This window comes from Lucilia sericata, unplaced genomic scaffold (genome assembly GCF_015586225.1).
Source record: "Lucilia sericata isolate MDLA Ls3-8-SP2 unplaced genomic scaffold, ASM1558622v1 Contig001118F_arrow, whole genome shotgun sequence".
NCBI lineage: Eukaryota > Metazoa > Arthropoda > Insecta > Diptera > Calliphoridae > Lucilia > Lucilia sericata.
Window position 1 is genome coordinate 22,598 of NW_023995090.1, and position 72,089 is coordinate 94,686.

At 31.3% G+C, this 72,089-nt stretch overlaps 1 protein-coding gene across 1 annotated transcript; it reads left to right on the top strand.

Annotated features, from left to right (window-relative positions):
* The first annotated feature begins 17,681 nt into the window (after positions 1 to 17,681).
* LOC119610102 (protein scabrous) lies at positions 17,682 to 56,371 on the top strand. Its single transcript, XM_037965201.1, has 4 exons — positions 17,682 to 18,538; positions 30,260 to 30,734; positions 52,179 to 52,751; positions 54,559 to 56,371. Exons 1-4 carry the CDS (start codon positions 17,790 to 17,792, stop codon positions 55,498 to 55,500), a joined length of 2,739 nt encoding a protein of 912 aa, XP_037821129.1. The 5' UTR covers positions 17,682 to 17,789; the 3' UTR covers positions 55,501 to 56,371.
* The last annotated feature ends 15,718 nt before the right edge of the window (positions 56,372 to 72,089 follow it).

Genomic DNA, 72,089 nt, shown 5'->3' on the forward strand with positions numbered 1-72,089 from the left:
ATATGATCCGGCACGTCCGATGATTGTGTATAACCTTCCAATGTGTCCAGTATACATTGATGACATGTCTTATAACCGCTATTGGCCAGTTCACCTAATGTAAAGAGCCGTTCGGCTGTAAGCGCCGCCTCATATCTTAAATATGTTTTAATCATCAAAATCGGTTTTGATGGCGATGTAAAAGTTTTCAAATTTTAGGTATCTAGAACTTTGGAAAATGTTACCTTAAATAAGTACAATATGATAAACACACTGGCAGCATCTACTCCAGGCAATATTTTCAGAGTGGTTTCATAAGTTGAATTGTTGCTTTTTACGACAAGAAAAGTCAGGGTGCTTTCTTGACAAACATTGACAAACATTTCAGCTTTAGAAATGCTTCTGTCAATGTTGCCCTCGGTAGATGCTGCTTTTGTATTGCTATAATTTCAGTCAATCCGTAATTATCCCACCAGTTTTTGTAGCAATATTTTTGCATGAATATTTAATACAATAGCAATTTGGCCTTGTTTGTTTTTGGGTTTTTTCTTCTTTTCTTCACTTAAAATAATGAAACCTAATGATGGCAATTTGTTTTGTTTTTACTACTTCGTTTAAATAAAGTAACTGAAAATTATGCCGGTTAATGTTATCATATATCACCAATTTATGTACGATGAGTGTCTAGGAAGTATGAAAAAGAAGTTGCATATGTTTCTTTCATGCTTACAATAACAATAGTTATCACTTAACTTAAACGCCTGAATTCAAGAAATCGATACTATAAATTTATTTATAGTTAATATTCCTACAAAAATTTAACTTTTTACGATTTGAGTGTTTTTTGCAATTAAAATTTTGTTATGGAATTTGCAAAGACAATTTCAATAGTCATCATGTTGGTACTTAATATTTGAAAATAAAAATTTTATTTCCTTGCAATTGGTTTGTGCCTTCAATTAGATTGTCATAAAGACGGCGAATGCATAATTTTGAATTTATAAATGTACATGTTGATTGTTTAATAACCAGACCACTCTTAATTATACACACTGACATTGAGAACATTGAAATGAAAATAATCATCGTAAAGTAGTAATTATTAAAAAAATCCTGTTTTTAATCTAATTATGTATATTGCAGGTGCTTGAATAAAATCAATCGGCCACATTTTATTACTTTTAGCACGGGTTTCTTTAAATTATCCATATCCAGGATACATCTGGCTTATATTAAGTGGCAACCTGTTCTTAGTCTTACGTCAGAGGACTGGCATTGTCATTGCTTCTTATCTAAAGCAGATTAAACACATGGAAACCCCGGAGTTGGTAGTTGTTAAACTGTCTAGAAAAAAACTATTCACACTCGGACGTTGACTCCGATTATCTTACAGTACGAAAGAATTAAACTTTTGCGAGAAGAATCTTCCTACCATAAGGTATCACCATCAGTGGTGATAGAGGGTATATATAAGTTTGTCGTTCCGTGTGTAACCCCAAAAAATACTCATTTAAGACCCAACGAAGTATATTTATTCTGGGTCCTTATGAAATTCTGATTCGATTTAGCTATGTCCGTCTGTCTGTCTGCCTAAAACATGATCACGTTAAAACTAAGCAAGGGAAATCAACCAAATTCATCCCAGATATTTATTATTATCCTAAGCAGTTTGGTATTGAAAATCAGCAAAATCGGTGCACAACGTAAAAAGTTATGACTAAAAATTTCAGACTACCACGAAAAAAATTACTTTTTTTTCATAATTCTTAAGAAGTTTTCTCAGAAACTACCAAAGATATTCAATTATGTTCAAAATCTTTACAATTGATCCAATATTTCCCATAGCCCCTATACAAAGGTATATATTACCGGAAAATAATGTTCAAAATCTTTACAATTGATCCAATATTTCTCATAGCCCCTATACAAAGGTATATATTACCGGAAATTAATTTATCAATAATAACTACCTCAAATATATCGGTATCAACACAAAATTTTGTACATAGAAATATAATGTGATCCAATATTTCCCATAGCCCGTATACAAAGGTATATATTCTCGGAAATTAGTTTATCATTAATAACTATAATATGAACAGAAATCATACTATCAACGTAGATCTCAGTCGGTCCACAATTGGTCATAGCTCCCGTATAAGGTCCACTTTCGAAAATGACCTTAACGCACATATTTCATTGACAAATAAGGCTATTGTGATAAAATTCGAGTTGAATATGTTTCGTGTACATACAAATAATTCTACCAAATTTTTTATGGATCGGTTCATTATTGGTCATAGCTCCCATATAAGGCCCACTTCCGAAAATCACTTAAAGGCACATATTTCATTATCAAATAAAGCTATCTTGATAAAAATCGACACAAACATGTTTTGACTAAAAATGATTCACTCTACGAATTTTTTTTCCGAATAGGCCCATAATTGGTCATAGCTTCCATATAAGGCCCACTTCCGAAAATCTCTTAAACGCACATATTTCATTGTCAAATAAAGTTATCTTGATAAAATTCCACACAAATATGTTTTGTCTTTATATGAACCACTCTATGAAACTTTTTCCGGATAGGTCTACTTACGAAGATCACTTAAATCATCTTTGGATAATAAAGCTATCGGGATAAATTACGATTTGAATATGTTTTGTGGGCATATAAATCATTCTACAAAATTTTTCCGGATCGGTCCATATTTGGTAATAGCTCCTATATAAGGTCCACTTCAAAAAATCACTTAAACGCACATATTTCATTATCAAATAAAGATATCTTGATAAAATTTGACACAAATTTGTTTTGTGTACATATGAATCACTCTACGGAATTTTTTCCGGATAGGCCCGTAATTGGCCACAGCTCCTCTATAAAGTCCACTTCCGAAAATCACCTAAACGCACATTAATTAATAAATATATTGGAGTAAAATTCGACTTGATTGTTTTTTGCATATAAATCATTCAACGAAATTTTTTCCTTATCGGTCCATAATTGGTTACAACCTTGATATAAGGACCATTTCCGATAATTACTTAAATGCACATTGACAGTCAAAGTTATTAAATGATTATATCCGGATAAAATTCAACATTCAAGTATGTTCTGTGTATATATAAATCATTCTATAAAATGTTTTCGAACTGGCCTATTAATATGTATTCATTTTTCTGGGCCTAATCAAAAGTAGTTCGGCATATGTATAAATGTTAGTACCCTCAATACGGAAACAAAAATTTTGGTTAAATGTTTTTTAATAAAAAGTAGCCAGCTAGTGGAGGGTATTTAAGATTCGGCATAGCCGAATATAGCGCTTTAACTTGTTTCCCATACAAACGCAAACTTTGGAGACGATGCATGGGCTCTTGCCCTCAAAATAATTGAACACCTTGAACACTAAGTCTGAGACTTTTAATAATACTCTCATACTCCATAGTTAAAAAAACAAGATCGTTAAGCGAAATACCAAAAATACAACCTCTACTCGATTTTCTATAAATGAGGCAAGGGTCAATAATGGGCCTATATACATAATATACATATTTAAGTATCTTAAAACTATTATCCTGGAAGTCTAGGTGAAATCGTGATCCAATATTGAATCAATATTCAAATTTGTGTAAATTTTCCATAACTATAACATAATGAAGAGATTTATGTCCATCAAACTGCAAAGGTTGTTCATATTAACGGCTTTAGTAACTATGAAACCAATTCAGAGATCGAGGCTGTACTTTTCGGTATAGGTAAAGGTATTTTTAAGTTGTTTACCTTTTTCAACGCTTATATAGTTCTAGTTAAAGGTGGATGATATTAAATATTCTATAGTTAACCATTTTACTCGCTTTCATTTAAATTAAAAAATATCTAACCGCACAATTTCATTTTTTTTTTATAAATAAATGGCAAAAGTAAGTATGCATCAGTAACTGAATATTTAGTCTAGTGTAACGAATACAAATGTACTACTTTAAATAATTAACTATTTACAAAGTCAAAGTTCAAACCATACAGGTGAGAGAAAAGCAATATACAGTTACAAACAAAAGTTTACTTACAGGCAAGGGTACATATTACAAATAAAACCACAAAAGTATGTGGTTCACCTTAACGCAATAACGATTAAGTGCAAAATACTATTATAGTCTTAAATTTTCAAATAATCAAGGGAGTATGAAGACTTTCAAACAATAACTGTATATCGTTGAGATCTTGTGTATGTACATATATAAGTATATATGTATGTGTGTGTTTGTTAACTTATTTGTATGCATGTATAGACATAAACATTTAATGAGAGGTTATTGCCATAAATGTGTACTTTAAGGATATTAATTATTTTAAATAACTCCCCACTGGCATTTCAAATGACCAAATAAAAACAATAATAATAGCAACAACAACAGCAGGAACCACAACAAAAAGGCGATATTGCAAAATAACGCAGACCAGACTATACCATAATTAAAACCATAAAATAAGAAATTATGCATATTAACAGAATATTCTTAACTGTGCACGTGGACCTTTTTAATGAATAATAAAATGTTAAAACGCAAATGTAACGTATTTTTTAAAGCGTTTATTTCTTTCTGCACAGGTTGGCACACTATTATATTTAAGCCATGTTTGTGTTGCATTTAAAACAAGATTGTGTTGATAAAATTAACTTAATTTTCATTTCAGTTGTTACGAGTACTTATGGAAATGTTTTACTGTGTGTTTTTTTTTTTTGTTTTCTATATTTTTGAAGGAAGAAAATGAAAATTAAATTGCAACAACAATAGTCCTGACAACACAACAGTTTTAAAAGTTCTATATTCAGTTAAGGTGAAATGCAAATACCCTTCACTTGCAACTAGAATTATAAAAAACTACTCAGGTCCTAACATTTAAACCTATTGAAACAGACTACTACTGTAATATATGTCGCTCATTTACTACAAGACTGTTATAACAAAAATCGAGTGCTATGTCTTTCGACGCTGTTGCTTTTCGCTAAATGCCGATAGGTGATTTGGCTCTGGGATTAGTGTTTGCGGAATGCACGGAAGCAATGGATATGCCATAGACCTTCCGTATTAAGGCATGTTTCCGCATACACTGTAATCGGCATAGAAAACGAAATTTCATGCAATTGCGACGAAAAAACTTACTTTTTTCGGTACAAATATACGAAATTTCGTATTCGACACCGATTACGGTGTATGCGGAAATGAGCCTTTAGGGGAGTGTCACTTCCAAAATCAGGAAATTGTCAGGTTAAATCTTGGTTAAATTTTGGAAAAAATTTCTTGGTGATGGCCCAGCCAAGGTGTATTCGACTGATTGGGTTACTTCGGAGAAGTCTTCGGTACTAGTACCATCGCAACCTCGTGTAGTCAGGTTTTGCGATCTTAAAAAGATCTGGCTATACATGACATCTTTAAAATTGATGGTCTGCCTTTATATTGATGCAGAAGGATAGTGGAAGATCTCGAAGAATGTGCTTAGTCCAGCGGACATCGCACCGTATTTTCATGCTCAGAACATGCTTGAACATCAAGAGTTTTAGATGTGTTCAAAACAACATTGAGTCTTGCGTTCATTTAACACGACACAGGTTTTTATCAAGTCGTGATTGATAGATTAATTCATATTGCGTTTCATTGCCCCAATCCCTAGAAGCGTTGGCCTATAGTTGAACGAATAAGAATGGTAGATATTGCTGTCGTCGGCAAAAGAGTAGATAGAGAAGATAAGAAATGGGGTAGGGGAAAGAACGGAGCCTTGCGGGACCCGTGAATTTATCTTGAGCTTGTTTGCCGAGATCCTATTTATAACAATTTGTATAGTGCGATCTCTGAGAAAGCTAGAAATACATCGAGAGGTATTATTACCGACACCAAATGCAATTAGTGTTGATACAAGTGCACCATGCCAAACTCTATCAAACGCCTTGAAAATATCTACAACCAAAATAGTTAATGGAATGATAACATTTCTCCAAAAGGTCTCATGTAGAACGATTTCTACGAAAGCCATATTGTAGAAAGTTAACTAAATTTTTGCTCTCTAGGTATTTGACAAGATGGAAGTTAACCATACTAACCATAACTTTGGAAAGTGCATTAGGAATCTTCCAGCATGCATAAAATTTGTCGGTATAGAATGCTGAAAAGATTAGATAACGGCACGTGTTCGAAAAAAATATATTAGCCATAGTTACTGACACCTTTTCAAGCTCGGGCAGTGGTTGATCGCAACTAAAAGTTTAACTTTATCAACCGGGTCGGTGAATGTTTGTCCACCTATTCTTTAGAGTATCCAGGCAAAGAGCATCCGGTCAATGGATTGGATAACAATATCATTTGAACGTTATTGAGAAGACCTTCAATATCAATGAAGACCCTGGAAATTTGGAAATTATCATAAAACAAAGGTTCTGTGTTGATTGGATTCCCCTTAGTTTATTGCGAACGGTTATGGTATATTTTGTGAATACTGGCCCAAGAACTACTATCTCTGAGTTAGCCTTATTAGTATTTGATGCAAAAGATTTACATTTTTCACCTTCAGGTCTAATTTTTAGAAATACTTTTATTTCACTTTGCTGTTGTAGGGTATGAAAAATATAAAAATTTGTAAACCGCAACAGTAACAACATGCAGCAAGCAACTTAATCGCTGACATAGTGTTACACACCATTACCTCCGCAACACAGTGACCATAATACGAATAGGAATAAGTATGAATGTTGGTAGATGTATGTATGTAAATGTGAATGGTGCATCGTTCTGTTTGTTTGTTGCAACTCTTTTACTGGTTTAAAAGTGCCACATGGTGGAAGAATGTATAATAAAAATCAACTGACAGTTATATTCATTCACAAACCCATGCATATGTATGCATGTATGTGTGCGTTTTATTGTCTGTACATTGAACAAAAAAAAGACTTAAAATAAACAGGAATGTAAATTAAAGCTCATACCCAGATATGTATAAAAAGTATAAACATAAAAAGGGATAATGAAAACCACATACATACACATATACAAAGCCAAACACAGCATACATAAATTTATAGAAAAAGGATATGCAACAGAGATATTCATACAACTATGGCATTAGATATAATTACATATATATGTATGTAAGTAAGTCCCCGCAGTTTGTTAGGGGTATTACGAACTAGTTTTTACCAAACATTTAAGTGCTAGAAAGTCAATTGACCCTTCACAGACTATAAGCATACCTCACTTTGTTTACAAGGAGACACCAAAGTTGTCGTTACATTGACACCCCTTAAAACTATTGGGGTCTTTATGAATGTTTTTACTTATTGTACAAAATTTTTTTATGTACTTACTTGCATCATGCGAGGTTTTAGATCTAAACATGGAATTATAATAACATGCAATGTTTTGTAAAACATATTATGTTTGTTTTTTTTTCGTACTCACATTTAAAAAGGATAATGCTAGAGACTATGATAAGGAGTTATGGAACAAAAACTAATTTTATTCTGGTATATACTTATGCTATTTATTCATTTTGAAAATAACTAGGCTTTATGTGATCAACAAACAAAGATGAACTGTTTAGTATTAACAGGTTAGAGTGGTATATTCGGTTATGCCGAATCTTATGTACCTACCATTAAATCGGCAGTAGTATTCAAAGAATTAAGAAAGTATGTATAGTCGATCATGCTATGATACCCTACATTAACATTATCAAGGAGTTTTATAGGACTCCCTCAGAAAATGCAATGATGAAATTTGAGTTGATCAAGTTTTATGGGAATCAATTAACGTGACCTAGGTGTTGATCAGCGGATAAAAAACTGGCCATTAACTCCAATATGGGTATTGGTAAGACAAGGAAAGTTGCGACAAGGGGCACACCACAAGGTGTTGCCATATCTCCACTCCTGTGGAATCTTGGAATAAAATCATTTTCAGACTCACTAGGATGGGCTTCAAAGTAGTCGCATATGCTGACGACGTTGTGCTTCTTATTCAAGGGAAATTTCTTCCCACAATAAGTGAACTCATGGAATCAGCTCTCAGCGTTCTACTATAATGGGCCAAGGAAAACTGGTTCTGGTAGAAAATTCCATAATTCAGACCTCCGCGTTTGAATGGTACCATTCTGAATACCTCAAGCGAAGCCAAATATTTTGGCGTAATTTTAGGTAATACAAGGTACAATCATGTCTTGCAATCACTGGCTGTTTGAGCTCCACCCCTCATGCTAGTCTAGAGACGATGCTAAATATAACTCCCCTTGATACATATATCAAATGCATTTCTTCTAAATCTGCTCTACGACTTAAACAGTCGAACGGACTGAAGCACCACCGCATTGGTCATGGCACCATCCTACAAAAGATAGGCAGGCCAATCATGTGGCAGGAAACGGACTACATACTTTCTACAATGGACTTTAATAGGTCATTCAAGACCAGAATACCGACAAGGGATGATTGGGTCGCGAACACTGTAATAAGCTGATGGCTCAAAGACAGAAAGGGGTACGGGATCGGGAATCTTCTCCGAAAAACTAAATTTTCTATACAACTGCGAGAAGAATCCGGGAACTAAATCTCGAAAATTCGACTTTACATATATACTTGGACAGCCTTGTATCAATCAAGGCTCTTAACTCCAATGTTATTAAGTCAAAATGTCTTCTGAATTGTATTCAATCATTAGCACAACTGACACAACATCACGTTGAGTTGATATGGGTTCCGTTACATGAGGGCATCCGGGAATCCCTAGACTTAACTCTTCCGCAAAAGGATATAGATGAATGGGCTTTGAGTGAGACGGAACTTAGATGGTCTCTTAGTAAGAACTCGATTAGGCTTCTAACTGGTATAATTACTACGTATGGGCTAACCACGTTATAGCTACTGTAGAAGCTGCTTGGACGAAGGAGTGGAATCGGTACAATACCTTTTTATGTGACTGCCCAGCCTTACAAGAGCACAGACTACTCCCTATTGGTAGAGCTCTTTTCCATGATCTGGACTGTCTCAGAGATGCGTCACTAGTAAACATGAACTGTTTTATTAGAAACACCGGCTGGTTTTCACGGAGACCGAACGAACCAAGTAGTCAACGAAATAAGGGAGGGAAATCATATCTCTCAATATTAGGGAATGACAATTCTAAGGGTATCACAATGGGCCACAAGGCCTCCGAGTGAGGTCGCTTACTAGCTAGCCAAGCTAGTAAACTCACCTATGGGAATCAATTTATCAATACCAAAATTGATAATGATCGATCCATATTTGACCATATCTATTTATTTTCATTTATTAATATCAAGAGAAAATAATGAATTTACTGAAGGGGACCTTATGTGTTTCGAATTTTTCGGAGTACGATTTGATTAGAATCCATGTCCAATGGTCTTATACATTTCATGACTAAGATTTTGTGGTTAGGCCCTAATGAATCTCATCAAAAATAAAAATATGCAAAATACGCATAAAATGCCAGTTAAAATGCAAACTTTATATGACAAACAACAAGAAGAAGATGATGATGCAACATGAACTACCAAACAACTAAGGACAAAACGCTGATACTGGTTGCTGCATTAACAGTACAAAGTTCATACAGTGTCATATTATCGTAGTGGCATAAAGCTTTTTTTTTGCAGTATGTGTGTATTCTATGGAAAAGTCCTAGGAGTACATATTCTATCTTTGTGCATGTGGCTCGAAAAACATAATGTACTCGTACAACAAATAATAAATTTTAAAATGTATGCAAATGTCATAAAATAAAACCGACTTAACCAAAAACGTAACACCAAGCAAATAACCGCCCAAAAATGAAGCAAGTTGAGTTATTGAAGTTGCAACTACTATAAATACACATACATACATATACATATTTACATAGTACATGCTGTTGCTTTTAGTTGCTGGTGGTGATGATGTTGTTGCACTACTGCACTTTGATACTTAATTGTAGAGTTGTAATATAACGTTGACTATGGTAACCCAAACAATTTACAACGGTAGACATACATACATAGGAATTTTACTTTAAAATTTTACTTGCATTTGTGCATAAATATACATACGTATGTATGTATGTATGTAAGTATAAGCTGTGTGTATTTAGGTAGTTCTACCATAATGTCAGTTACTCTATGTGGCAGGGCGCGATAAAAAATGCAATTGTTTAAACATTGGATTACAAACATACAAACACACACATGAATGTTTTACACAAAAATAAGATATACAGACATCATACATTTCCCATGTGCAACAAAGTGAGTGTATTATGCAGAAAAAAAAACAAACAAACAAGAAAAATAGTTAAAATAAGAAGTTTACATTATATATAGAACATAAAAGAAACATGCATGCAATCTATGCAGTAAGGAGGGCAGTCAGCCAACCATTCTGCAGACAACCAGCCACCATTCAGACAATTCAGTCACCGAGTAAACGCGGCATATATAAATAAAGAAAGGGTTGCAAATATTCTAATAATGGAACTTTAAGTTTGACAAAAAATAAAAAAGTTTAGAAAATTCTATTTGGTTTATTATAACATGCCGATACCCTATATTATATGTAAAATTTTATAGCAATTTCGTATTTAATTCCGATCAGTGTATCCATACCCATAATGATTTTGTCATTCAGAAATATTGGTCCATAATTAAAATTTAAGGTCTTCATAAATTTTAAAGCTTTGTCCGGCCTGAAAGGAAGTAGTTTTGGAAATGAAAATTTCTACAGATAATAAGTGTTAATTACAAATATTTTGATTAATTGATTGATATCGGTTCAACTGAAGAAATAGCTCATGCAACTATCAATATGAATTGAAGGCGAGAGACCTCTCAAGACGATTTTGTGTTTCCGAAATTCTGTTTGAAGAAGAAGAATGAAATTGATGAATTGAAAGACCCCATCTTGATGTGATTGCAATCCCGTGGAAAAGAGGTGCTACCAATACCTCTAGGCTGCCGGGATTATTAACTGGTAATGATCAAATGTATACTCGGCCTTTGGTTGGAATGATTTCACATGGGGTCGGGCCAGAGAACCACATATTCCCGGTTATTGGAGAAGTCTATAATTTGAAATAATTTCGGTGCTGTTGACCCACAGTGAAGTTACTCTGAGACTAGTTAGTTTATTAGTTATTTTGAAAGGAGGATGTATGTTACATCAAATCCGAAGAAATACACCTAGGCCTCTATCGGGCCTGTTGTGCGCTCTCAACCAGTGTCTCATGTGAGGAACGAACACACCAGACCGGAGGTGGAATACTAACTACTAAGCTACCGAAGGTCACACTCTGCGACTAAGTATTTGAAATGAGTTGGTGTTAAATGTATATGATACAGGATAAATGTCCTCCCCCGCCCGTATAGCTAGAGTGTAGGTGTCGGATGTTGTTTTCTATGGGTGTGTCGAATGAATGGTTGTATGGTGATGAAAAGTATATTATACAAGTAATACCATTGAATTTTCCTTCCTTGTCAAGGTATATTCAGAGGTTACTCTGTTTATACCAGATTTACCACTATGTGTTCTCTGTGAGTAAGAACAAAGCCTCGGCTTATTTGATAAATTGCGGTCTATCAAATACGTCTTTGGGTGCCATCCCATCATCAAGCAACGGGGCAGCAATGATAGGTCTGATAGGTATGGATCCCATATTTCTTTAGTTATAAACAATATTAAATTTGCATAATACCTTGCGCACTATATAGTTCAGGTTATAAAAACCGTGAATATACCAAAAACTATAGGTTTTAAAATTTAAAGCTAAGATATCTAGAAGAAAAAATAAGACATGTTAGATGTTAAGACTTCATTTTAAAGCTAATAGAATGGACTTTCTGATGCTAAACAATAATTTACAAATAAAGTTGTCTTGGCACTGTTATAACGTCTCAAAAGGGGCCATAAATGGCGTTTTCTCAAATTTCAGGACATAATATCTCTAATCCCAGATGTAATGGAGAAAATCTGAGGTCAGACCCGGTTTCAGGGTTTAGACTTTTTCAAAATTTTTCTGTCCTGTGTAATTTACCAAAAATGTCCCATCATGGTGTATTGCAATCCCGGGGTAAAGAAGTGCTACCATTACCTCTAGTCTGCCAGTTCTATAAACTGGTTTTTACAATTCAATGCCTGGCCTCGTCTTTGCATGAATTGAAAAGAAGTCTAACCAGAAAACCACATAATCTGGTACTACGGGTGGCCAGTTGCCCACAGGACTTGTCCTGGCTGGTGAGTTGGTTGAGGTTCCTTCGGGATCCACGTAGTGGCTTTGGTTTAAACCCAAATTCGCGGGATGATACTGTTGCTTTAAGGGCTGATATACCCTATATATAATGCGTTGGTTAAATCTATATTGTACAGGTCTGTGTACAAGGCAGCATATGTTGGATTCCTGAACCCGATCGGTATTTATAACCGATCGTGTAGTAGAGAGCCGGTATATGCTGGGGAATTGTCAGGTTAGCGTTCAGTAGTTGCTATTTCAACAGGATATATTGATTCATGCTACACGACTATTTGTCGCGACTTTGGAAATTCTTACATCCTTTGTTACAGATCGGTTCATGAAGAGGGATCCTGATTTATTATCTTGGGTATTTCGGCCTACCAAATACGTCTTTAGGTGCTGTTGCCAAACCAATAGAAGCCATCTCAGTAGTGTGGTTTGGCGACATATAAGATCCAGGAATGCACTGCGGTGATTCTTTAGATGATGAGAATGTTTGTGGGGACAATGACATTCTCATGACATTAATTGGGTGTTTTCACCTGATGTTGGGTCCGCCCCTTCTATTGACTCTAACCAGTGATTGTCTTCTCCTTGTCGTGGTTAGATTGAGCTTGCTCATGACACCTGTCCTTCCCCAACGGGGCTACTATGGCAAGAGATTAGATAGCTCGAATACTACAGCAAAGTGCGCGTATAATGGACCAGCATCCATACACGTAAATTGCCACCGGCGTGTAAGAAACACAATGGGGCGGTGGTGAGTCATTACATTTTAGCTCACCCAGTGGATGGAAAAGACCACCGTGAAATAGGCACTTCGACATTCATGTACATATGTATGTATGTCAAAACAATTCAGCACAATTCTAATAACCCATCAGTTCGACAAAGAGTCAATACATACGAAAAAGACAGTAATTTCCACTAATAGTTAACCACCTGGATGATCGTAATTCGTATGTTTTGGGTCATTCGTCACGAATGTACCCTTTGTGATCGAGAATGAAGACAGTCGTCACTTTAGTGTCCTCTTTGTAAGCGGGAGCGGAGACAGTCGTCTCTTTACTGTCCTCAAGTAACCTAGAGATTAAAACTTGTTTTTTTTTGTTGTACTTCCGAAAGTAGTTATTTTACCCATCTTTTGGAGAAATGATTGTTACTTTCTACTAATGTGCCACCATCTGGTTGACTCAAATTTATATCTTTCGGGTCAATCGTCACATTATTGTCCCATAGTATTCTAGAGAGTAGACACTTGAAATTTTTAAATTTTAGTTCCATTAATATCTTACCACCTCCAATTCGTATGTTTTTGGTCTTTCGTCACAAATAAACTCTTTGTAAACGAGAATGAAGACAGTCGTCACTTTAGTGTCCCCTTTGTAAGCGAGAGCGGAGGCAATCGTCTCTTGATTGACGATTGACTTCCTCGTAGGACAAGCCCATGTCCTACGGTGGCTAGGGGCCACCACAAGTGGTAGGTTAAGTGGTCAGTTCGGGACTGTCCCGTCGAACTGCTGGGAAATGGTTAAGCTAAATGACGAAAGGATCGATCCATTTACATATACATATGTGTGCACATACATATGTTTAAGTCCGCTTTTCGAAAAAAAATATTGTTTATACATATAGCCGAATACATCACCCATTAAACAAACCTAACAAGTCTATTGTAGCGTACAACATATAAAACCCCTTTGAACTTAACTACAATTTTAAACAATAATTTCTGACTTAATATTTTGTTGTTTTTACTACTTTTTATATTCATTCATTAAAATAACACAGAGAGGGAGGGCAAGGGACCATAAAATGCAATCGACCACATTTAATAATTTAAAATTTATTTTTGCATGTATAAAATACATTTCATGAACTTAATAGAGTAGAGTGTATTCTAGATAAATACACAAAAATGACATAAAAAATGAGTAGTAACTGAATAAAACCAACTACATACAATCTACCTGAATTTACATTAACTTCTACTGCAGTTACATACAAACTGTTAGTAAGAGTACTAAGTAGTATTTTTACTAGACTTCCATTATTGCAGATACATATTTGTGCAAAACTACTCTGCATACTGTGGATGTTTGTTTTGAAAAGTTTTTTGTTGAACATTTTATTTTACGAGTTTTACGACTATGTATCTCGATAATACTCATTACTGAAAATAGCTACACACAAGTACATCAAATGGCAAAATGAAAAGAAAATTTTAAAAAACAAACTACACATAAACCTACAAACTGTTGCGCGGGTGCACTTTAACAAAACAAAAACCCCTGCGAAAAAAAATCAGACACATTTTTATTAATATTATAGAATGAACAAAAAAACAAACAAAATGTGAAAAAACCTGTAACGTCGTACATGCTGCTGCTGGTTTTATAATTCAGAAAAACATCTGTCGTTCTGGGTATTGAAAATAAAAACACAACTCAAAAAGGAGGCAAAAAAACCTAACAAATGGCCATTTGTTTCAAGCCAAAAGAAATGTATTAACGCTCTTAATACAAGTTGAAAGAGAGCTATGTGTTTAATATTTAAGAGAACTTTGATGATTCTCTTTTGTGTGTGTGGTATTTAGCAATATGGTCACCTTAATAGGTATATGTATATAAATAACTTCTTTTGGCATTATTGGTTAGGTTATATGGGAAACTCGCAGTTATGTATGGAATTTTGAGATTTCCAGAGTGATTCATTTGGAACTTTTAACAAATTTGAAATTTCATAATAGACGATTGTACCAAGATATCACAGTTTGAGCTCTTGCAAAGCGAAGGTCAGTGTCTATTTATCTTATTCGTTTAAATAAAGTTACACGGGTAGCCCAAACAATCTAAGTAACATGGGTCCAATCATAAAGTGTCCTGTAAGTATGCACAAGAAACCTTAATGAATTTCTCTCAGGTACCAAGAAAGTCCAAGAGAATGTTCTTTTCGTGAAAGATAGCATTTTGTGGTAATAGTGGACTGCCTGACCTCCGATTTTTCAGTCGCTCATTCGTCGATCGTGTTCGATAACTAAGCCAGTCTGGTAGAAGGGATATGATTTCTACTTCCTTCTACCAGACTAATCATAGGTCGGAATAGATCTTATGACCGTTTTGTTTAAGATTCCAAATGTTTTTATGCAAAAATATTTAGATATCAGATCAGCGACTCACTCAATTAACTCTCAGCATTACATTTACACAATTATTTTGAGCATATCCAGAGAAATCGTACTACATCGATCGATAAAAATAGTAGTAGAATGGGACAAGGACCGGCACTCTAGGTAAGGTTAGGAGATTGTCAATTGCTATTAGCACTAGGTTGGGTCCATATCGTTGATCCCTTTGTAATAGCTATAAAAAAGAAAGTATATTAATACACATCGACAAAATTACTCTGGATTCATATACAAACCGGTTTGTCGTCTCGGATAGATCCGTTAGATCATGCAGGAAATTAACTGCTAGCTTATTTAGTCTATCAGTTAGGACAGGAGACAGACAAAGGAAGTGATTAATACACTCTTCTTCCTCTTCGTCTTGACCACTCCTGTATAAGTCATTGCTGGGAAGGTTCAGTCTTCTAGTATGGAGCCCAAAAGTTCCAGTGACCAGTCTCCCCTACAGTTAAGTTTTGTAGATTCGCTATAGGAAACTGTATTAGGGCTTTTGATCTTCGTGAGTCATACGACGTGAGTCATGATCTTCGACAGTCCAAAGGTAGCCTCATTCGACCATCTGTGTTGCGCAAGCTCGTAGAGTTTATCACAAATCGAGCGGTTAGTGCGGAGCCCACTTTCGCAAGAGAGTCCGAAATGGTATAGCCAGGTATCTGTGGATGACCTGAAATTCAGTACAATCCTACTGTGGAATGTTTCGTGATCTCATTTAGGAATGACCGGCATTCTAGGACCAGGTGTGGTGTTGTATAAACACTACTTATAGTCCTAAGGGCAGCCTGACTATCAGTAAATATTCGAATATCATTATTGTATATTCGATAAAACCTGAGCCAGTTTGCAGCCCGTTATATGACCGGGAAGGAGAATGTGATGGAATCACATTTGGATCATGTAGAATCGACACAAATCGACAAAAGCTTCTATCAAAATATGGTTTGGTAACCAATATTGTCTGGGATTGCTCCCAAACAGTTGATTATGGATGAGTCATATGCCACATCCGACTCTAAATACTGATTTAAGGGCCTCTTTAGCCATTGATCAACATGTAACCAATTCATCATTCTGCACGACACGACATTTACACAGCGAGAAAACAAGAATATGGGCTGCGGTTAGTCCCCCTTCAAATTCCTTTTAACACATTCCTTTAACAGTTGATAAAGAGATTTAGGATATACATGACATATCTATTAAATAGACTAGACTATAGACATGACTATGGACTATATTAAAATCAAAGCTAATGAATAAACTATAGTCCAGACTATGGACCAAACTATACTCCAGGCTAATCACTAAACCATAATACAGACTATACTTTAGTCCAGAATATAGACTAAATTCTAATGTATAGTCCTGACTATAAACTGCACATTAGACCAGAATCCACACCATTGACTAAATTATTTAGACAAGACTATAGTCATGGACTCTAATCTACAATTTATACTATAGACCAGATTATTTACAGAAATCGCCATTGGCTTGTTAATAGACGGATCGGATTTAAGTAGAAACTCGTACTTTGTCGTTTTCGGATTTAAAAAATTTCAGATTATTTAAGAATGACATAATTAATTAATCATATTTAGATACATATTCAAATCCTCTACATTCAAATTTTTTTTTAAATACTCCTTCTCTCAACCAATATAAATATTCTATTTCACCGACAATTTTCTAACAACAACTCATTTTAAGTTTATTTATTACAATAACATTTACCTGCATATAAAGAAGAGCAAAATGTAATGAAAAAATTCTCTTAGTATCACTACAAAACACATTGGCTCTCTTATAGCAACGCACAAACACTCTTGTAATAACAACCTGTTTGCTTTAGTCATACTCTTACCACAACTCGAATAACACGAACAGAAGAGCATTTGCTATTGTATGGTGTGTATAAAAGGACGAAACAAGCAGTGAAACAACTTTAGTCCTAATTCAACTGTCGGCTAAAGTACGTTGCTGGTAAATCGGGATACGTATATTTTACTTCTTTAATATTTAATTAAAGAAGTTGTAAAAAAAAGTATTATACTTGTTTAATATAAAAAATATTTAAGAAATTGTGAAAAATTTTGTTCCGAAAAAAGTTATTGAAAAGGAAAAAATACATAAATTTCAAGAAAACAAAGAATCAATAAATATTAAGTGTTTTTTAAGAAATATAGTAATAAAAGAAATTATTTTCTTGTTATAACAACAAATAAAAATGATTTAATAAGAAAAGTTGAAAAGAATATAATATATTTAAAAAAAGTTTATTTTTTTCTTAAGTAAAGTCTTTAAAATAAATAACAAAACCCAAAAAGGGCAACAAAAAGAAACAACGTTAAAAATGTCGTTGACAAATTGCAGCCTGTTGGCAGTAATTATGCCCTTAATTGCTATTGTACTCTTAACGACCGGTGGTTTTGCCGGTTTAACACAAGCCAGTGTTATCAACGATATGAATAATATAATGCGCGATATTTCGACGGAAGTGAATACAATGGCATCACCTACAACTACCAGTACTGGCATGACAACGACCACCACACGACAAATGATTTTACGAAATAGTGACGGTAAAAAGGATAACAGTGATAACTTTGTTAATGTCGACAATACTAACGTTGATAGTATTTCGTATAGTGAAACTTCTAGTGGTGAAATTTTACGTTTTGTTAACGATAACGATAATGTCAATGAAGATAACGATAATAATGATGATTTCATTGACATGAGTATTTATAATGATAAAAATAATCAAAATGATGAGATTTTTGGTGGTAATAGTGTTAGATCTGACAATGAAATCCCCATGTCAAATGCTAAAAATAATTATCAACAAATAATAGATAATAATAATGACAATAGTAATTATATAGAATCATTAACTTTAAGAGATCAAGTGCGTTTATTGTCGAAACAATTAAATGTTTTAATGAATCGGCGTCGTGAGGATTACGAACTATTGGAGCGTAATTTACGTAAATCTCTAAGGATTACACAAAACAATCAACCACAGCAACAACAACAACAAAATCAGCAGCAACAATCAATATCAAATGATTTGGATTTACGCAATGAATTGGAAAAATTGAGGTTAGTATTGTATTAAGTTTTCCCTTCTTGTTTTATTTTTGTTGCTGCCTTTTTCCAGGATAATGCCCCTAGTATTGTAGTTTTTATTGTAGTTGTTGTCCATCAATAGCAACAACTAAAGAAAATCTTTGGAAAATTAATTCTTGTTGTTTATTTATAAAAGTTTAGTGGGCTATGTCAAGTTGGATATACAAAGATATATATGTAAACATATCTGTATTTTAATGTACATTCATACCTACCTATGTATATGTATGTAGGTATGCTGATTAATATATGGGTCTTTCTGCTCTTAATTGTTTTTTAGAAAGAATTTCCTGAATAACTTTTAGGTATAATTTTGATATAGACCTGTTTTTCTAAAATAATGAACCAACTTCTTACCCCTTTGTTGGCAATTTAGGATTGAATATCGAAAATATACTTAATAATCAAAAAGTATATAGTACATTAGGGAGGACCCAAAACAGAACTTGCGGATGTTCCCGCCTAAAATGAAAAATAATAAAAAAACATGCCTTTAAAGGCACCTCTCAAAGATATTAGTGCCTTGTGCCCTCATAAATATACATTCATTTATGATCCTTACTGAAGTCAGCGCGATTTAGATTTGTCGATTTTTCCGTCTGTCTGTCTGTTTATAACATTAATTTTTAACCAGAGCAGTTTGTATTGAAAGTCAGCAAAGTCGGTCCAACGGCTTCAGAGTTATGAGTAAAAATTTCAGACAACCTCTAAAAAAATCGATCTTTCGATTAGGACCTTTTAGCAAACGATAATGTTAAAAAAAACAAGTAGAAAAGTATAGTCGGACGTGACCGACCATATGATACCCTACACCAGTTATGTGTATATCTAAAATGTGTTGAATTTTTCTTAATTTCGTTATATTTTTAATGAAAAAACGATTTCCTTATGGAAGCTATATATGAAACGATCCTAACAAAATTTGGTTTAGGGATTTTTGTTGACATTAATTCCGAATTTAAATGAAATACACGTGTTTATAAGTTCAAGCATTTTCAGAGGGGGACTTTGCAAGGGGGCTAGGGTTAAATAAGGGCCGCTCATAACGAAATATTGCAGTATCATTTATGCTTATATAGAACGTAGTTGTGCCTAATTTCGTAGGGATATTAATATATTTGGCATAATTATGAGCTTCAAATCCCAATTTAGGGAGTCCGATTATATGGGGGCTATGTGAAATAATGGAACGATATCAACCAAAATCAATAGGGTTCGTCCTTGGTTCAAAAGTAATGCGACCAGTAGTTTGATTACAAGGTTTACATGTATAGACAGACGGACGGACGGACATGGCTTAATCGACTCAGAAAATATAATTCTGAGCCGATTGGTATACTTAAAGGTAGGTATAGGACCATTAATTCTATGCGTTATAAACAACAGCATAAATTCAAAATACCTTCCTCACTAAAGTGGTGTAGGGTAAAAATATGAATGTATCTTTAAAAAAAAAATGGACTTAAACAAATCTCCAATTGATCTCAGACCCCATACGAAGTCCCCTCGACATAACCGGGGGTCATTTCGCGTGTAACACATGGAAATGCTGCTCATAGACCCCATCCGAGGTCCGATCTAGATGATCTAGCTATGTTCGTCTGTCTGTTGTTGGCACGATTGCGTCAACAAAAAAAGAGATAGGAAGATGCAATTTTTCCAAAATATACTTTATTGTTCAGAAAATTTTAATATTGAAAATAGGCAAAATCGGTGCCCGATTTCACAGAAATCGATTATGCGACAAAATTTCGCACAAATCAGTTTTATCTTTCTAGAAATTAAATTATGAATTATGGCGCATATCGCACCATAATTAACCCTATCATCTATATAAGGCTAACTTCAGAAAATAACTGTATAGCAATATAATTCGACACGGACAAGTTTTATAGGAACCGAATTCCTTGAAGAGGATTGGTCTATAGTTGACCCTAACCCCATGTAAGGTCCCCTGTATTACTGGCTTACACATGAAAGTAGTGTACTGCGATGAAATTCGACATGAAAAAGTTCTATGGGTACATAAATCTTTATAAAAATTTATCGGTAATTACACTTAATTCAATCTTTAAATTTAGAAGATGTTGATCTATAATGGACTCAAAATCCTAATAAGATCATATTGCGGAAATCATCGTAATCAGCTTAAATCTAATAGATGTGTAAACTATATCTTTATAATTGGTTTACAAAGATTTGCGTCCATATCTAGTCCCACCTTTTGAAATTCACTTAAATATTATAAAATTTGAGTTGATGGTTGGTATATAAGATTCGTCATAGCATTTACAATAGATCTCGTCTTTTCGGAGATTAAAAAGAGATTATTAATAGGTTATTCTGTTATCACAGCTTCTACCGATCCAAAAGTATATGGTTAAATCCGAATATACATATTTATTTTGATTTTTAAAACAGAGATAGTACTCTAAACATGTTAGTGAGAAATTAAACTAAACATTTTATCTCCGGTGTTATAAAAGTTCAAAGGTCATACAATATATTTCAATTAAATTTAATAAAATATTGAGTTTCAATTGATTTTCATGTCTACATTCCATAAGTACTTTTACGGGGTATATTACTACTGAAAAATAAAATTTAATTGACTGTATTTTATTTAACGAACCAGAATAAGCTTTCGTTTCATAAGCTATATATTTTCATACTACATATTTTGCGGTCATTCTTGCTTCAATTATTAAGCCCTTACTTAACGAAACTGACCTAAACTGAAAATAACAATTTATTTTTAACCAATAAAGACTTGTTATTTTATTGACGTTGATGGACATATTTAGTTAGAGAATATTGTAAACTAATAACATTTATATAATATGTAGGGATTTTTAGTCGTATTTGCATGTTAAAGTAAATGTGCATGTTTAATCATGCATAATTGAATTAAAGTTTTATATTGTACTTTTTAAGCCAACAATAAGAATATATATGTAGTTATAAATAGATAGACATTTTTATGACAGGCTTTATGATATAACCATATATGTATGTGCAAGCAAAAAACTTATGCATATTTTTAGGGATTTAAATTGATTTTATGGTTTAGCAAAGTAAATTTTTATGTTGTTATAGAATTGAAATAAAACTATAATAAATTGGATTTAGTAAATTTTTTTTAAATTTATTTTTTAAAATTGAAATGTTTGACATACTTTTAGGGGTTTAGGTTAGTAATAATCGATAACGAGAAAAACTTGAAAAAACAATATGTTGGTTATGGTCAAAAATAATTGTTCAATTTATAATCTCTTGTACAAATAGTATATTATATAAAATTTATAAAAATATATAAAATAAAAAAAATTGTATTTCTAATGATGTTGAAAAAATATTGTATAAAATTAAGCATACTTTAAGGCTATCTTAAGTAAAAATAAAAAAGCATACTTTTAGGTACTTTTTTATAAAACTATATTTTTCTATTAAAATAATTAATTTTAATTTATTTTTAATTGAAGTTCAATTTCTTCCGGCAAATTTTTTTTCTATTTTATTTCTGTAAAGTGTCACTTATTGTTTGTTTTGTACAATAGCTTTAATTTGTTTTCAAAATAATTGCTGTTGGTATTCATTATTTTATATCCGTTTCCTTTTTTTTTCAACATGTTGTTATGTATTGTTGGATGAGTTTTTTTATACAACAGAAAAAAACTTATTTGTAAAACAGACATTGTTTTGCAAAACAAACAACAGAATTTTTAAACAACAAATAACAAAAAAATATTTAGAAAAGGTTGAAATTAAACAAACAACACAAAAAAAACTACAACTTCCATTTTTCATTTTGCCCAATTCACAAAAAATCTATCTCTACCTTTTTGTTGAGCACATTACAATGGTTTATGTAACCCAGTGAGTAATGTCATACCGTCATTCAAATAATGGAAAATCGTAACCAAAAATACTAAAATATTCATTTAACAAAGTTCTCCTAAAAGTATACTTCATTTTTCACTGGACATCTTAACACTGATAAAATATTTACTCCCCAGAAAAAAGAGAATATAAAAAAAAACTTTTTTTATTTTTGTTTATTTTTATTTGGCAACAATAGTCATTATAGTAGTAATAAGTATCCTGAAGTATTAAAAGTAATAATTGAACAAACTCTAACTTTCAACGTTAGCAAACAAACGTTAAAGGATTAAACAAAAACAAATAGCTAAAACAAAGTTTTGTTTGTTAAAAGAAAACACAGCAAATATTTAGCATATCTATAAGGTATTTGAATAAGTTTAGCCTACAACTATGCTATACAACTATATATCCTAGAATTATCCTTTAAATCTTATTTAAATAAATATAAAAATTAATAATGAATAATTAAAATATTATGCTTAATTAAATATAATATAAAATGTCTAATTAAAATTTTACATAAAAATATTATATATGTATGTACATATAATCTAAAATATGACATATTTATTTTGTTTTATACACATTTTTAAATTTAATTAGATATCACTCAAATTTCTATATTTTTATTTTCTTTTTGCACACAAAAATGTGTGTAATTAAATTAATGAAGTGAATAAATTACAAAAATTGCAAAAATTAAAACTACTCATAGTTTAGATTAAAAGCTTAATATTGCTAATGAAAAGTTTAGTTCCTCCATGAGGTAAATTTGTGAAAAATTATTAAATAAAAAATAAAATATTAAATTATATCCGGATATGCCGAATCTTAAATACCCTCCACCAGCAAGCTACTTTTTTATTAAAACCCATTTAACTATCTAATTTTTTGATAACTTGACACAATTTTTGTTTTCGGATTGAGGGTACTAACATTTATACATATCGAACTAATTTTGTTAAGGTCTAGAAAAATGCATATTAAAATAGGCCAATTCGAAAACATTTTAATAGAATGATTTATCTATAATTTTGATTGTCAATGTACATTTAAGTCATTTTCGGAAATGGTCCTTATATGCAAGTTGTGACCAATTATGGACCCATCAGGAAAAAATTTAGTAGACTGATTCATATATACACAAAACATATTTGTGTCGAATTTTATCAAGATAGCTTTATTTGATAATGCAATACATATGAGTGATTTTTTGAAGTGGACCGTATATGGGCGCTATTATTAAATATGGACCGATCCGGAAAAAATTTGGTAGGATGATTTATGTGCACACAAAACATATTCACGTCGTACTTTGCCGACAGCTTTATATTATATGCGTTTAAGTGATTTTCGGAAGTGTACCTTATGTGGGAGCTAAGACCAATTACGGACGTATCCGGAAAAAAATTTAGTAGAATGATTCATATATAAACAAAACATATTTGTGTCGAATTTTATCAAGATAGCTTTATTTCACAATGAAATATGTGGGTTTAAGTGATTTTCGGAAGTGGTTCTTATATGGAAGCTATGACCAATTATGGGCCTATCCGGAAAAAATTTCGTAGAGTGATTCATATTTATACAAAACATATTTGTGTAGAATATTATTAAGATAGTATTATTTGACAATGAAATATGTGCGTTTAAGTGATTTTCGGAAGTGGGTCTTATATAGGAGCTATGACCAATAATGGACCGATTCTCAAAAAAATTTCATAGAATGATTTCTATGTACACAAAACATATTCATATCAATGAAATATGTGGGGTTAGGTGATTTTCGGAAGTGGACCTTATATGGGAGCTATGACCAATTGTGAACCGACTTAAATCTACGTTAGTAGTATGATTTCTATTCATATTATATTTGCATGTACAAAGTTTTATGTTGATACCGATTTATTTGGGGGAGTTATTAACGATTAACTAATTTCCGGAAATATATATGTACCTTTGTATGGGGGCTGTGGGAAATACGGGGTCCATTGTTAAAAGTTTTAACATACTTGATTCCTGGCAGAAAAAAAAAATAATGTGTGACAAAATTCATCAAAATATCTTTGGTAGTTTCTGAGAAAAATACTTAAGAATTGGGAAAAAACGTAATTTTTTTTCGAGTTAGTCTAAAATTTTTACTCATAACTATTTACGTCCTGAACCGATTTTGCTGATTTTCAATACGAAGCTGCTTAGGATAATAACAAATATTTCTGGTGAATTTGGTTGATTTTCTTTTCTTAGTTTTAACGTGAGTGTGTTTTACACAGACAGACAGACGGACATAGCTAAATCGACTCAGAATTTCACAAGGACCCAGAATATATACATATATACCTTGTAGGGTCTTAGAGGAATATTTCTTGGTGTTACACACCGAACGACAAACTTGTATATACCCTCTATCACCATTGAAGGTGGTGGAGGGTATAACAAATATTATCTTAAATCTAATGCACATACTTGACATAAACTTAGTTGGGCGGTATTTGTTGATTTTGATTTACGTGCTTTGAATTTTCTCTTTTGATCACTGTTTAAAGCAAAGTTTAACTAAAATCAGCATATAACTTAAGAAATATATCTACATTATTTTTATTGACCACGCCCACTTTTAGAAAATTTAAAGATATTCTATAATGTTAAAAATAATCAACTATTATCATTAAAGTTTTGAATATTTGTATACATTAAAAGTTTTTACTAAAGTGGGCGAAATGGTTGTTTGTGGGCATGGTTATCATAAAAATTATATTAAATTATGGTATAAATTTTTATACATTTAAAAATTATTTGTAAAATTGACTCGCATATTTTCACTTACATGCATTCATTTTTTTATATAAAAAGTAGGCGTGTTCGTTATATAACTACGCCTACTTATTTAGTGCATTCTGATCTTATAAGGGTTGATACTCAAGAATACCAAAATTAGCATAATAAGTGGGCGTGGACATGATATAACCGCCCCCTTTTTTGTGAGGTTGTTCTAACTCTTATTGTGAACTTATATACTTAATATGAAGTCCATACTTCTAAAATTACACCTTTGTCTTTACCAGAATGTACTAAATGTGGCACTATGCCATGTAAGGAGTTAGTTAAAATGCTAAAATTTACACAATTGCATTATTTTAAAATGGTGATATCATTGGAGGCATGTACTTACCACAACCTCCTACAAGTAATTTGAAAAGGTAGTCAATGTAAATAGTACGTGAAAACATACATATACAGCTTTTATAGCTTCACGGGGACGACGACTAATGAATTATAAAGTATTTATATAATACATTATTAATAATATGTTATTAGACTACGATATGTAGCAGTCATTGAAAAGTATGTTAATAGCTAAGTCTGAAAGTCATTCCGAGTTTTTGCTGGGTTAATAATAAATGTTCTAAATAATACTAGTTCTTGAACGCTTGCATACGGAACTACTTCAGATTCTTAAAAAGCATCCATGGAACTGGTGATTACGAATCTACATCTAAAATTCGTTCTTTGGAACATTTTTGTGATACTCAAGTATTTCTAAGGAGTTTTCAAGCAACCAGTACTTTAGCAATAGCTATACCTTTGATTTAGATTAGTACCTTATATGTTCTCCATATAAACGGGACGGACTACCCTAATGTACATATATGTATTTCAAAAATGTTTCCCTGAAAATCATCATTGCTCTTTTTTTCAATTTCAATTGTTTTTATCTTTCAAATTAATTAACGTTTTCCTTGGAAACACTTTTGTAATAAAATATTTACAGAAACCATAACCATTATGGTTTTATTTTATTCTTAATAAAATTTCGTTTAAATTATTATTTCTCTTATATATACAATGAGTTCAGGGTACTTTTAAAGAGTAAACGTTTCCAGCAAACAGCTTCATTGCAGAGTAAGAGGTTTACATAGCAACTTTATATGAGAGTCTTCCCAGCAAACGGTTTCATTACAAAGAAAAAGGTTTTCCTAATAACTTAAGAGTTTCTGTTTCGATTTAATATTTTGACTCCCCTTGCAACCCTTTAAAAATTACCCCATATACTCATATTACTTTAAATAATTGTCTTTGATATCTAAGTTTTCGGTATGTGGTGAACATTTATATGTCTTTCTAATGATATATAAATGGAAAGATTAAAATTGTAAATCATATTATAATTGTAAGCCTATACTTATATTTCTGCTTTAATTTGTAATGATATATGTACGTATATTAAGTCATTAGTTTTTCTTAGAACAGTACATGCATGTACTGGTTATTTATTATAATTATCTAAGAACTATTAACATGTTATTTTATATATATTTTTACTAATTATTCTTAATGCATACTTATCAAAATGCTTAATAGGAAATATATATAAGATTACATAATGTTATATCAGTACTTCCCAAATTTTTGTCATATCAAACCCCCCCATATTTTCTGCTTGAAATTTTTCGATTTCCTCTTGCACTCAGAAAAATTATGTTTCAAACAAAATTATGTTTCATTAAAAACTAATCTTAATTTCCCTCATGTTGGGAAACACTGTGTTTATACGTAATTATATGTACATAGTTTCTATAAGTCAACGAATATAGGTAAACAGCCCCTTAAGATATGCATTTATTTATATGCATTCATTATAGGCACAGATGCTAAAACACACTCATACATGAATTTAGTATAACTACTACTAAAACACCTTGCGGTGTTGAAGCTTTATAATATCCTCAGGTAAAAAAGCTAAAGGCCTTAGTATAGAGGTCCTTCATAGAAATTATTTCCTAAAATAATTTTGGATTTAGGCGATCCGACAGGTTAATGTTCTAGTCTGGTAGGCCGAAGGTCGTGGGTTCGATTTCTAACTGAGGCACTGGTAAGGCACATGTACACGCAGAAAAAATAGGGTTGTTGTAACCATAATCTAAGAGCAATATATTATGGTTAGAATTATGGTTAAAGTTAAAACATATTATGATCATTATTAGTATAATAAGATGTCATATTATGATTAATTATAGTCCTAATAATTCATCATAATATTGTTTTATTAATCATAATGTGATGTTGTGGCATCAAAAACAACGATTTTTATGACAACAAAATATTGTTACAAAAAACATGGAATAGTTGTCCTAACTATGCCGAACCATGTTTTTCTCTGCGTGTACATATTTATATACATCCTATTTTATAACTAACTAACTAGGGAATCCTATATGAGGCAAAGGTCTTTGGGGCACTGGAGTACAAGTGATTTTTATGCACTTTGAAGTAATATTGTAAAATCGGGCCAAATTTTACCATTATAAAAACCCTATCAAAATATGATTATAATATTTGTAATTCGTTAATATAGCGATAAAATTATTCATATATAAGAAACCAAATCTCGATCAGTCTAAACTAAACTTGATTTTGTTTGGTATATTATGGCTTCAATTGAAATTTTATGGAATACTATATTTTAATTTGGCTGACACAGCAGGCTTCAAAGATTATTATCTCGTCAGTCCGCTTTTAAAGGACTTTATTGACGATATCTGATTCTCTTAAAGAGTAAATTAGCTGCTAAGCTGCGGGCTTTGGGCAAGTATCTTTATAAAAATTAACTAAACTTTATTTTGTTTGATTTATTATGGCATTAATTGAAATTTTATGGAACCCTTTTTTACATTTGGCTCACGCGGCTGGATTCGAAGCTTATTATATCGTCAGTCCGCTTTTCCAGGACTTTGTTGACGATATCTGATTCTCAATAAAAAGTCTAAAAGAGCAGCTAAAATGCGGGCTTTTGGGCGAAATAGCTAAAAGCTTTTTTAAGCAAACTTTCGGCTACAACAATCACAAAGAACACAGCAAAAACTTACATTGAAAAGTAGTGAGTTAAAAAGCTAAAATACGCTTTTTCCCTACTTCTTCATTAACATTTTAACATGATAATGACTGACAAGTACTTATCCCGCTAGCTTACAAATAACTACTTAAATAAGTACATACTTATAAATAGGTAGTTAAAAAGTAGTTTTCTTTTACGCACAGAGAATACGAAACTGTGCCTCTTGGTTGCTAGTTCGCTGTCCGGCAAAACTCAAAATAAGGAACTTACATATCTGATTATATGTAAGTCATTATAAAAGAACATTAAAGTACAGGCAGTATGTAGTAGTCATTGAAAAGTAAGTTGTTGTGTACTGAGAAATTACCCGTTATTGCAACAAAGGCCTTTTTGAATGCATCTAAACATTTTCTTTCCCTCATTAAACCCTTAAACCATACATAAATCTTATGCCAATATTTATTATATTTTCACATGTATGTACTCTGTACAGAAATAAAATCTTGATTTACGAAGCATTTAAATATTTGACTTTATTTTAGCTTTAAATTAAATTAGACACACATTAACCACTAAAATCTACCATAATTAACATTAAATATGAGAAGTAATATATTCGTCTAATGCAACACCTTAAACTATACTATATTAAAAAAAAAACATGCAATAACCTAAAAGTATATTATGCTTTTTAAATACTATTTTTCTATTAAAATATACACAATAATTGCTAAGTATTTCTTAATAAAATTATATTTCATATTTGTATTAATTAATACAAATTTATTCTTAGAAAATTTAATTAACATAGACAACAGTTGTAGTAGAAAATCCTTATGCATTCATTTATGAAATATGAACTAAGTAACTACTTAACATTTAAATATTTCCAAGTATAAATATCCCTTTTTAACCAGCATTCAAAGAAGTTTTCTAGTTAAGCCTAAATGTAGGCAAAAGTTCAAGGTTAAATAAAAGCGTTAAAACTAATTAATTGAAAATTATTAGGGCTCTGAATATAAGCAGTTAAAATTCATAAGTTGTTAAAGACTAAATTAGTTAAAAACAAAAAGATGTGAAATTTATTATAAAAGTTTTTTTTTTTATTTATTAGATTTTATTATTGCTTTCTAGTCTCCTTTGATTAGATTATAACTAAAGAAAACAGTTCAAGGTTGTATAATTTATTATGCTGTTTAGAATATTTTCTCATTTCTTTAGTGCGTGAGTGTTTGAAAGAGTTTTTTTCTCTCTAAGCTAAAGTGTTGTTCCACAAAATACATTAATAAATTATAGCCTACATTGGGGCGTTTGAAGAAAAATTGTTTAGTTAACGTTATTATTTTCTTGTTGTGTAGCTGTTAGCGAGTCAATTGCGACAGTTTGCTGTTGTTTTTTTCTCTACTTGTTTTTCTTTATTTAACTAAAGTGGTTTAAAATTGATTGATGTTTTTTTAATTAGTTGGCCAGATGAGAATATAAGCTGAAAAGAAGACAGTAGCAGCAGCATCAGACATAGACAAATTAAAAATTAGTTAAACATAAATATATCACATTTTTTTTATTGTAACAAACTTTATTAAACAAATGAGACTTTTATAAGGCGTTGCGGCGAAATTGTTGCTAATATCAATCACAATTTGTTAGCATACTTTTGGGCTAACTATAATAATTTGTAATTTACACATTGGCTAAGTAATTACTTAGGGTATTCACAGTTGTTTTGTAGAATATAATGCTTAATTTTTTAATTAAAATTGAAATAACAATTCTCTTAAGTTTGCATAACTTTTAGTACGTTCCAAAAGCAAAGCATATCCCCAAGGCGTAAAGAAACTTCTCAATCTAACCATTTCAACTTGTAGCATGTATAACAAAAAAATAAAACTAAACAATACAAGTCAATAACAATTTTCATTTCTCAAACACCATTGCAATTTTCTTTTCTAAAAATCGTATTTTTTTTCTCATTATAGACAAGAAGTGCAAATTTTGCGCAATGGCCACCAATTTACGGATGGTTCAAGCAATAAGGAACGTTTAACCATTGAATGGTTGCAACAATCCATTGGTGAATTACGTAAACAACTTGTGGAATTGCAACAAATTGCCAGTAATGCGATGAGAGATGTGACAACACGCACACAAAGTTGGGAAGATTTAACAACAATACGTAGTGATTTTCAACAACTTAAGCTCGAATTAGCCGCACTCAAAGAACGTCAACAGCAAACGGATGTCTATGTACGGGAATTGCGTGAGGAGACCGAACAGCAAGAAGAGGAATTTCAACATTTTATAATACAAAATAAACAAATGTTTAACAAACAGACAGAAGAAGCCTCAACAGCAAAGCATGACAAGACGACTGATGTGGATACGAATACAAGCCACTTAAGTACCAGTGAAAGTTTAGAAGAAGATGAAGATAATAATAAAGATATAAAAGAGGTAAGTATCTTGTTTATACTTAAATAAAAATACATATATGTATAAATAAGTACATGTAAATGTTTTTAGGGCTCATTTCCTTATATTTATTTATATGGGTTGAGTATTGAAAGCAACAGCAGGAGTTTGCTTTTTATAAGATTCTTTCTTTGTTATATAAGCAATGGGGAATTCAAAAGAGAAAGTTATTATAGGTATTTATATTTATTGTTGTTATGCAAAATTTATTTATCAGTTCAACCTTGAAATAGGCTTTATTTTTATAAATATTTGTTATGCCTTAAAGTAGGCTTTAATATTATGTATAATAATAAAAGGATTTTATATGCAAAATAAATTTCTAAACATGACATATATGTATGTATATATTTTAACAATAGCTGTTGATATTTAAATACTACTTAGGACCAAAAAAAGAAGGAAGATATTATAACAACAATACTGTGAAGTCTTAAAAAATCCCATAATGAATGCTTCCTTAAAATCCTTAAATTGTATAGTTTCTATGAAAATAAAATCCCTTAAACTTTCTCTGTTTAAGTATATTTTCTATGGCATTTAAAACATTGCAGATAGAATTTAATATAAATATATTGTAGTATACTTTTAGGAGCTTAACAATAAGTTGACATAAATTTAATCCCTAAAATGTCAAACATTATTTAAACTAAATATTACCTTGTGTTTCTAACAATTAAACTTTATTCAGTTTTATTTAAAATTTTTGATTTTATTCGAAAAAAAATTGAATTAAAACTATGAATGAATTGTTTCATTTCTGCTTCATAAACATTTTTAATTAAAACTCACTAAAACATTAGAGAAATTTCCAAAATGCATACAAGCAAGAAAAATATTATTTAAATGAAATTTACCTAAAGCTCACATTAACACCAGCAGAGTTTAATAAATGTTATTGTTTAATATTTATGTTAAATAGCAGGAATAAATTATATAAAAATATAATAAACACAATTTTTGCATTAATACTAATAAATATGTTAAATTAAATTTAGCATACTTTTGGGGTATATTTACTAAAACATAAATTATTCATGTGTATAAGCTGGCAAACAACAACACATAAAATAATATTGTTTATTTCTACATACCTATATAAGTATTTTATAAGTAATTTGTTAAACAATTCCATTTTATTGTTTACTTCTTTTTTAACTAAAGTATATATCAAGGCTTTGTCACATCAACATTTTATTGCATACATATTGGCATGATTGAAAGTAAACAAATTGATTTATTTTTTCTGCTGTGTTCTTTTCTTTCCAATCAAACTAAAGATAAAATTTCATTATCTTGTCTATGTGTCATATAAAAAGAATTTAATAAATAAATAATTTTTCTCTTCTTTTCTTTAGTTTTCACTCGAATATGTTTGTGTTTCAATTGTAAAATAACATTGTTAAAAAAAAAATGAATCAAATTGAAATTGTATATAAAAATTCTTTTATTATTTTGCAACTCATCATTGCTAATAGAAGACGTGAATAAAAAACGACATGAGAGAACTAGGTTATAAATCGAATTAAATGTTCACTTCTATTAAATAAAACTAGCACAAAAGTATGCTATAGAAAAATGTTTAAAATTTCTCTTTTTGTATGTGATCTGACCAAAATAATCATTTAATTGCGTTAAATTTGTCAAATTAAAATGATCATATTGTGTAGCATTGTTTTTTAGGGATGGCGTGTTATAATGTCCATGTCCACGTTATGACTCATTAAATTGAGTCGTAGAGTCCACGGACGTTATGACAATTTCAAAAGTATCACAATATCTAAATTGAGTCATAGATTAGGTTACGTGAGTTGCTCGCAAGCAAGCGAGTTCACTCGGAGGCCTCATGGCCCATTGTGATACCATTAGAATTACCATTCCCTGATATTGAGAGAATGGTTTCCCTCCCTAATTTTGTTAACTACTTGGTTCGTTCGGTCTCCGTGTAAACCAGCCGGTTCTTTTAATAAAACAGATCTTGATTATTAGTGACGCATCTCTAAGACAGTCTAGATCATGGAAAAGAGCTCTACCAAGATAAATTAGTCTGTGCTTTTGTAAGGCTGGGTAGTCATATAAAAGGTGTTGTACCGATTCCACTTCTTCTTCTTCCAAGCAGTTTCTACAGTAACGATAATTTGGGTAGCCCATACGTTCCGACATAAGTCCAAACATACAGTGCCCAGTAATTATTAGTTTTTCGGAAAAGATTCCCGATCCCGACAAACAGGGTGTCTTTGAGCCTTCAGTATAGATTGAGATCATATCGTCCCTTAGGTCAGTGTTCGCGGCCCAATCATCCCTTGTCGGTATTGTGGTCTTGAATGACCTAATAAACTTCAGTATAGATAGAATGTAGTCTGTTTCCTGCTTCGATAAAAAATTGAGTCCAGTTTCAAAAGTGTCACAAAAGCCGTTATTCTGAATACCCCAAAGTTTATAACCCTTGCGCCCGTCCGAAGGCCGGCTATCCAAGACACCTTCTTAAAAGAATCAAAACTCAATATATACCATATTTAGGAGCAATTAATTCTTTTCGGGATAAGAGTGTCCCTTTCCTAAATGCTAAACAAATTTTCGGTGGCGTGTCACAATGTTCACGGACGTTATCAAAAGTGTCATAATGTCCATGAGCAAAGTGACATAAAGTCCATGGATTTCAAAGAGTCCATTTACGAAAAAAGTCTTCATTTAGCGAAGCCGGTATTCTGAATGCCCCAGAGTTTAAAACCTTTACGCCCGTCCGAAGCCGGCTATCCAAGACACCTTTTTAAAGGACTCACCATATTTACCATATTTAGGAGCAATTATTTTCGGGATAAGAGTGTCCCTTTCCTAAATTCTTGACAAATTTTCCATCTCCATGGACATTATGACACGCCACTTCTTTAAGCTGATCTGAAGAGAGTAGGGTGTGTCTCTATCTGACTTTGGAGCCCTTCACTGTTGAGCAAATTTATTGGATTTCTCGCCATTCATATATACATCGTAGTACTTGATCTGGTAACGCTTTAAAATATAATTTTTGAATGTTTTGTCACTTGAAGACTTGTTTTTGACAGTTGGTGGCTGGTCTACGAAAAAAGTTCTAAGGAATGCTCTTTGATAGGGGCCGCAGCAAAATTGACTCCATCTCATTGGCAGCATGACCTCTTGAAAATAGAAACCCACAGGGTTCTTGAATGGTGAAGTGTTTTAAGTTCACCTTGGGGAAAGAAACCGACCGGAAAACACGTTAAACACTGATAACAGAGAGGTAGTATTCAAATATTGATACAACTTGATCAGAGAAAATTCTGTAAGCTTGCTCCACTATAAGGTTACTATATGTATATAAAGAGTTTATAAAGTAGCTAATAAAATTTTATTTTCAAAAAAAAAAAAAACATAATTTTCAAATCCATTTTCCCAGTAAAAAGTTTATGTGAGAGTTCAGATGTCAATAACTTAAGTCACCTATTCATACAACAGTTGTTGTAGGGCATCAAAAGATTTTCAATTTCAAAAAATAGAAAAAAATACTTTGAATTTTTAGTAACATATTGTGAGTTAGTGTATTATACAAACGCACAACCTTTCATATATACAAACAATTTGTATGGGTTGATTTTGGGGAAAAAAACATACAACAGAAATACTCCATGTGACCCGATATGTTGTTATTTTGGTTGTTGTTGTTGTTGTTCGAAAGCATTAACAACAAAACAAATCTACATTATGACACGTTTATAACTATATAAAATATTAGCTTGTCACATTTATAAATATTTTGTTAAGCTGGCTGTCAGGCACATACACACATATATACATTTATATTCACTTATATACACACACATAATACATGGATCTAACTTTTTGTTATGGGAAAACACAACATAGCAAAAGGGAGAAAACAACACCCCAGCAGTTTTGAAGAAAGTCAATGTCTCATTTTTGACAGTTTATTTGACAAATGTCTAACTATTTGTTTGATTTATATAAAAAATTTTAAATAGTTCGACAGGTATGTAATCTTTGTAATGCAGAAGAGATAGCAAATATCACTTTTTTGCAGAAAGTGGCAATAGTAAGATCAGTGTTTTGAAGATATCTCTAATGAAGAGAGTTTAAAAATATTTAACCCACAACAAGTAATCAATTCCAGATTTTGTGTGAACCACGCTCCGAATTAGATTAGGTTGATAGGAGGATGTATACTGCATCAAATCCGAAGAAGTACACCTAGGTCACTATCGGGCCTGTTGTGCGCTCCTTTTCATGAAAAAAAAAACAACAAATTTTGTTCACTGAATGTATTATTTCAGTGAATGTTCAGAAACTCAGTTTCCTGGACGAAATTCCCAATAATTTTCCAATCAGTGTTAATCAGGAATGTTGTATCCGGAATAACATCACTTCCAAGATGATTGGATCTAACTCCGACAATTGCCTGACATTGGCAAAGAAAGTGCTCCAGAGCTTCAATTTTTCTACATTCGTCTGAATCCGCACTTTTAATTTTGTATAGATGTGCTCGTAATCCTGTGTGTCCACTTAGAATACGTATCATTAGACTAGCCTCAGATTTGTTCATTTTGAGGAGATTTCTCATCTTGCTCTCATCGGGGACACCCCATAGGATCTTTGTGGTTCTGCCCACCGTTTCATTATTCCAAGAGGCCTTATAGGATTCTTTCAACTATATTTTTAATTCAGCTTTTGTTGCGTCGAAAAGTTTTGCGTTCGTCAGGTTGACTACCTCGAACTACCATTAACTACCCATTAAAGCTATTACATTCGCCCTTTCGTTGCCGACTACTCCCGAGTGGCCTGGTACCCATGTGATGTAAACCTTACCTCTGTGAGAATATTCAGTTAAAGCTTTCTTACAATCCAATACGGTCTTAAATATAATTATATCAGCTAGTTGCCTTCTGGCTGTCGGTAAATATGTATATTATAAGCCCTGTGCGCTCCATATTTATTCTGCTTGGAAGCTTGTGTTATGATTAGATGGACGGTGGTATATTTCTGTTTCTGGGTCTTTAATATAGAACCCCAGGACCACTTTGTGACCCCATTTAGAGCCATCCGTATAACAACGGATTCCTACTGGTATTTACTCTAAAGTTCCGCTTGACCAAGACATTCTATCTGGGATGAGCGTTTCAAAGCTTTCGACATATTCTGTGTCTGGTATGCGATCAGACACGTCCGATGATTGTGTATAACATTCCAATGTGTCCAGTATACATTGATGACGTGTCCTATAACCGCCTTTGGCCAGTACGCCTAAAGTAAATAGCAGTTCGGCTGCGAGCGCCGCCTCATATCTTAAACATTTTTCAATGGGTGGAATATCTAACAACGTTTCCAGAGCCAGGGTTGAAGTAGTACACATGGCACCACTTATACCCAAGCAGCATGTACGCTGAACTCCCTGTAGTAGTTACGCTCCGAATTACCGGGACATGTTTAAACCAAGTTCAAATTTGTTCATACAATTTTGCTGTGATTTAGTATTTGTATATAAATTTGTTTATTTGTGGGGACTATATAGTACATATGTGTTTGAGTTTTTGATATTTTACAATTTTGTTAAACACGTAAAATCCAAATGTTTCAATAAACTTGTTTTCATTGAATTTCTATTTTGTGATTTTCTTTGGCAGTTTTACTAAACTTCTTTTTTCTCAATTTTCATTTGTATTTCATGTTGTTTTCTCTCCATTACAATTATGTTGCATACTTTAAGGGGGTTGAAGGAAAAGAAACCCTGTTTCTTTAAAAATAACATATACAACAAAGTTTATTTTTGTAATGTTTGTGTCATTTATATATATAGATAAATTTTATTTAATGAAAATCTGATATTTCTGTGTAAAATTATATTTGTACAAATAGAAATAAATAAGTTTTGAAATTGTATAAAATCAAAGGATTTGTTTTTGTCATAGAATTTTCATATGAATTAGAAAGAATTTTGATTTAAATATAGAATTTTATATGTGCGTATGTATGTATGTATTCATGTTTTTGTATATAATTGCTATGGTTATAAAATATTGCATACTTTTAGTCATATGTTAGAGTTAACTTTAATAATATATTTTAGGGAGGTTTTTTCTCAAAATGCTTTATCATGTACAAAACTGTTTATCGGGTCTTAGTTTTAAAATATTTTATAACAAACCTGCATGTTTATTAAAAGGTCAAAGGTAAAGTTTTTATATTTTTAAAAATTTATTAAAAACTGTCATTAACACAAAATATCTACTTTTTATATAGAAAACTTATAAAACAATATAAAAACAATTCAGATTTTTTAACAGTTCCATTCCTTTTACCTCTGTTGTTATAAATTTTTAATTAAAAAAGTATTTATTTTAAATACTTGCTTTGTTTACACAAAGAATTAAAAATATAATATTACAAAAAAACACAATTTTTTCCTTGTTTATTTTATTTATTATTATTTATTTTCATCTATCAAAAGCATGTTGTGCTCTTGTCATCTCATTGTTTTTTTAATCAATATTGTCCCAATTTTTTCTTCGATATTTTTGCAATTTAGTCCCTTTAAAAGGTTCTTCTTTTATTTTGTTGTGTTTAAAACAATTATAAAAATTGACCACAATGAAGTAACTTGTCATAAACATGTCATATTGTTTAACAAGTTTAAAATTATAGTACAATTTTTTTCAATATGTTTTTAATGCCCAGCAAACATTTTGTTAGCAAAACTAAAATCATAAGTTTTCATATAAAATTTCTGGTTAATTTGCTAAAGTTTATAAAAATTATAATCAAACCGAAAAATAATAATTTTGTATAAACTAAAATTAACACACAAGTTCTACAAGGAGTTAATGGAATCTTTAAGCTTTTAAAAAGCTTTTCATTTGCCTAATAACTCCAATCAGTTTTTTTTTTTTGTTCCAATATTTTGTATGACATAATAACCACTTATGCACAAATTTTTGCTAGGTCATGTTTGATAAATGAAGTTGAAAGCTGGGAACCCACTTTTTGTATTAAGCACCTTAATTTTTTTCAACAAAACAAAATTTAGCTCCGAAAAAAAATTTATAAAAGAGAACAAAAAACACAAAATAAACAAAACAGATGTTTAATAAACTGTCGGAGCAAAAAAAAAAAAAAACTTATAATTTGGTAACAGAACCCAAATAAAAAATACATAAATTATGGCCAACAAAGGCCGAAAGTATGGTCGGCAACAGCACAATGCAGCAACAGCAGCAGCAGCTAAAACCCAATAAAAAGGGGTCAGCTGTTTAAAACTTAAAATTTTGTGGATTTAAAATTCTCACGTTCGATTTAAGTCAGAAGAAAAATTAATACGCACACAAATTGTAATAAATACATATTTCTCTAGGGAAAATATATAAATTATATTAAACCTTGTAAAAGGATTTATTTAAATACACACACACTCACACTAAGTGGGAATGATGAGGTGGGCATAACTGATATGATTCCTTACAGCAGCTATGACTATTAAAGGGTAGTATCAGTTATTGTTAGACATCAAAATATTAGTCCTAGACCCTCCAAAATACACATTTTATTGTCTGTCCTTATTAGATTCTAATACGATTCTGTCCGTCCGTCCCTCCGTTCGAAAAACTGGAAACACAATAAATTGATGCAGTTTGCTTTTGTCATTCTGTTGTGATCAATCAATCAAAATATTGATCGTAGACCTAAAGGTGTATTCTGAGTACCTACTTATAAGATTCTTAGACTAACCCGGGTCTAATCGGGCTTGGCAGTCTGTCTGTCTGTTTGTCTGTCCGTCCATCCGCCTGATGAAACACGAGATAAAAATGATCAGTTCTTAATAAAAAGTCCAAAAATTACGGAAATAATATAAAATTTGTCGGAAATTATTTGTTTTTAGAAATTAATTACTCTCTTGAATTCCATAGAGTTTTATCCGTTTTTGATCCAAGACACCTTAAAACAAGTGTTATATTCGGCCCTGCCGAATCTCATATACCCACCATCAAAGCGTATAGCGTAAAAAGAATGCTTCCCTCTAAAGATCAGGGTGATATTTGGAATATATCCTAAGTCAATTATGGACCGAGACAGACATACAATGAAGTAGGGTCAATTGTGGACCGATTGTCGTACAATTGGATATAAAATTTGGTTAAGAGATTTTGGCATGTAAGGGACTTACTTGAGTCGAATTTCACCGCAATACTCGTATTTTTAAGTCAGTAATAAACGTTAAATCAATTTTATTAAGGGGAGCTTATGTAGGGGGAGGGTCAATTATGGACCGATCCTCATAAAATTTGGCAGGGAGATTTTGGCCCATATAAAATTTCATCGTTATACTCCTATTTTTAAGCCAGTAATAATTGTTTAAGTAATTTTCTGAAGGGGACCTTATATGGGGGGTAGGTTCAATTATGGACCGATCCTCATAAAATATAGTAGGAAAATTTTGGCTCATACATATGAAACTTATTAATGTCGAATTTCATCGCTATATTCGTAGTTCTAAAGCTGTTTTTCGGGGTTCACTTATATGGGGGCTATTCGAAAGGTAAGGCTTATTCCATTCGGACTCTATCGAGCTTTCACGGACGGACGGACATGTCTGAAAGTGATTCTCAGTCGATCGGTATACTTTAAATATTTTTATACTTTTATGCGTTACAAACATCAGCACCACTATAGTGGTGTAGGGTATAACCAGTTTTCACAGAATTTAGTAAATCTTGGACCAAAATTGTATGTTTCACAAATTGCCCAACAAAATAACGATCTGCTGCTTGATTCCGAATGATTCTGAGAAGAATCAGAAACGAGTGGTAGCATAAGTGTTGCAAACATCAAAACAAATGCATAATACCACATCCACTACAATAATTATATGGTATAATTATTTATACAAATTTTTCATGTAAAATACACAAAAGACAGACATACGATACTTACTTATAGACAACCATTATGCATTTTAAATAATAAATGTGTATAAGTAATGATAATTGCTTTATAAATATTTATAGATTAATTTAATAATAATAATACTATTATTGAATTATAATTGTTGCTCTTGTTGCTGGGACTGTAATTATAATAAATTCTCCATTTTAACCAAAAATACTTGTAAAATTTCTCATTTTAAATGTATGTGGCCATATTAATCATAATTAAGTATAAATATGTTGAAAATATATTAAATTTTATGTATAAAATACGCATACAGTTGCAGCTACATACATACATATACATAAATTTAATTCTGTTATATAATGCAATATTTGCTAAAAGTAATCTCGTTAATTGTTTTATTTTTCACTGTATTTTATATATATGTACATATGTATATGCAAATATAGCATTATTGTTTTTAATCCCTAAAGTATGTTATATTATGTTGATTTTATATACATGATTATGCCATAAAAATAATGCATTTATTAAGTATAAGCTTAAAAAGTTTTAAAGCTTTTTCAAATTACTAATATTTACTGTTACTCCTCATCATATTTTATACATAAATCCCTTAATATATTTAATTTAATGAAATTATTAAAACTTACTTATTATTGAGTGCTAGTGTTGCTGTGGGAATTCAGGCAACTGTTGTTTTTCGGCAACAAGTAAAGGAATAACAACAAATTAATTTTGCCTACCGACTCAATCTTGTGTGGTCATTGGCTTGATGTTGTGCAACTCATAGTGGTTGGCCAGTATTATGCTTCACTTACAATTAATTGCTGTATCCTAAAACTATGCTAATTATAAATAATGATTTATAAAACTAGAGATGTAAAAGAACACAACAACAAGCTGGTCACATAGTAACATGAGTAGAATTGATTGCATAATTTAAGGAGCATGTGTGCAATGAAAAGACTTGCATAGTTGGTAATTTCATATAAAGACTTTTTAAAATTTAATTTTTTAACTTTCATGGCAGCTTAACTTATTGTTATTGGAGGCTTGCTTACAAATAGGGGCTTAAATAAGTCATTACCAAAAGTTAAGTAAGTTGATATAGAGCAAGTACAAGGCATTACCAAGTTTTACTTGTACTTTATGTCACTATAGCAAATAGTATGATATTGTTGAAGTTTTTGCAGCGACATCAATTTCAACAAGAACTTACATAACTTTCAACAGGGACATATCGACATGTCAGTAGTAGAAGCTTTTGTAATTGTTTCAATTTTGTCCAAACTGGCATTACAAGCTTAGAAATTCATTAGTTAAATGGTCGATCTGTAAAAGCCTCAACATGCAATCAATACTATACTCCATAGGTCTCTTGTTTTATCCAACCCGCCCATAACTTTTTAACCAACTTTATTATCAACATCCTCCTAATGCTCCTATACAGAAAAAAGGAAATACTGCTGACATTAATAAAACTTAAATTCACCATTACTGCCTTAATGTCAACTTAAACATTTTAAATATTTATTAACAAACATTTACAGTTGTCAGACTTTAAAAAAACATCTGCAAAAGCTACAAGTACTTTTGGAAATTAATAGTCTGCTGGAATTCCTTTAATGCCGGAAAAACACAAATTTCGCAAGAAACTTCTTTTCACAGAATTATGCTTAAGAAATATTTTAAAACCCAAAGACCTTTTTATACCCTACACCACTTTAGTGGGGAGGATATATTGGGTTTGTGCTCATGTTTGTAAAGCACAATAATATTGGTCCTATACCCAGCGTAAAATATACCAATCGGCTTAGAATCATTTTTTGAGTCGTTTTAGCATTGCCCGTCCGTCCGTCCGTCTGTCTATCTGTCTGTCTGTCTGTCTGTCTGTCTGTCTGTCTGTCTGTCTGTCTGTCCGTCCATGTAAACCTTGCAATCAAACTACAGGTTGCAATTTTGTAGATAATTCAATGAAATTTGGTACATGATCTTCTATTGTCCCAGGAATGAAGCGGATTGAAAATATTTAAGATCGGTCCATTATTTCACCTAGCCTCCATACAACGGAACCCCTGAATAAGGCTTGTAAACCTTGTAATCAAACTACATGCCGCAATTTTGAAGATAATTGAATGAAATTTGGCACGTGATCTTCTATAGTACCGGAGACAAAGCTTATTGAAAATGGTTAACATCGGTCCATTATTTCACCTAGCCCCCATACAGTTGAACCCTCGAATAGGGTTTGTAAACCTTGTAATCAAACTGCAGGTCGCAATTTTGAAGATAATTCAATGAAATTTGGCACAAAGGCTATTGAAAATGGTTAACATCGGTCCATTATTTCACCTAACCCCCATACAACTAAACCCGCCGAATAGGGCTCTTAAGTTCATAATTATGTTTAGTATACTCGTATCGCAACAAAAAGCTGCAAAACCAAGTTCTATACTAGCCTTGATGACCCTCATGAATTTGTAATTATAGGACCTCATTAGACCCTAGCCCCTATATAAAGCCCCCTTCAAAATTTGACTTAAATGTCCACAATTTTATTCAACATTAAATGGCTAAGTATATATGAAGCAAGGTACAATTGAACTTAAATGCTTCATTATGAAAACTAAATTACATTTTATTTTTGTAACAGGTGTAGGGTTTTATATGGTCGGCTTCACCCGGCTATAATTTCTTACTTGTTAAAAGTTCATTAAAAAAAAAACAACAGGAAATATACATATTTTAAAGCAAACTTAATGCTGTACAGCAATTTCATAAAACTGTAGCATATTTTAAGGCATGCTGAGTAATGTAAGTAAAAGTATATAAATTTTAATAAACTTCTTTGATATTACAAAAAAGGACTTAAATTTAACTTTTAAAAACATAACAAATTAAAGCGTAATTACAAAAAATTAGTTTTTGCAAGTTCAAGGGTGGCCAGAAAAAAATTGTTAAAAATATATATAAAACCACTTAAGTATCTTTTTTTTTTGTTGTTGTGCTATATAACTTTTTACCCTTTTCTTTTGTAATATGAAACCAGTTGAAAAAAAAAAAAATACCAAACATTTTGAAGTATGTGATTTAAAACACCCTTGTTTTGTTGTTAAACAAATATTTAAAGCATATTTTTAGCTTTACATAAAGTATGCCATGTTTAGCATATTTTTAGGAGTCCCCAACAATGTTTACACTTACTTTTTTTATTTCCGTTTTATGTTACATCTTTAGCATAAAATGATATTTATTGGTAATAAATTAAGGCAAAAGAAATAAATAAAATGTACCATTAGAGGCATTTCAAAAAAGTAAAACTTTCGTTATTTTTTGATATTTATGTTTTTGTACATTTTGTTGTTTAAAGAAGCATAACTTAGGGCCGTTTTGTTAAATATGTTTCCTTTATCCGTTTTGTGTGTATAGCCGTTACTTTATTTATTTTTCTTTTTATCTCTAGAGTTCAATATGTTATTGATTTAAGTGGAATTGGCCTGTTAGCAGAGAGAGAGAGAGAGAGAGAAAAAAAAAACTATGAATTTATGTTTAAGTATTAGTGTAAGAATTTGTGTATACAAAATAACCGCTTAAGGCTTAAATCTATAGTCGTAAATTTTGACAATGTTGCAAGTATTAAGTCAATATTGGTTAGTATGTGTGATATATTGTTATAACCTTAAGCAAATGTTTGTGCAAGCTAAATGTTAGAGTTCAAAATTTATTGTTATCTAAACCACTTATTGGTCTGCACTGACGTTAAATTGCACTCAAAGTTCATATCTCAATTTTGTCTGAAATTACATAAAACTTGGCGTTTATCTTTTCATAGAATGAATACCGTCCGTCTATCCTTCTGTCCGTCCGTCCGTCTATCCATCCGTCCGCCCGTCTGTCCATCCGTCCGTCTGTCAATCCTTCTGTCCGTCTGTCTGTCCGCCTGTGAGTCCATGTGAATCTTCTGCACACGCTACAGGTCGCAATTTTGAAGATATTTTCATGAAATTTGGCACATACTTTTCTTTTAACCTATTGAAAATTATGGTCAAAATTCACTTACAAACCCTAATGTCACGACGATATTCTGCTATTATTCGTCAAGGACATAACAAAATCATACTTATATGCAACATCATTCCGAAAATCACTTTAATATTCATAATAGAGTTGTAAATATTAAAAAATCTTTTAGATTTGTTAGCATTTTGAGAGAAATAATAATAAAGAAATATAGTTGAAGGTTTTTAATAAAACTTTTCTTAACATTTTTATTACATTTTAAATTAACTAAATAAATAAATAATAACACAACAGAAAAACCAATATTAAATGTTTCTATTCAATATTCACTTAATTGATTTTGACTTTAAAAAGGTTCAAAAATCTAATAAATATTGTAAATATAACAATTTCTTAGCATACATTAAGGCATACATTGTAGTAGAAGCCTATTTTAGGCATGTTATAAAAAAAAACAAAAAATAAATTAAATATTTATGATCTAGTTAGCTTTTAGAAAGCATGATTTGTGTTTTCTTATTTTTTTTTCTTGGTATTTCAAAATAATATTTTCCTTACCACAAAACAAGTAAAAGATGAAAAAAAAACCAAACATTTTCTCTGTTGGCTTTTGGTGTTAATACCATTGTTGTCATAATTCTTAACCTTTAACGTAAAAGAAAGAAATTGTTTAATGAACAAGTGTTTTCTCATTTTTTTTGTTTCTTTTGTAACCATAACCTGATGTTACAAAATATAAATTTACCTTTCACCATCAAAGAGGAGAAAACCCAACCCTGGCTATAATTATACAATAAAATTCAGCTGTTTCCGGTGTTTCGTTTCGTTCTTTTTTTTTTGGAGGGGTAATGTTAAACGGAATGTATAATAACAGCAATATGCAACACTTATTATCAAAGCAATGATGAGTTTTCCTCTTTTTATTTAAAATGAAAATCATGTTCATGTGTTTTGGGGTCGGGGAGTTAAACGTGAAGTCTAAAGGGAATAATTCTCGTTATTTTTTTACACGTTAAAAATACATAAACACATTCATGTAACCATATACATATATATAATTTAAATGCTTTTGTAAGTGTATTTGCTTGTTTGGGGTAATTTTTAACTGGAAATATCTCTTTTCTTTGTCTTTTAACGGTTAACTTCTATAGCATATATGTATGCTTTTTCGGAACTTTTACCAGAGATGGACTAAGGGCCATTATTACAATTTGCCTTTAATATTCGTATTAGTAAAAGGTAACTTTACTAAAAGTAAGGAATAAAGTGAACTTTAAATTTTTTCTTTATTACAACCAAATTTTTTATTATACAAAAACCGTAGCATACTTTTAGCTGTTAATTATATTTTTCATATAAAAAATTACATTGAATTTATTTTTAATTCATATTTTTACAAAAATTCTTAAAGCTTACGTTAAAAGTTAAAGGTAAGGTGATCTTACCATTAGCCTATCGGACACTTTTAGCTTAAAGTTGACTTGTAATAACTAAAAACACACTATCTGTACAATATCTTCCTAACTTTAGCTATAGACAAGTTATTATAATGGACTCTATGGTCTTTATTAGATTGGTGTCACTCCATATGCGGCTTCATAGTTGAACACAATTTTGCGATAAAACGTTGAGTCAGACAGATTTTCAAAGAATATTTCAGATATTTTGATAGCGTTGTTCAAGAGGCAATCTATTCATGATGATTTGCCAGACTATACTGATCATAAATGTCAAAAATATCATATTATGGTTAAAAAGCACTAATTATTAGATTGATATTGACATTTCTGAAGGGGACTTTGTATGGGGAATAGGGTCAAATGAGGCCCTATCTTAATGAAATTTGACAAGGTTATCAAGGCTTGTAACGAGATATAAGTATATTTAATATAATTATGAGCAGAAAGGCGCTTTTCGGGGGGTTCTGTTGAATGGGGGCTAGGTGAAATAATGGACCGATTTTAACCGTTTCAATAGGCTTTGTCCTTGAAGGCGTAGCTACCAAATTTCATCCAATTATCTTTGCGACTTGTAGCTTGCACACAACGTTAACATGGACAGCCAGCCAGATAGACGGACGGACGGATGGATGGACAAGGCCTTATCGACTCAGAAAACGATTCTAAGCCGATTGGTATACTTTTATGACCGATTTTAACCGTTTTCAATAGGCTTTGTCCATGAAGGCGTAGGTACCAAATTTTATCCAATTATCTTTGCAACTTGTAGCTTGCACAAAACGTTTACATGTACAGCCAGCCAGATAGACGGATGGACATGGCTTAATCCACTCAGAAAACGATTCTAAGCCGATTGGTATAGGACGAATATCTTTGTGTGTTACAAACATCAGCACAAACCCTCCCCACTAAACAGGTGTAGGTTAGAATTATGTGTTCTTAGTTCTACATTGGGGGCATTAAAAGGATAAAAAGGAAAATCACTTTAAAAAGGAAAGGAACTCCGTTCAAAACCGGGTAAAAGCCTAATATGTATATTTATAAATACCCACATTTTACATAGTTATGTATTTGTGTTTCCTTTTTTTTTGTTGCAAGTGTATATAAATGTATAAATATTTCTTTTATTATTATGATTATTACTTTTTATAAGTACCATAATGTAACGCTTCGTTATAATGCTTTAATGTGTAAATTGTGTACAATTCTTATGAGCGGAAAACGAAAACACAAAGCAAATGTATTACACCCTCATCCCCCCCCCCAAAAAAAAATACATAATGGAGAAAAAAGAACTCAACTGAAAAAAGTGAGAAAAAAAATACTTTGAATAAAAATGAAAATTTGCCAAACTGAAAAAAACACACCCTACCACACACATACACAACACCTAACAATACAAATACACCAGCAAAAAGGTTAACAATTTCCCTTAAAATAACACAAAAAAAAAGGAAAAATAAATAAAAACTCATGGTGAAAGGAAAAGGAAATGTAAAAAACCCTAATGGCGGGGGGTCATATTCGTCTCAAAATACTCATGATTTATATTCAAGTATCAAACAAAAACAACTACAACCAGTAGCAGCAGCAAAAAAATAATATTATTGTAATAATAATGAATATCATCATAAACACAAAAAAATAATAATAATATTTAGATATAAATTACATTTATATTAGCGGAGAAACGATACTCCTAATGATTTTTATATGAGCAGGGAAAAGAAAAACAATAGAAATATATTCCATAAAGAAAGAAAAAACAAAAACAAAACAGGTGTTTAGCATTTTTATTAGTCATGAGCTAAAGAGGCCATTAAGTCAATAAAAAGTTACCAACATGTGGATTATATTATATTTTAGGTAAAGTAGTGTGAACATTTTTAAGGGATTCACAGGTTTTATACTCTTCAAGGTGAAATTAAGCGTTTGTGTGTTAGAGATACACACCCAGCTTAATAATACCAGCGGCCTTGATTCACTTTCAAAGTCATTTAATATCGTTCCGATATTTAAATCGTTCCGTGATTTAAAAGCACCTTTAAAAATGTCCTTCAATGGACGGTCCCATTTCTTCAGTTCTACCTATTATTGCAGCTATTTGCAAAATAACTGTCGTAATACGAATCACATGGCCAGAAGCGAAAACTATTGAAACGAGTTTAAGTCGGTCCCTGATTTAAATGAATCCATAAAATGTCCTGCCGGAATATAGTTTATTTTACAAATATAATCATTATTTTTTGCACGGGTGAACTGCTTTCCCTTAAAGAGAATAAATAAATAAATTCTCTTTCACATTAAAGTCATTTGCATCACTAGCATGCCACAAACAAGTGACAACAGCACAGCAACTTATCTTGCTTTAACGGACACTGGTTTCAGCTAAAAAAACAAAAATCACAGCATGCTTTTAGGTGAACAATAAATTTCAAAATAACACCTCCAGCATTATGTACATATATTTTAGTTTATGGCATTTCTATTTAGAATTTAAGCATTTTTCCAAATATAACTACACAAATGCAATTTAAAATGTGATTAGATTTCAACAATGCAATAAACATATTTTTGATTATGTAGCATAGTTGTGGGCTGACATATAAAAAAAAAAAACCGCAACATTTACAATAATAACGTGGTGACCTAATAAAATTTTACACAATACTTTGCGTAATCAACTGGCATACAGTTTTATTGATAATTCTCATAAAATCTTCAATTTATGGCGTATTTAAACTAAAAATCAAATATGTTTTATATACATACAAAAAAACGCATGTATGCATGAGTATTTATAAATGTTTTATTTGCAAATATACATATATATATTTTTTTTCATACACACAATCGCCTTCATCAACATCCACAACTGATTTATATCCCCTGATAAATAAAAATAAACAACAATAGTATTTGTACACTGCGCAAAAACTAAAGTCAAATGCAAATGCTGAACGGGGGACAAAAAAATCTACATACTTCAGATATAAGCACTACTCTTCTATATATAAAATATATATTGTTAAATACTGCTGCATAAATGTCAGTTAAAAAAAACAAACTGCTTAAAAAAATCGGTTGACTTTAAATAAAAACAACTGCAAAATGTGAGTGAAACATATAATGGAAAAAACACTAACAATAATATTAATGATCTGAATATGTCAACGAATGACAATACAATAGAATACCATTAATTTGTTAAAAGACAAACGAAAAAAAAAGTTTACATATATGCAGACATAAAAACAAACATGTGAATGGATTGATATTAGGGGGGTATTATTTTTACAATTCTTTCAAATCCTATATTAAGCCGAGATTATCTATTCCAAAGTTTTTATTAGGAAATTAACGACATTCTAGACATTCTCTGAGGGGACTTTGTATGGAAGCGAGGACTAAATGAGGTTCGAAAAAATTGTAAACTTCAAAGCTCAATTGAGGGGCTAGGTGAAATAATGGACCGATATCAAATAAAATCTATAGGGTTCGCCTTTGGGACATAGTGATTCTAACCTGATTGATGTAATTTAAGGTGGGATCATTATTTTTGGGTGTTACAAATATCAGCATAAACGCATAAAACTAATGATGTCGAAGAGCTTTACTTGAACAACTGCCTTGTGGTCTTTTTCATCCATATGCTGACTTTCTTTGGCTACTCACCTCCGGCTCATTGTGTATCTAACACGCAGGTGGTAATTTTTGTATATGGTTGTGCCGGAACATGAACATATTGACACTTTGCTCAAGTATTGGAGCTATCTAATCTCTGATCCATTGCTATCCCGTTGTTTAACTTCCGCGATGCAAATTGTATGGTCTCTGTTAAGTCGGCATCAGCACATAAAGACGTATAAAAATCCACAGAGAATGCAGATAACACATAGTGGTAAACCTGGTATGAATAGAGCTTTCCCTGAACGTAGCTGGACAAGGAACCAAAATTCAATGGCATCACTTCTCATTCATTATACACACCCATAGAGAATAGCATCCGATACACTCTAGTTAAACGAGCGGAGAAAGACCGGTATACCCCTACATTCATCCTATATCATAAAAACTTAACACCAACTCATTTCTAACGCTTAGTTCCACAGTCACTACTATGCGGGGTATCTGTTGACTTCGGCAATATCACCGAACTTCTCGAATTAAAAGTTTCACCGTGCATCAGTCTTTTAACTGACATTCCCTTCCCGCAAATTTGGTCTTAAACCATAGCCACCACTTGCACCCGAAAGCGACCTCTCCAATAAACGGGACAAGACAAAGTCCGAAAATTTGCCCTGCTGTCTACCGGTTCCAATGGTACCAGATTATGTGGTTCTCTGATTCGACCCCATGTCATGTCATTCCAAGGAAAGATCGAGGATACATTTGATCATCACTAGTTTATAGTCCCGGCAGACTAGAGGAACTGGTATCAGCTCTTTTCCCCAGGGTTGTAGTCACACCAACATAGGGTCTTTCATCATGGTAACATGCCCTCGGGGGAAGCATTATACTAAAGTGTTGTAGGGTATTTGTAAAGAGCACACTTCTCATTCATCCGACTCAGCCATAGAGAACAACATCTGACACACTCACGGTAGGTATATCTTTTATGATACAGTCACTACTCTGTGGGGTATCTTATCCCGAATTATAGACTTTTCCGTGCATCAGTCTTTTAACCGACATTTTCTTATCGCGAATTTGGGTTTAAACCACAGCCACCACTTGCACCCGAAAGGGAACTCTCCTATAACCGGGACAAGACAAAGTCCGAAACTCTGACCTGCAGTTTACCGGTTCCAATGGTACCAGATTATGTGGTCCTCTGGTTCGATCCCATGTCATGTCATTCCAAGAAAGGCCAAGGTTACATTTGATCAACACAAGTTTATAGTCCCGGCAGACTAGAGGTACTGGAAGCAACTCGTTTCCCCGGGGTTGCAATCCTACCAAGACGGGATCTTTCATCAAGACATGCCCCCGGGGAAGCATAATACTAAAGTAGTGTAGGGTATACAAATTATTGGCGAAATCAAGTTATTGCCAAATTTTGATTTTAATAAATTGATTTCTTGCCCGGATATTTTCAAACAAAAGAATCAATCTTAATACAGTATTGTAACGCGAGCTCCGTCTTCATGTTTTGAAGAAATAAGGTTCGATAATACTACGAGTACCAAACGGTGAAATTTTCACGATATCTTTAGGATCTGTTGTGGGTTGTTATTACTCTATGTTAAGCCAAAAAAATAGGCCTGTTGCCCGAACACAATTATGCGACAAAATATCGATTTAGTTTTGATGCCTCAGGGATTTATTGCAAGACTAGGATTAGTTATGGAGAGAAATGTTCAGAAACTTTAATTTCCATTTGTAAAGAGCACCTCTAATGCTCATGTTGGTACACGTAAAAATGAACAAAATGAAAATATCACTGGAAAAAATCTTAAATAAAATTCAAATAGGTAACAATAATGAATGAATGAATGAATGCATGAATAAATTGCGTCTGTGTTTGTTTGCATAGTGAGGTATGTATGTAGATACAATACTGTGGCATGTATGTTTGTTGTACTCAATTGTGGCAATTGCAAATTGTACCAATATATATCAACAATTACAAGAGGAAAAGAACACCTGTAAAAACCTGATATGACTGCATTACCAGTTTGCGGGATTTTGCTATAAATTTGTTTACTTCAAGTATTTAAGGGTGAATTGCGACTTCTTCCAGCAAAAACTTGGTAATGACTTTCTCAACAAGTTATTACTTTCATCATTACTTTGAAGTAGGCTCAGAAATATGTATAATCAAACATACATAAGTTCAAAGAGCTGATGACTCCCTATTTGTAATATAACAGAATAACTTACATAACTGCCGTGTATGATAATGACTTATTTAACTCCTTATTTGTAAGCGAGCAGGATAATTTCTTGCAATGTATGATTTTGCTGCGATATTCAATGTTTTGCTGCAATATTATCCAAAATCACGCTTTTGTTAGTTACAATGAAAAATAACTACAAATATTTCAGATATTCAGATGACAAAAGTCTTAACAATATGTGTGGCATTTCCATCAAAAGATCCTTTGAGAAATTTTTATAAAACTTAAATGAAAATTCGTGAAAGCCCAAGCAATAATTGAAATTCACATGTACTTGAAGGTCCCATAAATACCGGAAAAACAATTTATTTTCCATGTCAACCTTCTGATATATTTACAAAAAAAATAGCTACAAAGCAATTCTTTAAATAACGCGATTTCATTCATACATTTTGTGAAGACCTTGTCAATAAAATGTATTGTGAAATCAATAAAAATGTTGTTGCATCAAAAAAGATTCTTTTGTATTATATGTTTTCGTAGTTCACAAACAAAAGATCTTATGTATTAAAGAAAGGAAAAACTATAAAAAATATATATGCATATTTTTTGTATTGTTGTTAAAAATACAGATAAAAGAATATTATAAAGTCATTGCATATCAACGGGATCCAGTTACCATGGTATAAGCGTTAAAAGTATGTCAACCATAAAACGGCTACAAATAAATAAAAATCAAAATATTAAAACTGAAAACTACAGAGAAATACAAATGCATTTAAATGTTAAAGTTTTACTCTTACTGGATATTTAAGCAAAATTTCGAACTGAATTTACTAAACTAAAGAAGCCCTAAAGTATGCTTTAAAATTATATGGGTATTTTCCCAAAAAGTATGCTTTAATTTTGTATATTCAAATGTTTTAACACATCCCTAAAGTATACTATAAAATTCAATATTAAATTTTAGGGAAATATATAACAAAATTTTCAATGTATTGTAAAGAAAATAAAATTTTAATATAAATTTATTTAACCTAGTTTCGTGGTCAAAATAAAATTCATAAATATATAGCATACTTTCTAGCATAAACACTCTATTTGCCCTTTTAATATTCAACCCTCAAAGCAAAACAAACCAAAAAACAAAATTTCCATATTGCTTATTTTCATTTTATTTTCTTTGTCCACAGACATCTTCACTCACTCAACTGGCTGACCACAGAAGACGACACTGCCGTTTTCAACGTCAACAACTTCACGAACTACAATTGTCACAACGTCAACTGAAACGTCAATTTAATGAATTGAAATATCATCGTATTGCCGAACGTGTACGCAGTATTGAAATTGAACAACATCGCATAGCAGATGCCAATTTTAATCTATCACGTCAGATAGCCTCACTCGATAAGTTACACTCATCTATGCTGGAGCTACTCGAAGATGTTGAGAATGTTCAAACTAAAGTTGATAAAAATATACCCGAATTACGTCACGAAATCTCCAAATTGGAATTTGCCAATGCCCAGCTAATGTCCGAACAGAATTTGGTGCGTGAAGAGGGTAAAAATGTGGCACGTTCGCTGCAGGCAATGGCTGTTAGTGTTAGTACTTTGCAGGATGAACGTGATGGTATACGGCGTATGCAATCAGGCGTTAGTGAAATGCGTACAAAATTGGATCGTTTGCAAACAATGGTTGAGGATGTACAAAGAGCTGTACAACATCGTCATCATCGTGGTTATGGCAACAAGGATAACAAGGTATGTATGTATGCTGTGTAGCAAGGAATTGTAAATATGTATATGTATGTATAATAAAAAGGATTTCATATAAATGACTAGTATACCTGATAGACAAAAAAAATCCAGCAAACAAAAGGAAAAACTTCCTCCACCACAATAGCTACAATATTACAAATTTACCCAAAACGTTAACATTTTTGTTTTCTATTCTATTTCCTGGAAATAGCTGTTGTACATACATGCATATCTAGTATTTTTTTGTTTATTTTGTAACTTCTATGCTATATTCTTTCTATACATATATATGTATGTATGTGTTTTGTTTTTTATTTGGCAGATTTTGTTTCCATTCTAATAAATTTCAAATTGAGATTTTTCGTAAAAGTTTTTGTTTTCAGCTACATGAGGTTGCTGTTTTATTAACATTTCTTTTTGTATTTCTGTTGGAAATCTGTCACGTTGTGTCAACGTTTGCATACACATGATTTGTTTGTTAAAATATAACATGCCATTATTTTTGCATTTTTCAACTACAACATTTACAATGAAAACTGACAATTTCTACTGCAATACTCTAATAGCTAAAATGAAACCAAAAAATGGAAAAAAAAACACAAAAAACCCCTAAAAGTATATTTTAATTTAAAGTTTACAAACTATTCAAAAGCAATTTTCTCTACTTTTTTTTCATACATTTAGAATATTTATTTAAAACCCCTAAAATCAAACCATTTAACAATAAATCAGTTTTATCTAAGCATACACTCACACAGAAAAACGAAAAAAAAAATTCATTAATTTTCTCTTGCTGTGGAAAAATCCTTAGTTTAATTACAAACAAAATACTATGGTGATAAGAGCATACTTTAAGGCGTTTAGTTATATTTGTGAAAATTAAAGCCAATTCAATTAAAGTTTATGAAAGTTTTTCTTTTTTCAAACTCTTATCAGAAAATTGCGAAAAAAAATTTAATTTTAATTATAAATAAATGTTTATGAAATGTTGTTAAAAATCAAATATTTGTTTAAATTGTAATTTTTCACTTTCAGTTTTTATTTCAAACTAAGTTAAATATAAGCTTCATCACTGCCAAAAACAACGACCACACATGTTAGTTTTGACATTTATTAAATTTAACGTTTAATTTATAACTGTTCCTGAGTTTTGTGAAATCCCCAAAGTATGCTACAGTTTTAAACACTTTTCCATTACTATTCAAGAGGAATTTTAGCTTAAACCTAAAATAAGTAATTAATTATATGGTTCCTTTAAATGGTTATAATTCAAAGAAAATATGTAAAACAAAAAGCAAGATTTAATTTACAGTTAAAGGCTAAAAGTATGCTACTCCTGAGATCTACTAACATTTTCCAGGAACTACCATAGATAAATAAATATAAATTGAATTTTTCAAAAATGTTTTCGTTTCTGTTTTTGGAAACACTTTCTTAGTAAAAATTTAACTTAAGGCTTTAAAGAGTTTGTAAAATTTAAAGCATAATTTTAGGTGTGTGTTTAACAAAATGTTTAATTTAATGTTTTACTGCATTTTGATTTCAAATGAGTGTTAAGCCTAATTTCTTAGTAAAAATTCACCGGTATAACTTAAGGCTTAAAAAAAGAGTTTGTAAATTTTAAAGCATACTTTTAGGTGTGTGCTTAACAAAATGTTTAATTTAATGTTTTACTGCATTTTGATTTCAAATGATTTTAAAAAAGCCTCCAAAATGGAATTTTCTCACACTTACTTATTCCACAGGCATTTCGACTAATGTTCAAATACTAATACGAAAATCATGTCTCCTTCTTTCTTTTCTCTTTTAGAAATTCTTACATCATCATAACAATACATCATACACAACACAAGAACAACAAACCACAACAACCGGCACACCAACACAAAATGCTGAATCTTTAGTTGCCAAATTGGAAAATGTTGAAGCACAATTTGAATCAATTATTGAAAAACTACCCAAGGATTGCAGTGAAGTGACACCCACAGCCACAAATGCGAATGGTGGTCTCTATCTTATAGCACCTTCGGCCGAACGTCATCCGTTGATGGCTCACTGCAGCTCAGATGGTTGGACAACAATACAAAGACGTTATGACGGCAGTGCAGATTTCAATCGTTCATGGGAGGATTACGCTAACGGTTTTGGCTCACCGGCCGGTGAATTTTGGATGGGCAATGAGCAATTACATCATTTGACGCTAAACAATTGTACACGATTGCGGGTGGTCATGCAAGACATTTACGACAATGTCTGGCTGGCCGACTATACACAATTTTACATATCGTCGCGCTCTGATGGTTATCGTTTGCACATTGGTGGCTACAGCGGCAATGCCTCTGATGCCTTGGACTATCAGCAGGGCATGCAATTTTCGGCCATCGATGTAGATCGTGACATATCACAAACGCATTGTGCTGCTAACTATGAGGGTGGGTGGTGGTTCTCTCATTGTCAACATGCTAATCTAAATGGTCGCTATAACTTGGGCTTGACATGGTTCGATGCGGCTCGTAATGAATGGATTGCTGTCAAATCATCACAGATGATGGTTAAGCGTCAGTCGACGTCGACATGCCAGTATATACAAGAATCTTTAGCATCGACCACAAAAGCCTCAGCGACAATGACGACAACAACAACAGCAACGACGACGACAACGACGTCAACGTCATCTTCAGCGACAATAAATTCTAACAAGTCAATACCTTTAAATAACTTAAGAATACTAGGACAAACTTCATCCCTGTAGAAGATTTTTTCTTCATCGGCATTCATTCCCCAAATATCAGCATCTTTATCATCTACATATAACATCTCAATCCCATCATCATCATCCTCATAATTTTCCTCATTCCATTCCTTACATATATTCATTCATTGTGTCCTCATTCTTAAGTTATTGATGCATAAAGGGATTTAAAGAAAACAAAATGTAAAACAATATTATTCTAAATTGTATTTGAAAATTTGTTGCAAAATTTTCAAATGCCCGAAGAAAAGTATAAAAACTTGTTAGAGTTAGAACCACCAAAGCCATACCTTATTATAGTTTGGAGTATAGTACGATTGTGTATGTGTAAATCTGAAAGATTGATTGATAAAGCAAAAGATAGAGTGAGAGTGTAAGAAAGAAAATGTATTTGTATGTAAATATTGAATGTTGTTGGTTGATATTTAAGAAATACAGGAAGCGGATATAATACTTTTCATCTTTCGATTTAGTGATTCATAGATTTATGGAGAAACAACTTTTCCATAAATTGTATAATCAATATTAGATGGTAAATCAATATTTGTGGTATTTGCAATTAAGGATTTCTGAGGTCTTTATTGAGGGACTAAAAGTCACTACTGAGCCCTTATGCAGTTGAAGCTGTTTTCGATCTATCGTGCAGTCTGAATACTAGACTTCGTCATAAGTTTTCATTCAATCATTACCTGTGTTCAGATTTTAAAATTGTTGATAAACCTGACTAATAGTTCAAGTCTGAACCGATTTGATGTTTTTGCCCTTGAGTTGGATAACATCACTTTAAATAATTTCAGCTTTTCGCAAACCGTTTAGAGAAGAAATAACAAGACTGTTATATTCGACTATTCCGAATCTACTACTATCAAAACCTAGACTATAGACTAGACTATAGACTAGACTATAGACTAGACTATAGACTAGACTATAGACTAGACTATAGACTAGACTATAGACTAGACTATAGACTAGACTATAGACTAGACTATAGACTAGACTATAGACTAGACTATAGACTAGACTATAGACTAGACTATAGACTAGACTAGACTAGACTATAGACTAGACTATAGACTAGACTATAGACTAGACTATAGACTAGACTATAGACTAGACTATAGACTAGACTATAGACTAGACTATAGACTAGACTATAGACTAGACTAGACTATAGACTAGACTATAGACTAGACTATAGACTAGACTATAGACTAGACTATAGACTAGACTATAGACTAGACTATAGACTAGACTATAGACTAGACTATAGACTAGACTATAGACTAGACTATAGACTAGACTATAGACTAGACTATAGACTAGACTATAGACTAGACTATAGACTAGACTATAGACTAGACTATAGACTAGACTATAGACTAGACTATAGACTAGACTATAGACTAGACTATAGACTAGACTATAGACTAGACTATAGACTAGACTATAGACTAGACTATAGACTAGACTATAGACTAGACTATAGACTAGACTATAGACTAGACTATAGACTAGACTATAGACTAGACTATAGACTAGACTATAGACTAGACTAGACTAGACTATAGACTAGACTATAGACTAGACTATAGACTAGACTATAGACTAGACTAGACTATAGACTAGACTATAGACTAGACTATAGACTAGACTATAGACTAGACTATAGACTAGACTATAGACTAGACTATAGACTAGACTATAGACTAGACTATAGACTAGACTATAGACTAGACTATAGACTAGACTATAGACTTGACTATAGACTAGACTATAGACTAGACTATAGACTAGACTATAGACTAGACTATAGACTAGACTATAGACTAGACTATAGACTAGACTATAGACTAGACTATAGACTAGACTATAGACTAGACTATAGACTAGACTATAGACTAGACTATAGACTAGACTAGACTAGACTAGACTAGACTATAGACTAGACTATAGACTAGACTATAGACTAGACTATAGACTAGACTATAGACTAGACTATAGACTAGACTATAGACTAGACTATAGACTAGTGACATATCACAAACGCATTGTGCTGCTAACTATGAGGGTGGGTGGTGGTTCTCTCATTGTCAACATGCTAATCTAAATGGTCGCTATAACTTGGGCTTGACATGGTTCGATGCGGCTCGTAATGAATGGATTGCTGTCAAATCATCACAGATGATGGTTAAGCGTCAGTCGACGTCGACATGCCAGTATATACAAGAATCTTTAGCATCGACCACAAAAGCCTCAGCGACAATGACGACAACAACAACAGCAACGACGACGACAACGACGTCAACGTCATCTTCAGCGACAATAAATTCTAACAAGTCAATACCTTTAAATAACTTAAGAATACTAGGACAAACTTCATCCCTGTAGAAGATTTTTTCTTCATCGGCATTCATTCCCCAAATATCAGCATCTTTATCATCTACATATAACATCTCAATCCCATCATCATCATCCTCATAATTTTCCTCATTCCATTCCTTACATATATTCATTCATTGTGTCCTCATTCTTAAGTTATTGATGCATAAAGGGATTTAAAGAAAACAAAATGTAAAACAATATTATTCTAAATTGTATTTGAAAATTTGTTGCAAAATTTTCAAGTGCCCGAAGAAAAGTATAAAAACTTGTTAGAGTTAGAACCACCAAAGCCATACCTTATTATAGTTTGGAGTATAGTACGATTGTGTATGTGTAAATCTGAAAGATTGATTGATAAAGCAAAAGATAGAGTGAGAGTGTAAGAAAGAAAATGTATTTGTATGTAAATATTGAATGTTGTTGGTTGATATTTAAGAAATACAGGAAGCGGATATAATACTTTTCATCTTTCGATTTAGTGATTCATAGATTTATGGAGAAACAACTTTTCCATAAATTGTATAATCAATATTAGATGGTAAATCAATATTTGTGGTATTTGCAATTAAGGATTTCTGAGGTCTTTATTGAGGGACTAAAAGTCACTACTGAGCCCTTATGCAGTTGAAGCTGTTTTCGATCTATCGTGCAGTCTGAATACTAGACTTCGTCATAAGTTTTCATTCAATCATTACCTGTGTTCAGATTTTAAAATTGTTGATAAACCTGACTAATAGTTCAAGTCTGAACCGATTTGATGTTTTTGCCCTTGAGTTGGATAACATCACTTTAAATAATTTCAGCTTTTCGCAAACCGTTTAGAGAAGAAATAACAAGACTGTTATATTCGACTATTCCGAATCTACTACTATCAAAACCTAGACTATAGACTAGACTATAGACTAGACTATAGACTAGACTATAGACTAGACTATAGACTAGACTATAGACTAGACTATAGACTAGACTATAGACTAGACTATAGACTAGACTATAGACTAGACTATAGACTAGACTATAGACTAGACTATAGACTAGACTATAGACTAGACTATAGACTAGACTATAGACTAGACTATAGACTAGACTATAGACTAGACTATAGACTAGACTATAGACTAGACTATAGACTAGACTATAGACTAGACTATAGACTAGACTATAGACTAGACTATAGACTAGACTATAGACTAGACTATAGACTAGACTATAGACTAGACTATAGACTAGACTATAGACTAGACTATAGACTAGACTATAGACTAGACTATAGACTAGACTATAGACTAGACTATAGACTAGACTATAGACTAGACTATAGACTAGACTATAGAATAGACTAGATAGACTAGACTATAGATAGACATAGACTAGACTATAGACTAGACTATAGACTAGACTATAGACTAGACTATAGACTAGACTATAGACTAGACTTCTATAGACTAGACTAATAGACTAGACTATAGACTAGACTATAGACTAGACTATAGACTAGACTATAGACTAGACTATAGACTAAGACTATAGACTAGACTATAGACTAGACTATAGACTAGACTATAGACTAGACTATAGACTAGACTATAGACCTAGACTATAAGACTAGACTATAGACTAGGACTATAGGACTAGACTATAGACTAGACTATAGACTAGACTATAGGACTAGACTAGACTATAGACTAGACTATAGACTAGACTATAGACTAGACTATAGACTAGACTATAGACTAGACTATAGACTAGACTATAGACTAGACTATAGACTAGACTATAGACTAGACTATAGACTAGACTATAGACTAGACTATAGACTAGACTATAGACTAGACTATAGACTAGACTATAGACTAGACTATAGACTAGACTATAGACTAGACTATAGACTAGACTATAGACTAGACTATAGACTAGACTATAGACTAGACTATAGACTAGACTATAGACTAGACTATAGACTAGACTATAGACTAGACTATAGACTAGACTATAGACTAGACTATAGACTAGACTATAGACTAGACTATAGACTAGACTATAGACTAGACTATAGACTAGACTATAGACTAGACTATAGACTAGACTATAGACTAGACTATAGACTAGACTATAGACTAGACTATAGACTAGACTATAGACTAGACTATAGACTAGACTATAGACTAGACTATAGACTAGACTATAGACTAGACTATAGACTAGACTATAGACTAGACTATAGACTAGACTATAGACTAGACTATAGACTAGACTATAGACTAGACTATAGACTAGACTATAGACTAGACTATAGACTAGACTATAGACTAGATTATAGACTAGACTATAGACTAGACTATAGACTAGACTAGACTATAGACTAGATTATAGACTAGACTAGATCTATGACTGCTATGTGGGCTACTTATCAAACGTTTAGAAGTTTCATGCCTGGTGTTTACCAAATTTCATCCAATTATCTTCAAAATTGCGACCCTCCCCACTAAAGTGGTGTGGGGTATAAAAAATTAAAGGACTTCTTGTATTTCTATATAAAACACCAACACTGCATACATTTACATACATATATTTTGTAAATAATACAAACATTTGACTAAATATTTTTTTATGTTTTTTTAAAAATAATTATTTTTTTCTTCTTAAATTTTTTATAAGTTTTAATGTTTTTTCATTTACATAATATTTTCTATTTTTATTATAATTAAGAATTACCTAATATTTACTTTGCTTAATATAATTTTTTACTTGCTTAATTGAAAATTTTCAATTTTATTTAAATAAAATTAAGAAAACTACAGCAAATACATACAAAAAACAAATAAACAATAAACCTAAGCGTCCATTAACAGTCAATATCACTAACATTTAACTACTAAATAATACAAAAACTGAAAAATATAACAAATAATAAATAAACAATATATTGAAAAAAATAATAATAAGAGGAAAATACATACAAAGATATTTAAATAATATATAAATACAACAAATAATAGTTACTAATAATGGTTAGTCAACCGATGAATGCATTAAAAAAAATCTAACTAAATACCATGTGGAAATTTTGAAAGAATTTATTTGTAGTTTTTAAAATTAAACTAAATAAATAAATTAGGAATGAACTAATAAATATGTATAAGAATTAAACAAAACAAAATAAATAAAATATTTGTAAATAGTTTTGTAATTTTTAAGTTTAGTTTGTACGTCTAATGTATGTCTAATTGTATTGTAAGTGAGCTAAAAAAAAAAAAAGAAAAAAACTATTTATAAAAAAAGAAAAATTAAAAACAAAAGCCAAATATTGAACAAAAATTATAAAAAAAGAAAAATTTAAAAAAATAAAAAAAACAAATGTTGGTATTTTATTTGTCTATAAAACTATCAAAAAGGTATTCTATTAGGGAGGAAAAATTATAAAAAGCTTCAAATAGTTATGCTGTTAAATTTGTATCTTTTTATAAACTTTGGTTTATTTTCTTTAGTTAAACCCGTTGGTTTACAACTCCAAATTAAAGTGAAAAGACTTTTAAAAATTTATTCTGATTAATACAATAACTTTGCTTATATATCTTATATCTATATATATAACAAGTAAGAAAGTATTGTCGGGCGTGGCCGACCATATGATACCCTACACCTGTTATGAATATTAAATGTGATTTATTTTTCATAATAAAGCATTTATCTTCAATATTCCCTTGTTCCGATACATTTAAGCAATTTATGGATGAAAAACTAATTTTCTGAAAGAGGCTTTATATGGGGGCTAGGGGCAAATATGGACCAAGCCCGGGAAAATTTTTTCAATATATTTACATTTACATAATATTTTATTGTGCTAATTTTCATCGCGATATTTGTGTTTATAAGTTAATTTGGGACATTCAAGTAATTTTCTGAAGGGGACTTTGTATGGGAGCTAGGGTCAAATGGGGCCCTATCTTTATGAAATTTGGCTGGGTCATCAAGACTTCAATAAAAATTAGTTGTGCCGCATTTTATCGATATATCTGTATATTTAACATAATTATGAGCTCAGAAGCCCTTTTCGGGGGGTTCTGTTCTATGGGGGTTAGGTGAAATAATGGACCGATTTTAACCATTTTCAATAGGCTTCGTCCTTGGCTTAAATAAAACGTGCGTGCTAAATTTCATCCAATTATCTTGAAAATTGCGACCTGTACCTTGCGCACAAAGTTTACATGGACAGCCAGCCAGACGGACGGACGGGCATAGCTTAATCGACTCATAAAACCATTATGTTACAAACATGAGCACAAATCCAATATACCCTCCCCACTAAAGTGGTGTAGGGTATAAAAATGAATGTGTGTTTATTTGTTTGTGGGTTTGTTTGTTTGAAGTCTATAGACGGCTGGACCGATTTTCTTGAAATTTTAACAGTACCTTCCTGTATATCTGGAAGGAACTATAGGCTACTTTTTATTTTAAAATTTCAAGTAGGCGAAGTGCCACGCCTACTTATTAAATAACTATTAAAAGTCATATATCTTGGAAGCTGGTACAATTAGAGTCCTCAAATTTGACATTCATAAGAATATTTTTGGACAAAATAGGCGGAATGAATATAGTATGCGTGGCACTTTCTATATTAAGAAAATATTAAATCAGTATATCTCGGAAAATGTAACAGTTAGAGCCCTCAAATTTGAACGGAGCCACATAAGTCTCAATATGATTAGTTAGCGGCACCCCCATATGAATTAAATACAACAAAATATTTTATCTAAGAAACTAATAGAACTAATAGATTTCTACAATTTTGGAAAAAGGACTTTCATATTCATCTGAACATTTTGGGACCCCTATATGAATTATATAGACACATTTGTTTATCTGAGATACTGTTAAAACTAGAATCTTCAAATTTTACATGAAGAACTTTGACATTCATGTGAACATTTAGAGAAAAATGGGCGGACTTTCAATGGGGGGATTGACCCCTCCCATATGAATTAAATACAATACAATACAATATTATTTACTTTTTCTATAGCTTACATTAAAATCCTTATTAGCGTTGGGAAAAGTTGGCGAACTTGCAATAATTTGAGTGGCATCTCCCATGTGTAAGTGTTTTTTTTTTTTGCTTTTAGGGTAGCAAAGCACACTGGGTATAGCTAGTAAGTTATAACTTACAAACTTTGGATTAGGGTTTAATAACGCTCTAGTATCGCGTTGCTGATATCGCTATACCAGAATATTCTGCATATGATTCTGTGGCATGAATACCTTTAGCTTTTGCATCATGGTGTTCTATACTATTCAAGTTTCACTTGCGTACAATAGAGTAGACTTTACATTGACGCTCTCACTTTATATCTATCTATTGTAATAGTACTCCCTAGATAGCAAAACTTCTACTTGCATATTTTAGATCTTGTGTGAGATAAGACAAACTTATCCTTATAATCCAAATACTCTAGTTGATGTGATAAACTTCATGTAGTTCCTCTTCTTTCTTAACCGACTTCGCTCAAGATGTCATCTAGATCTATAGTAGTGTTGTTTCACTCAAGCGTTTGTATTAAAATACTTAACTTATATTCCCGTTTTGAATATCTGAGAGTTCTGCAATCTCGAACATAACTCTAATGATTCAAGTTTTTTCTGGTTCAATAGATCTCATCTTACTACTCTCCATATGGCAGTCTGTCTGATGGCAACGAAAGTTTTCTTGAAATCTTCGACCTAGATGTCGAAGTGCTTTACGTGAACGCCTGCCTTGACGGCCTAATTTAACGGCGGTCTTTTTCATGGCAATTTTTGTACACGGTTCTGCCGGTCTATGTACAAGCAAATTGCTCAAGTACTAGGGCTATCTAATCTCTGACCATTGCTGCCCCGTTGATTAAGTTCCTAGATTCAAAACCATCACTTCCGTGTACAACCACGCAGATGGGATGACCACTCTTGAGTAACACGAATCCATCAATTTAGCCGAGGACTTGTTCTTACTCACAGAGAACACACTGCGGTAAATCTAGTATAAAAAGAGTAAAACCTGAGCATATCTGGACAAGGAACGAAAATTCAATAGTATCACTTACATATTTATAGAAGATGGATATAAGCATCCATTCAACCCATCATACTTCTCATTCATTGGGTAAGACCCGCATAATTTCAGCAGGTAATTCACATTGCCTAATGCCCTATTATTTTTTGATCTCCCGATGGCCTCCTTTAGCTCACTTATACTAATGTAAAACCTGAACATATCTGGACTTACACTTTCGATTGGTATATACACACATATGAATATTAAATTCTAAGACGATCTAGCTCCATTGTTAGCATGTTAACATCCGAACGGAATAAGACAGGTTTTTGGCATTGAAAATATAGGTACACTATTTTACTACATACCTTCTATACAAGTGGTTTTTTAGTCTTTCTGGCTGTATACTTGAGTCCCAAATATAAAATTCTGTCATTTTTCAGGTGATGCGAATAGTGGCCGTCTCTTCCTCTGCCTCTGGACTTATACTTAAAGTTATAAAAATGCATTCTTGAAAAATTTCGGGTGATAGGACTATGTTAACTAAAGACGCCACGGCACTGAAGTGGAAAGTGGTTTTTGGCACTTAATTTATATTTTTGGATTTAAACAGAAAATAATTCAAATATATATTCGATTATCGTTCCAATAAGATATAAAACACAAAAATCGGTTAAAAATTGTAAAAGTTATTACAAATTCCTCTGATCCTTTGGTGTCAAAAATCACTTATCCGAGAAATATTAAAAAAATGAACAAATTTTGGGTAATATTCTAATAAAACCATGTTATTAGATTAAATATATTCGTATTAGCTTAAATGTGAGCTTTTATCCTCATTAGATAGCGTAAACCGTATTTAGGGTACAGTCATACCCTTCAGAAAAGTTTTAAACTCGAGTTTCAAACTTTTACCAATTTTGTTAAGCAAATTTTAAAATTTTGGGAAAATATCCATGTAACTTATGGACAATAAATAAGGGAACTTAATAGTAAATAAATTAGATCGATATCTCTCATATATTAGCGGTACCTGCGAATTGAATTCTGACGATTTTGGAGAAAACTATTTTTTGTTAAAATTTTTGGAAAACAGGTTTCATTCTTTACTGTTATCCATTTTATATAAAAATTTTTTAGATAATATAATTTAAGATAGTATGACATATACATATATCTGAAGCTTTAGTAAAATCGAGTAATGTTAACCCGTAAACTGTGAAGGTCAAACTCAAGCTATGCAATATTGAGAAATCCTCTTGAAACCATAGTGAAATATTATTTTGTTTTCTACCGATTTGAATCAAACTTAGGATAAAAATATAGTGAAATATTATTTTGTTTTCTACCGATTTGAATCAAACTTAGGATTTATGATGACATGTATTTATGATGACATCGAAAAAAATTCAAATTAACCTTTAAACGTAAATAAATTTTTATAATTATATAAAATGTCCGTAATATATGAACAAAATATTCAATATCATTTTACGAAAAAATGGTGTGTGATAGAAAAAAACAGTTATCATGCTCGGTTTCAGAAGCTTAAACTACATTAATATCAGTCGAATTGGTTTCAAAAGTTTTCACAAACCTTCATTTCCTTGACCTGTGTAACTTTAGCCGAATTCGGATCTTCCTCAATACTTCAAAGTCTGTACATTTTGAGAACACTTCGATCTGTAAAAGGTTTAAATAGCGTTGATATAGCGATAAATTGAACCAAGTACGGATTTCTCAATTCTTGAATTCTCGAAATTGTTATTTGTATCCGAACTACACATAAAATTATCTGAATATGTTTAGACGAAAAATTATTAAATATTAAAGAAAATCGCCCTAGTGTATCTGGTTATTAAAATTTCAGAAGAAAACAACAATAACAAATAAAAATAACAATAATATTTTACATATGTATGTATCAACACAAAAACAGCCTTAAGGGTATCAATCAAATTACATATACACATGTATAATGTAAGTACATTGTACATACATTACATTCTTTAACTCAAGAGTGGCATATCTAGAAAATGATAATTTTTGAAATGAGTATTAAATTTATCATCTAAATATCGTTTTCATTACATAGAAGTAGTATAATAATGTCTTATTAATAATATGATATATAAATAATTTCTTATTTGTTCTTATTTAGTTTCCACATTATAGAAAATTATGAAAGTACTATTTGAAAAAAAAGTACTATAAAATACCTCTTATAGATTCTTATTTAATCAAAAATCTTATGTTTCTGTGTTCAATATTATAAACAATTCAAAAAATATAATTTGATGAATGAAAAAGTACCAAAAGTCCCTTTCAGAAGATTATCATTTGAAGTTTTATATTTTTATGTTCAATAGCGTAAAAATATCAAAAAGTACCATCGGAAAAACGAAAAAGTACAAAAATCTCTTTCTTAATAAACTCTCATTTAATAAGGACCATGTGTCATGTGTTCCCATTAACCATTATAGAGAATCCAAAAGGTACCATTTGAAGAATGGAAAAGTACTCACTTACAGAATATTATTCAGTCAAGAACATGTATGTTAAAATTTATGTTCGTAGGTTAAATATTTTATAAAACTCAAAAAGTACCATTTATGAGATAAAAAGTACTAAAAAGATCCCTCTTAAAGAATTTTATTCAATGAAGACCGTGTATGTTTAATAATCATGTATTTTGAATTCATATTATAGAACATACAAAGAGTACCATTTGAAAAAAGAAAAAGTACCAAAAGTGGAAAAAATTCTACCTTAGTAGAAAGTACCAATAAAGATTTTGTTTAGAAATTAAGTTTATAAAATGTTCCGCATTTAAATCTATATATCACAGATAAAACTCAAACTATTCAAATCTGCACTTATTTGTTCCAGAAAAATAGTGTTTTCAAAAAGTACCAAACAATTTACTCTAATTTGGTCCTATATAGGCCTTAGTATTCGAATTCCAAAAAAATATACCAATAGCTTATTTTGTGTGAGTAAATAAACTACTTTTTAAAATTTAATAAAAATTGGCTCAATGAGTTTGAATAAAATTAAATTTCCCGTTTTTCCCCTTTTTGGTACTTTTTTCCGCAGTGAAATAGCAAACATTTTGTTTCAATAAATATTACATAGTTAGTACGTAATTTAATAGGAATACTTTAATAAATCGAAAAAATTTTCTTAATTTGCTAAAAAAAAGTACCAAAAATACAGTTTTCTCCGTTTACACACAAAAGGGACTGAATTTAAAAAAGTATGAAACAGGAGTCTCATAATTTTGGTAGATATCTTCAAAATATTTACAAAAATGTTATTTTGTTTATTAGTTAAAAAGTTATAAAGGGTCAAAAAAGGTACCAAAATCACCTTTGTTACACATTTTCACCCCTTAAAAGTACCACAAAAAAGTACCAGGCACACTTCAGCTTATTTTAAGAGTAGATACAGGTGCATTTAAAATTTTTCTTGTATTACTAATATTGGGTACGATAATTCAGAAATTTTGTTTCAACCGTTTTTCCTTTTTTTAGTCCTAAATGTACAAATTTCCCTCCTTAGTGGATGTAGATAACTAAAAACACATCTACTGTCAAAATTTAATGATTCTAGGTTTAGCCGTTTGGGCTGTGCGATGATGAATCAGTCAGTCAGTAACGCTACTCTTTTATATATATAGATTCTTCCTCGCGAAGCTGAAGAAGCTTTATTGGTTTTTTTTAATCGACTTGTAATCGTTTGTGTAAGTACTTGCTTTCAATGACATGAACCTTTTATAATAATCACTTCAGTAATATTAGTATATTAACGCCTTACAATGTGATGACTGTATTTGATGGGTATGTATTAATGTTTGCTACAGATATAGATTTTTTTAAGAAAACAAATGCTTCAAGGTTTTTTGTGTGTTAGGACACTTTTAAAGTAATTGATAAATATGTATGTTTGTATATATATTTTGCATGTGTATGAAAATACTTTTGAAAATATAATGAAATTAAATTAAAATGAAAAACATAAATATAATAAAATTTTAATATTTTAAAATAAAAACAAGTATGAAAGTAGAATCATACTACAACTCTGAGCAACTTTAAAGTGATTTTCAGAAAAGGTAGTAAATTTTGGAGAAATGAACGTATAACAAATAAATTGTTATAATAATAATAGCGAAAAATGGCAATCAATATTAGGATACTTAAAAATATGATATTTTATTATTATTTAACTATATTAAGTACCTGGATTTGTCAAATCCAGTTCTGTTTGGCATACCTAGTGAATACCCTTAATTTGTATTTTCTTTTCCGAAATGTGTTTGTGTGTAGTAATTTTTGTTAGCAAATTGTTTTCTTTATACTTTTAATCTTCTCGAAATGAACACAGGGCGGAAGTGCGGGTAAATATAGAGAAAACACAACAAAATGATAAATAAAATAAAGATAATAAATTTTAACAATTCTTTTTACTTTCTTAAGATAAAATAAAGAAAATCAAAGAACAAGATTCTTTGAAGTTTTCAAAATAAAACAATTTCAAATGCAGATATACAGATGCAATTAGTAAAATTTCATAAACAAATACATATCAATGTACAGACATACATAAAAAAAGAACATTAGGGTAATAAACAAATGTATATGGTAGTCAAATGATTATACCTGTTTTTAATAAAAAATAATTGAAATCAATTGTATAGTTTTCCCTTGAATTCTGAACATCGAATACTGAAGATTGACTCAAGTTCCAAGACCGAAAATAATCATGATGTTCATATCAATATGGGTATATGACAAGGTTTAGATTTTGACATAGTTGTATTTAACATTCTTATTGAATAAAATCTTATTTAGATTAACTTTAACGAAAAAGCCATATCTACCTCAGCGTATTGTTAATATTTAATTGAATATTAAGTATACGTAACCCTTTATATGATTTTGATATACGTACAATGTACTCAATAAAATCTACGGAAACGGTTTTTTCCGTTTTTCAAAATTCAATCTAGACCGAAAATTATTTGAATTTATAGACACCATTGCAAAATAATATAAACAACAACATACAAACCGTTTTTAATTTCAACGAATTATATTAAATTTATCTGTGTTAAAATGTAAGAAATGTGAAAATTTTCCGAAAATTAGAAAATTACGACTACTTTTGCTGTTACACAAACATTTTTGATATGCAATTTTAAGCATCTTTCAAGGACCTTTCTAATGATACCAATATTTCATATCTTTCCTTTGGAAGAAATATGGAAAAATCATAAAAACTCAAAAAGGACCTTTTTATCATTTGATCTAGCTCACCAAATATTGACGCCAGGACAAAAATTTGGAGAAAAGTTTAATTGATTCTAAGATCAATTAAACTTTTAATTGATACTTTATTTTTCCTCCATACAAACGGGGCAACCCTAATGTATATACATAAGTATGTATGTATATGCTTCATATATACATATTTAAAGCCTTATTCATAAACAAAATATAATTTTATAAACGATTTATAAATCAATAATAATAATAACAAGCGAGTAACCAAAACACCCTTTAGTGGGCTACAATTAATACATATTTTGATGTATTTTAAAAATAATGACAAAATCAATATTTGTTGTTCCATCATTTTGTAAAGGTAAAAACTGCTAGGTATTAAAAAGTAATATAAAATATTTAACAATTTTGTATGTTTGTAAGTTGGATTTTAATTTTTAATTTTTAAGTCATTAAAACTTAAAATAACAAGAAAATAAAATAAACAGAACAGAGACATTTGAAAAGAAAAATCGTAATAAAACTTAAAATGTCTGCAAGTCTGTTAAACCAACACATGTAATTTATTTTGTTTACAATCTTTACAATATTCATTGGAAAAGTGTTTTCTTTCTATAACAAACATTTTTACCCTACAGCAAAGTTACAGACCTAATTTTACTGGGTAAACGAGATTTTGTAAGAAGTAATAAAAATTACTTACTGTGTATTACTTAAGATCATTTGCAATGAACAACTATTAGATGAAATAAGTTAGTAGGGTTCTATAAATCGACTTTCGAATAATCGAACAATTGACTTTTTGTCGAAAAAAGTTGAAGTCGACTATTTTGTACCAAAAAAGTCGATAACTCGTCTATCGTCTATGAAAAAAGTCGAAAAGTCGACTTCGTAAATAAAAGTCGAAAAAAGTCGAAAGGTCGTAAAAAGTCGAAAAGTCGGAATAAGTCGAAAAAATTCGGAAAAAGTCGAAAACTCGAAAATAGTGGAAAAAAGTCAAAAATAGTCGAAAATTTTAAAAAAGTGGAAAAAAGTCAAAAACTCTAAATTAGTCGGAAAAACTTGAAAAAAGTCGAAAAATAGTCAAAAATAGTTAAAAAGTCGAAAAGTCGAAAAAAGTCGAAAAAAGTCTAAAAGTCGACTTTTAATTAAATGAAAATTAATTGACTTTTCATAAAATGCAAAAAGTGGACTTTTAACTAAATGCAAAAAGTCGAAAAGTCGACTTTTCGTTTCAACTATAGAACCCTATAAGTCAGAGTGCTATATTTGGCTTTGCCGAATCTTAAATTATAAAATTTTATGGATTGCATTATGGACACTTACTTTCATTACACCTTACAATATGCAATTAAAAATAATACCCTTCCCACTATAGTGGTGTAGGGTATAACAAAACTACCACTTAACAGACTATTACAGAGCGTAGTAAATTTAACAAATGTTAACCTATGTTATGTATTAAAAATAATTTCTATATGTGAGAAAAATGTATGGCAATATGATCAGTTATAAAACTTTTATAATTTTGTTCGGGAGATACAATAGATTTTCAACATTGTTGATCCCATGGTAAAAATATCATATTTTATGCTTTTAATTTTTATTGTTGAACCGAATTTCGACATTTAATTTGATTTTTTTTAATTTTAATTATTTATACAAAATTCAACAATATTTGTTTAAATTTTTTTTATGAATATCTTTATTTGGTAATGAGTAATATACGTTTAAGTGATTCTCGAAAGGGGACTTTGTATGGGAGCTATGGCCAGTTAAAGACCGATCGTAAACAAATTTTACAGTATCATTTCTGTATATAAAAGCAATGTTTGTGCTAAATTTTGTACGGATATCTTTATTTGGTACTGAGTAATATGCGTTTAAGTGATTCTCGAAAGGGGACCTTGTATGGGAGCTATGACCAGTTAAAGACAGATCGTAAATAAATTTTACAGTATCATTTCTGTATATAAAAGCAATGTTTGTGCTATATTTTGTGTTGGTATCTTTATTTGGTAATGAGAAATATGCGTTTAAGTCATTTTGAGAAGGAGACCTTGTATGGGAGCTATGACCAATTGTGGACCGATCGTGAAAAAAAACTGTAGTAAGATTTTTGTATGAATGTCGTTATTTGGTAATGAGTTATGTGCGTTTAAGTGATTTTTGGAAGGGAACCTTACATGGGAGCTGTGACCAATTATAGACCGATTCAGAAAATTGTTTCTTTATATGAATTCTATTGACATAAAATATAAATTTGTAAAATTTTGTAAAGACATCGGCATTATAATGGAAGTTATTAACAACAAATTCATTTCCGGGAATATGTACATATGTATGGGAGGTATATGAAATTGTGAACCGATTTTTCCGATTTTTAACAATGATGATATATCTCTGACAAAATTCATCAATTTATCTGCAGTAGTTTTTGTAAAAAAAAAATTCAAATAAATATGTGAAAAAGCACAATTTTTCTGGAGGTTGTCTCAAATTTTTACTCATAACTCTGAACCTTTTTTTACCGATCTTGCTGATTTTCAATACCAAACTGCTTAGGATAACAGTGAATATTTTGGGTGAATTTTATAAAGTTCCGTTGCTTCGTTTTAACGTAAGTTACACAGACACACGGAGTGACGGACATATCTAAATCGACTCAGAATTTCATAAGGACCAAGAATATATATACTTTGTTGGGTCTCAGATAATTATTTGTCAGTGTTACAAACGTAATGACAAACTTATATATCCTTTATCACCTTAATCACAATTTATATGCCCTACACTACCATCAGTAGCGATAGGCGGTATATATAAGTTTGTCATTCCGTGTCCAATACTGAGAAATATTGCTCTGAGATCCAACAAAGTATATATATTTTTAC

Excerpts from the sequence above, each read along its gene's own strand:
- LOC119610102 (XM_037965201.1), top strand. The coding sequence starts at position 17,790 with ATGTCGTTGACAAATTGCAGCCTGTTGGCAGTAATTATGCCCTTAATT. Across the intron at positions 18,539-30,259 it reads AATGAATTGGAAAAATTGAG|ACAAGAAGTGCAAATTTTGC; the intron begins GTTAGTATTGTA and ends TTCTCATTATAG. Across the intron at positions 52,752-54,558 it reads ATGGCAACAAGGATAACAAG|AAATTCTTACATCATCATAA; the intron begins GTATGTATGTAT and ends TTTCTCTTTTAG.